This window comes from Scyliorhinus torazame, chromosome 6 (genome assembly GCF_047496885.1).
Source record: "Scyliorhinus torazame isolate Kashiwa2021f chromosome 6, sScyTor2.1, whole genome shotgun sequence".
Lineage (NCBI taxonomy): Eukaryota > Metazoa > Chordata > Chondrichthyes > Carcharhiniformes > Scyliorhinidae > Scyliorhinus > Scyliorhinus torazame.
Genome location: NC_092712.1, coordinates 282,967,335 through 283,039,423, shown reverse-complemented (window position 1 = coordinate 283,039,423; position 72,089 = coordinate 282,967,335).

Here is a 72,089-nt window from a genome sequence, read left to right as displayed (position 1 = left end):
CCGTGACCTCCCTCTAAGGCCAGCACGAGGCCTCCTACCTGACCAGGGTAGAACCTGAACTTGGCCCTTATCATCTACCATCACCAGTTCTCAAGACCCACCCCACCACCAGGTCACAATCGACCTCATCCCAGGGCTCTTGTGTTCCCCCCACAAGTAGGCCTCTGATCTCCTCTTACTCCCATCAGGTGCCCGACTTTCTAAACAGGCATCGACAGGATTACCCACACCCACTGCCCGTTAGCTCTTCCCTCTGCAGAAATACCGCCTGAGCTGATAAATACTTGCAGTATTTTCTGTCTTTGCTCTTTCTCAAGTAGCACCATGTGATATTTAACACTCAGCTAAATCTTGGACAGTATTTTTCTGATAGCCCATAATCCGAAGAGCCGACAGGGAATGCATCCCTGCTGCTCACGTCTACCCCTCAGGCTCCGAGAGGCATTAATTGGTGGGAGACAAGCATTCTATTGGTGGCAGCTCTGCAGTCCCACTGACGCCAGTGTGTCTACAAGCAGTCACAGAGTCATCGAATGATACAGTGCAGAAGAAGCCCATCGAGTCTGCGCCGACACGTGAAAAACACCTGACCTGTCTACCTCCTCCCATTTGCCAGCACGTAGCCCATAGCCTTGAATGTTTTACAAAAGAAAAATTCTCTTTTTTTAAAAATTTAGAATACGCAACACATTTTTTTCCAATTCTGGGGCAATTTAGCGTGGCCAATCCGCCTACTCTGCACATCTTTGGGTCGTGGGGGTGAGGCCCACGCAGATGTGGACAGTGACCCGAGGTCGGGATCGAACCTGGGTCCTCGGCGCCGTGAGGCAGCAGTTCTAAACACGGCGCCACCGTGCTGCCCGGCCTTGAATGTTATGACATGCCAAGTGCTCATCTCGGTACTTTTTAAAGGATGTAGAGGCAGCTCGCCTCTACCACTCTCCCAGGCAGTGCATTCCAGACTCTGGTCACCCCTCAGTCTCCTCTGCTCCAACAACCCGAGCCTATTCATCCTCTCTTTATAACTTAAATGTTCCATCCCAGGAAACGTCTTGGTGAATCGCCTCTGCATCCCTTCCAGTGCAATCATATCCTTCCTATAATGTGGAGACCAGAGTGGCAAAAAAAATTCCAGCTGTAGCCTCACCAAAGTTCTATACAACTCTAGCATGACCTCCCTGCTTTTGTAACCTATGCCTTGATTGATAAATGCCCTTTCCACCAGCCTATTAACCTGCCCTTCTGCTTTCAGAGATCTATAGACAAACACTCCAAGGTCCCTTTGTTCCTCAGAATTTCCCAGTGTCGTGGCCATTCATTGAATACTTCCTCCCCAAGTTCTAAGCTCCAGCGCGTTTTGGACTATGTCACATGTCCTGCCCATCCTGGCCTCCTCCACGTCCTCCTCCATTCGACCACCTCCCCCTCCAGCATGTTGTTCCTCTGCTGCGCGATGTTGTGGAGGGCGCAGCAAGCCACCATGGTGCAGGAGACTGTCCCAGGGCTGTACTGGAGGGCCCCTTCGGAACGCTCCAGGCACCTGAACTACGCCTTCAGCACGTCGATGCACCGCTCGATGACGCCCCTGGTCGTTGCATGGACATCGTTATAGAGGTTGTCCATGTCTGTCTGAGGCCTACAGTTAGGCGTCATCAGCCACGACCCCAGCGGATGACCCCTGTCACCCAAGAGCCTACCTGTCACCCATGGAAGCGCCTCAAGGGGTCAGACACATGTGCCAAGGCAAATGTGTCGTGCTCGCTGCCTGGATATTGGGCGCAGGTGTGCATGATGAATGTCCAGTGGTCGCACACCAACTGCACTTTGAGGGAGTGGAATCCACTCTGATTAACGAAGGGTAACCCCTCATGCGCCGAAGCCTATAGGGGAACATGCTTCCGGTCGATTACCACCTGGACTTGGGTCATGCTGACAATTGCAATAAATCCCGCTGCCCGGCCAACCTGGTGAGCTCGGTTCACGCTGAAAGCAATGTATTATGCCGCCCGGCCATACAGGGCATCCATGATGGTTCAGATGTACCTGAGAAGTCTCAGATAGGTGCCGGCTCAGAGCCTGGAAGGACCCTGTGGCATAGATGTTCGGGGCAACCATCACCTTGAAAGCCACCATGTCCTCCCACATACCCCCGCGGTTCCAGGTGCGCCATGGTTTGGCAGAGATGCTGCACAGTCTCTCTGCACATCCATGGCAACACGCACAGTCCAGCAGGTCCTCGTACGACAGTCACTGCCAGTGTACTTGAGGCCTGATGCGATACCCCCTTCCCACCTCCTCCTCGGCCTGCTGGGCAGCCGGCTCTCCATCCTCACTGCTGGCTCCCGTTCCTCCAGGGCAGGCTCCTGTTCTGCAGCCTCAATGCATCCATCAGGACTGCAGCGGCTAGGCAGATGCCAACCACATCTAGCTGTACTCCAAACTCCATTTTCTGCAGGAGGTAGAGGGCAGACATATTAGCATGGTGAGTATACCATGCCAACCAGGTCCAATGGGCTACAGAGTGGCCCTAGCCTGCACTGCAGCCCCTGCACCCGCATATCCCCCTCCCCAATCTGGGTCCAAGCCCCAACCCTTCACCCGTTTCCCCTGAACCACTTCCCTCCACATCGTGCCCCGACCCCGCCGATGTCTGTCACTGGGGGCCCTCCTGCCCCACCACCCATCCCTGCCAGCTCTGCGGCCCCTGTCCTGTGCCCTCCTGTGTGGTCTACCATGGGTCATGTGCTACCCCATGAGCAGGGTGCCACCTGGTTGCTGGAGGGGCACCGTGTGCTGCCGACTGGCGCCATGCCTGGTGGAATATGTGCTGGCAGGGACTGCAGACGGGGCTGGGTGAGGGGTGTGGGCATCTGTTGGAACAGTAGCTGTAGTGTACCATGGTTTTCTGTGCGATGTACAGGTTGTGCCTGTGTGCTTACTTTCAGCAATTGTTGTACAAGGACACCCAGGTCCTTCAATATCTCAATCTATAGCCAGTCAGATAATAATCTGCCTTCCTGTTTTTGTTACTAAAGTGGACAGCCTTACATTGATCCATATTATATGCAACTGCCCACTCACTCAACTTGTCCAAATCGCACTGAAGTATCTTTGCATCCTCCTCACAGCTCACCCTCCAATCCAGCTTTGTGTCATCTATAAATTTGGAGGTAATACATTTAGTTCCCTCATCTAAACCATTAATGTATGTCAGATGTCCCTTAACCAGAATCCGGCCTCCCTAGGCCTCACCCAACCGAAGTAAAATTAAGGGCAAGGGTAGGGTGGGGCCAAATAGAAGGGAGGTAAAAATGCCACACAAGGAATTTGACCTCTGCCCCACCCCACCCTCTGCCTGCAAACCGATGAATGGGGGAGATGCAAAATAGCAGCAGGAATAGCGGGCCTCAGAACTCACAGTAATCTCACATCCAAAGAACAGTCTGGCCAACAATGGAAGCAATACTGCACTACAATGTCAAACTAATAATCCCATGCTGGGAAAGGAATTTAAACTATAGCCTCCTGGCTATAGCAAGAATATTTCCAGCTGTGCCAAACGTACAATTTTTCAAATGATATTTACCGTCTGAAATTGTAAAAAGATGAAGAAAAGAAAATATTTAAGATATATCAGGGCTTAGTGCTGGGCCAAAGTCTATTTTATAAGGTTTACATAATTCATTGTCCCTTTGGCAAGATATGTCCAGTAATACGGCTTGTCCAGTAATAAATTATGCAGGTGGTGATGGGTTTCGATTGTCAGAATGTCTATGTACGTAATGGATTTTGTCTGGAAATGTCCCTTGGTAGTCCAACATAGAAAACCAACAACACTTTTATTTATATCACACTTCGAACATAATGAAACATCCCGAGGTACTTCACAGTGCTTTATTATAAAACAAAGTATGATACTGAGCCACATAAGGAGATATTAGGTCAGCTTCCTTAACCTTGTCAATGAGGTAGATTTTAAGGAGTGTCTTAAAGGAGGAAAGAAAGAGAGTGGTAGGGAGGTGTGGTAGCGTAGCCCCTTTAAGAGGTGATCTTTCGTGCACCACGTGACTTGCCCAGGAGCTGTCATGTGGGAGTGCATGAACCCCGACCAATGGGGAGAAAGCGTGTTGCCCAGTGAACAGGGGCTCTGGCATTGTGAACCAGGAGGTCAAGGAGTAAGGACCAGCATGATATACTTCTGCTTAAACCTCATTGTCATTTCCACTAAACCTCTTCATTATACAAGAAATCTCCTCAGTGATCCTTTGCGCTATTACCAGGAGGGTATTCCAGAACTTGGAGCTGAGGCAACTGAAGGCACGGCCACCAATGGTAAAGTAATAAAAATCGGGGCCCACTCAAGGTGCCAAAATTAAATGGGCGCAGATATCGCTGAGGGGCGAGGCCGTAGAGGGATTTAAAACAAGGAGGAGAATTTCAAAACCAAGACATTGCTTGGCTGAAAGCCAGCACAGGTCAATGGGCACGGGGGGATATAGGGGAACAGGGCTTGTCGCGGGATCAGACAAAGGCAGCAGAGTTTTGGATGAACTTGAGTTTTCGAATGTGGGACACCAGCCAGGAGTGCATTGGAATAAATGAGTCTAGTGCCAACAAAGGCATGAATGAGGATTTCAGCAGAGATGAGTTGAGACAAGATGAAGTCAGCTAATGTTACAGAGATGGAAATAGGCGCACGTAGTGACTTTGAAGTCAGCAGCTCATCTCGGAGTCAGGGGTGCGATTCACCGGAAATGAAACAGAGTCCCATATCAGACTCGTTTAGCCGGGTGTTTCCCAGCACTGGCAGCGCCAGAACGACCCCTCTGTTAAATTGGATCCCGCTCCATTTCTGGGCCTCAATGAGGAACGCTCCGCCCAGGTCACACTTAGTCCTGTTTCCAGCAGGAAGCGGTCGAGTTTTGAAATTCAGTCTCCGGAACCCTCCAACATCCCAACTTACCAATGAGGGCATTCTTGAGCCCTCCCCGCACCCCATCTCATATGGGCAGGGCACCCCCGGGCCCGATCCCCGGCACAGGCAAGATGCCACCTGGGCACTGCCAATTTCCAGTCTCCTCCCAGCCTGACAGTGCCACCTGGGCACCATGGCAGTGTCAGGGTGGCACTTGGGTGGCACTGCCAGGGTTCCCAGGTGGCACTGCCAGGGCACCAGGCCTCTCGCGAGATTTAACGGTCCTGTTGGTTCCCAAGTCGGGCAAACGGGGCTGATAGATCGTGGCCCAGGTTTCGAACAGACTGATTTAATCACAGGCTTTTTCCAGAGAGAGGGAGGGATTTGGTAGCTAGGAAATAGAGTAAGGACCATAAACAATGGCTCCAGTCTTCCCAATAACTTTATGTAGTTTGTTTTCTACTTTATTATTTGGAGATGGGACCTGCATTGGAAAAGCTGGCCTTTCATTGGTCAAAAACAAGTTAGTACTGAGTGAGTGAACCTACACCATAAGACTGCAGTGATTCAAGAAGTTAATTCATCCCCACAAGGGCAATTGGTAGAGGGCAATACGCCAGGCACCCAAATCCCATGAACAAATAAAAAAGAAAACATACAAAACGTTGATGTTTTTTGCAATAAAGTTGAGAACCTGTTAAAGACAGGCATTGTGTCCCTGATGAGATCAGATAAAATTATATGCCATGGGACAATTTTAATACCCAAGGGGATGCTAGCTCAACCTCACTTGGTTGAGTAAACACGTCAGCAGTTTTAATTCTAAGGGTTAATAGAACATCTACTGTGGGCTAAGAGGCATGTCAATGGGAGCAAGAATAGCCTTAAGTCCACTCACCCCCGTCCTTGATGACCTCGCTATTACACTGCCACCTGGCAGCAGCTTGATTTCAGAATTGCCATCCTTGTTTTCAATGTTCTCAATGCCCTCACACCTCCCTATATCTGTAACCTCCACCAGAACGACAGTAACCTGTGATCTTTGTGCTCCTCTGATTCTGACACCCTTGTGTTTGCTCCACTTATCCAGAAGTTCACAAGAACTTAAATCGGCGCAGGAGTCGACCATATAGCCCACCTAGACTCTCCTTCATTCAATACAATCATGAGTGATCTTTCTGACTTAACTTTCTTTTCCTGCTCGTTCCCATATACTTAGATTCCCCGAGAGGTCAAAAATCTGTCTATCCCAGCCTTGAATATATTCAACTATGGAAAATCCATATGGAAACTGTCTCGGGTAGAGAATTCCAAATATTTGCAACCCTTTAAGTGAAGAAATTTCTTCTCATCTGAGTCCGTTATCCTTAGGCTGTGTCCCATTTATTCTAGATTCAGAGCCAGAGGGAGCTGCCTCTACCTTGTCAAGCCCCTCTGGATTCCTGTATGTTGAACTGAGATCACCTCTCATTTTTCTAAATTCTGGAAAGAACAAGCCCAATTTATCATCATAGGACAACCTTCTCATCCCAGGGACCAACCTAACAAACCTTAACTGTACCATCTCCCAAGCAAGCATGCCCTTCTCACGATATGGGCAGCATGGTAGCACAGTGGGTAGCACTGTTGCTTCACAGCTCCAGGGTCGCAGGTTCGATTCCCGGCTTGGGTCACTGTCTGTGCGGAGTCTGCACGTTCTCCCCGTGTCTGCGTGCGTTTCCTCCGGGTGCTCCAGTTTCCTCCCACAAGTCCCGAAAGACGTGCTGCTAGGTAATTTGGACATTCTGAATTCTCCCTCTGTGTACCCGAACAGGCGCCAGAGTGTGGCGACTAGGGGCTTTTCACAGTAACTTCATTTCAGTGTTAATGTAAGCCTGCTTGTGACAATAAAGATTATTTAAAAAAAATAAAAAATATACGGAGACCAAAATAGTGACAATATTCCCGCTTTGGTCTTACCAAAGCCTTTTACAATTGTAAATTGTAGACTTCTCCATTTTGTACACCAGCTCTAAGGGTCAATATGCCATTTACCTTTCCAATATTTTGCTCAACCTGCTTGCTAAATTGTTGCATTGTATATATGAGTGCACCCAAGTTTCTTTGAACACTTCACATGTGTTCTCACCGCCAAAGTGAATAACATCAGACTTTCCCACATCTGCATCTTGTTACCATTCACTTAACTATATCCCTTTGCAGCATCTTTGTGTCCTTCTGGCAGCTTATATTCCCGCCTACCCACAATGGTAGCTAGAGAATCACCTGCAATGACCTATTTTCCTGTTTCTGCACTTTTACCTCCAGTGTTCCCTCAGAAGCTAGCCTTGAGTCCCTCCTATTTCTTATCTGCCTGCTGTCCTTGGCAACATCGTCCAAAACCAAAGCGTCAATTTCTACGGGTAGGCTGATGCCATGTAGCACGACTTCACCACCGCTTCCCTCGACCTCTCACCTGGTCAAAATTGTCCGACTGCTTTTCTGATATTCATTATTGTAAGAGCAGTGATTTCCCCTGATTAAATATTGGGAAGAGGGAAGCCATTGTCTTTACACTCTGCCAACAAATCCATCTCTCTCCCTGGGAACTGTCTGAGGCTAGATCAGACTGTTTGCAAACTTGCTATCATAATGCACCCCAGATTCACGAAGATTGCTTGAATCCACCTTCATAATATTGTCTGATGCGGCCCCCTGTCACAGCTCATTTGCTGCTGAAACCCTATGACCTTTGTTACCTCTCAAATTTACTTTTCCAATGTATTCTTGGCCAGTCCCTCACCTTCTACCCTATTTGAGGTATTCCAAAGTTCTGCTGTCCCTGCCCTAACTCGCAGCAAATCCTGTTCACCCATAACCCGCATGCTTGCTGACTTGCATTGGTCCAGATGGAGCACCACCTTGATTTTAAACCTCTCGCCTGTGCTTCCAAACCCAGCCATGGCTCACACCTCCATATCTCTGTAATCTCCTGCACCCCACAACCCTCCGATATCTGCACGCCCCTAATTCTTAGCTCTCGAGCCTCCCCAAGGCCCTTTGCATTCGTATTCCCTCCTTATACCTAGCCCAGAGCCTGAGAGATGGAGTTGGAAATGGTGCAACGTACTAAGTGTCATGATATGCAGACATGCAGATAATGATATACAGACAGGCACAGACAGGCAGCTAATGAACACAGAGAACAGGACATGACCAATGAGCAGGCAGGACACTCAGGGGTGGTATGTCACTATAAAAAGCACAAGGCACTCACACTCCGCCTCTTTGCACTGATGAACATCTACAGAGTGAGTCAGGGTGTATGTACAGTATCACACCTCCAGCACGTGGCTAAGAGATAGTCTGGTTCAGTCAGACAGAGTAACCACACTTAGGTCAGCAGAGAGTCAAACTCATAGAGAACTGTGCTAACTGTGCTACTGGTGCAATAATTCACATTGAACTAACTTCAAGGTCTGGAGGTTTGGTTAAAGCTGCATCCAGTTGCAGCCTGTGTTATCCCAGCGTACATAACACGACACTAGGGACCGGTGTGAGGCAGGGTCTGGGCTTGATGTTTTAAAGAGGTCTCGTTGTTCTTCAGACAAGCTTCAGTCCTGAAAGATTGGCTTTAAAAAACAATCCGAATTGTCAGTCTGACAGTTCTAATTTTTTTTAGTCCGTTTTTCAGGTCAGTTTCACTGAAATGCTACACTGCTGCTTCTGATCTGCAGACAGCTTTCGGATTCCTTTTGTTTTTGTAAAGCTCGTCAGAAAATGGCAAAAGCTGTCCGAAGGTTTAGTATCACAAAATTAAACACTGTGCACCTCTCAAAATTCTCCTTTGAAATTAAACCAGCATTCAATTAGCATTGTAAATTATCATTATAACCTAAGGTAGACACATTTATGATGACATGTTGTGTTGATGTACCAAAGGTTTGAGAATCCTGGGCCTCATCAAAATAGCTAAGAAACTAAAAACCGTGAATGATGCAAAACAGGATGTTGATCCACTAGCGCCTTTATTATTATGCTTTGTTTTCTTCCTGCACCCATTTGTGCACAAGGAAGACTTTCAACTGCTTTTTTCCTGGAACAGGTTGCTAGCCTGATACTTAGTTATGAACATACCTTCCTTGGCCATCAAGACCTGGGGTTGGAGTCGAACCCGGAGCTTCTGGCTCAAAGGCAGGTATGCTCGTCACTGCACCACAAGACCGCCCTGATTTTTTGCACCATGTATCATTCTCCTCTGAAAAACTCACATCCAACAATTCAATCTATTTTTTTCCTGAGCTGCTGATAGACATCTGATTGACAAATCCTGAGGCCAGTGTCATTAGTGTAAAAGAGGCAGATGCTATTGATAGTATATTATGGGTTGGCGCTGGAGAACGCAAAATGGTACGGTTGTATTAGCTACAGAGTTGTATTTCTTTTGTAAATATAGTGATTTCTTTGTAGGCATATTCCTAACATCAGTTGATTGTTCTGTGGTTAATTAGAGAATCAGCATTCGGCCTCCAATTTCATGATTGCTGAAGTCTCTCTGCCTAATTCATGCAGGTGTAAGGCAGGTGTAATGAAAGAATGACAAAACCTACAACTATACAACACTTTTCACAGTGTCCCAAATCACTTTACAGTCAATTAAATACTTTTGTGTTGTAGTCATTAGTGGTTTGTTACCATTCGCGGTAATATGTTGTGTTCTTTGTCTTTTCTGCCAGAATGATCCGATGTGTTGTTGACAAAGAATCTGCCAATCAAAAGATTGAAACAAAAATAATTTATTATAATACTATTAATTAAATGAAGTTTGAACACTCTACTGAGCTACAGATGATAATTAAATAATATTGAATCTATCTAGCAGTACTCAATAATCTAAATAGTCACTAACTACACTATGATCTAGCCTCTTGTTAACTCTGTCTAATCTAATCTTCTTCTAATACTGTCACCATGGTTTCTCCTTATGCTACTCCCAGGATTCCCTGAGGGTCTGACTTAAATACAGAAAAGTAGTAGCACCCTCTAGTGCTTGATTTACATAGAAATGTAATAATTAACCCTTCACTAACCTGACTATATACATATCATTACAATTAATAGTGTAGCAGGTTTGCTCCTAATACATATGTTTGTATGTCATTCTGGATGGATGAGATGTACTGGGCTAGATAACCTTTGTCACCCATAATTGTCTTGTGAACAGAGGGTGGATTCATGGCCGGATGTCTGTTTATTTTGTTCCTTATACAAGTTATCTGTGAGTAGGCTTTGCGGAGTGAAATTGCCAGGGCAGGAATATCTAATGGGTTCATAGTGAATCTAATCATTTTTGCACTGCACATGACTTTCAGGTACCTTTTCTATTGGCTTCTCATCTTTTCTATTTGCCTAATATCCCACTTTATCTTGGTGTTTTTATGAGTTTTTTGAGGAATTAAATATCATGATGAAGTTGTGTTGTACATGAGATATTGAAAATATATTGTTGGGAAAAGCAACAATCAGCAACGTTTTCAGATTTGCTGATCAAGAAAACACAGTTACAATTGTGAACCATTCAGTCTTTGGCCTCTGAACTCCTAAACACTGTGTTGCACAGAGACACCTGAGGGTCCCAATGCTTCTCATTGACAATGAAGACCTATGTTGTTCAATCATTCCACTTTGTTGCCCAGGGGTCATTTGACATTTTGACTCTGAGATTACTGATAAAATAATATTCAATTACATCTCTTCTGCAAAATAATTATATTGAATTATATCACTGCTATTCTTAATGACCCATGCTGCATACATATCTGATGATATCAATAACCAGGTGCCAACAATGAGAATGATCATTTTATTAGGATATTCTGCAATTAGTGAATTGATTGCTGAACCTTGAATGGAGAGCAAAAATCATTGCATGATTGAGGGGGATGGTTAAGTGGGGCGGGTGGGCAAAATAAGGGGCCTGGAATGAGGAGAAGCACCAGGGCCCATGAGTTCTCTCCCTGACCCTGGCCTTACCACCTTGCTACCTTTCTTTTTCTGCTTTGAGGTGTTCCTTAAAAACTACCTCTTTAACCAAACCTTTCATCATTGGTCCTAATTTCTCTTTATGTATCAAATTAGCATTGTATAATGTTCCTGTGAAACAACTTGGGACATTTCTCCAATAAAGGAGCTATATACATTCAAGTTGTCGTGCCTTCAACTGCCTCAACCTGAAAACCTCCGACCCTAAACCTCTTCACCTCTCAACCACTCTTGTTTTTAAGTCATTCCCTAAAACTGACCTCTGAGACCAGACCTGTGGCCACTGGCCCTAGGAATGTGGCTCAGCGCCTAATGTTAACCTGATAAAGCTTCCATGTAGCACCTCAGAACGTTTTACTCATTAAAAGGCACTATGCAAGCTATTGTTTTGAAGAGAACAACGGTTGATGTGTCCAAAACCAAAAAGAAAAAGTAATTGAAATTATAAAGTGAAAGTTCTGAAGCGAGGTTCTGCACAATGAGTCCTGACTTCAACTGATAGGTTTAGCTTCCCCTCACTGGATGCGTTTTATCAGCCACTGCGAGCAGTAATTGCAGTAATAGGGCATTGCATCTTGTTGGAGGAGCATGGTACAACATCCTGATGGGAACTCAAAACTAATAAGAATTTTAATCATCTTTTATATTTCTTTATTGCAGCCTTCCAGGCAAAATTGCTGCAATCATCGATTTCAGCAACAGATTCCATTACTGTTGCACAGATTCTTTTCATGTGGTCAATTTATGAGTAATTAGACTAATCTCAGCATTTTAATTTCTTCGGTACAGTGTTTAGAACAAATAAAATTCATTCAATGACGGCAGAGAAGCTTGAATATCAGTTAACAGCTTTATTGAAGTTTCCAACCACGTGCCTATCTCTAGTTTGTCTCCTTGATATGTATTCCGTTCCATTTTCAAAATTAACCCAGGCTACCGAAGGTGTAGATTAATGTAGGGTGCTTGAGACAGCAAGTTATATGCTCCATTGGCACGTAGTTGGTATTTCTCATTACCAGTGGTTTTCAAAACAAACCTAAAAGAAAGCTTTGACGAAGAGTCATCCAGACTAGAAACATCAGCTCCATTCTCTCTCCACAGATGCTATCGATCGTGTTGAGATTTTCTGTTTTTGTTTCAGACTCCAGCAACCACAGTAATTTACTTTTACCCTAAAGGAGAGGTTAATCTCCCCCATCTCCAGGCATATCTCTAACTCTTGCTCCCTTTCCAGGTCTTTATTTGCGATGACCACCACAAATCTTTGCTGTGAAATAGGTTAAGGCCAAAGAACTTCAATATCCTTTCCTCTGTAGCATGAGTGAAACTCCCCTGTGGTGTAGAGTGACTGTACAAGTCGTCTGCTCCTGAGGAGAAAGAAAAAAAAATACTGCTAGCTCACTGGAGTCAAACACAGAAAGAGAGAAAGGATGTGGGAGACAGGGAGAAGACATAGGTGCAAACTGAAAAAGACCTGAAGATTGGAATGAGATCCAGAGAGGGAGTATTGATCAGAAACAAGCTTGGAAATTAAATAAACACCAGATTTAGCCTTGTAGGGTAGAATCTTGCGCCCTCTCCAGTGATGAATTTGGCAGTGTGTGGGGAGGGGGTGATTAAATTGGGCAGCAGGGTGGTGGGTGGGGATTTCACCTCCTTCCTGCCTCTACCCTGGTTAAGTCCATAATGGGGCTGGTTTAGCACAGTGGGCTAAACAGCTGGCTTGTCATGCAGAACAAGGCCAGCAGCGTGGGTTCAATTCCTGTACCGGCCTCCCCAAACAGGCGCCAGAATGTAGGGACTAGGGGCTTTTCACAGTAACTTCATTGAAGCCTACTTGTGACAATAAGCGATTATTATTATGATAAAGCACATGCATGGCCTTCCCACCCCACTGCCAACTATGACACTTACATGGCCAATTAATATCCACTTAAGAGCCTCATCCTGGCACTGTTGGTATTAACCCAATGGGTAGGTGTGCATCGTGGGTGGGTAGGGGACTGGGCAGGGCATGAGAGGCGTCATTCTGCCTTTGCTGCCAAACTCCCTCCCCAACAATCCCTACCTTGCAACTCTCTTCTCATCATCACTTACCTATACCTGGTCCTTCCTCAATCTGAAGACATGGATGAGTGTCATACTAACAGCAGACACAGCCTCTCCTGTGGCGTTACTGAGTACAGAGATGCTGTCCTCTGAATGGCCAACAGGTCTTGGTAGGTGTAGGACTTCTGCCCGTCCCCCTCCTGGACCTTGATGCCAGGGCAAGGAACGCCATTTGATTGGTAAGTGTTGAAATGGTACAAGCTGTGTTGTGTCTTCCCAAAAAGAGACAAAGTGGGAGTCTTCCCCACTCTCCAGCCAGCGGCCAAGACCTCCAACGCCTCCACAACATCCACCTATGATCAAGGAAGGAATCAAAGAAAGGCTTGGCTGGAGTTTACGATGCAGCATGGTCCCCACCCCCAGGTAATAATTTGGGATGGGGATGCTGGATTTTACGATGCAGCGTGGTCCCCACCCCTAGGTAATAATTTGGGATGGGGATGCTGGATTCTACGATGCAGCATGGTCCCCACTCCCAGGTAATAATTTGGGATGGGGATGCTGGATTTTACGATGCAGCATGGTCCCCACACCCAGGTAATAATTTGGGATGGGGATGCTGGATTTTACGATGCAGCATGGTCCCCACCCCCAGGTAATAATTTGGGATGGGGATGCTGGATTTTACGATGCAGCATGGTCCCCACCCCCAGGTAATAATTTGGGATGGGGATGCTGGATTTTACGATGCAGCATGGTCCCCACCCCTAGATAATAATTTGGGATGGGGATGATGGATTTTACGCTGCAGTATGGTACCCACCACCAGCTGGCAATTAGGGCCTCCTTATAAACTCGACAGCTGCCCCACAGCAACTTAATGCTGGGTGCAGTGTTAATTGCTTTAAGGTGAGGCTTCAAACCCTATCAAGGGAGGAGCCTGGAGAGCTACCAGCCAATCGATTGGCTAGCAGGTCTTCAACCCCAATAATACAAGTGGGAACAATGGCTATTGTTGGACCATAAACCAACATGCCAAGAAGACCCGGTTACCCCGGGGTCAGGACCCTCAGCAAGGAGGGGGGAGTTGTGTTCAACGCAGAGCCAAGGGGTAAAGGAGTGGATTAGCTTGGGGACGGTGCCTCTGATGGACACAGGGAACCCACCATAAGGTCACACTCCCTTGCTTGACATCAGCCTGTGCAGCAAAAACTGCTGAGCTTCCCACATGGTGTGAGCCGTTCCCTGCAACAAGTACATTACTGGTGGGGGCGGGCTGAGGGTCTTATGTGGCGCTAAGTGACAGTCAGACTATTCCCCCATCCCCTTCTAAAATGTCAGACAAGTCGGGGATGGGGTTAACGAACAAGAAGGTCACCTGCTTATACACGCAGCTCCACACCCCTGTACTTAATCCCCACGCCGCCGCCATCAAATGTGCTGGTAGGAGAGGGTAAAGTCAAGCCTCTAATTTGGATGAGGTTACTGGATAACATAAGGGAGTTTAGCAATTTGACTTGTAAAGGAGCAAATTGTTACGCTAGGCTTAAACAGGCAAGGGTCAAAGACATCTCTGGCCAGGGAATTAAAGGTAGAGAGTGAGGGTAGGAAGGAGTCAAAAATGTGCAGAGAGGCAAACACTTGCAAATCTTAACCCGAACCTTAGCTGATATTTCAGTATGCCTGCTCTCACTGAATTAATTTTACATGATTAACAATCCTAATGCAACTTTCAAGCCAGCTTAGTATCAACTTTTTCAACATCCTCCTTGTTCTAATTTTTCAAATGGGCACTGTATGATTAACGTGAACATTCCACAGCCACCAAGCAAGATTGACTCATTACTAATTAATACCATCTAAGGAAGGCTTAGTCTTTCCATTATGATGCTTTATCAAGTGCTACTATTGATTTTTTTTGCATTCTATTAAGAATTAGAAACAAGTCAGTTGATACTGCTGTACATAGTGACAGGAAGTCTTTCTTACTTTTACTTCTTCACCAAACAATAGGTGAATAAATTTTAAATATTGTCTTATAGCTGTCTTAATCAATGGCATTCTTGGATAAGAGACAACACTTGTGCCACTGAGTTAGAAGGTTATAGGTTCAAGTCCTGTTCCAGAGATATGAGTACATAATCTAGGCTGACATTTCATTTCAGTGCTGAGTGAGAGATTATAAACCAAGTCTCTTTATGCTTCGGCGGATATAAAAACTCCCATTGCATTCTTTCACAGAAAAATAGAGTAGGATTCTGAAAGTAGGAATCTCTGGGTTATTCCCAGTTCCACACCTAACCAAGGGAAAAGTAGGAAGGTAGGGGTGAGGGTCAATGTGTGGTTTGAGGCATGGTGCAGGAGATGGGCTTCAGATTCTTGGGGTGTTGGGACCAGTTCTGAGGCAGGAGGTACCAATTGAGAGGGGATGGGTTACACCTTAATAGGACTGACCAACGTCCTCGTGGAGAGGTATACTAGTGTGGTTGGGGAGGGCTTAAACTAAACTGGCAATGCGGTGGACACCAGAATTTGGAAGTAGAAAAGAGGAGTGTGGTGCATAAAGTGAGATTTTTGGGTAGGACTGGAGAAGTTCTGTGTTAGATAAGAGTGGACTAAGAAGGACTATGAGGAATGCAAAGGCAGCGGTCCAATGTATGCATGTAAACAAACAACGTGTGGTGAATAAGGTTGGTGATCTACAAACGCAAACAGTTGTGTGGGTTTATGATGTAGTGACAATAACCTAAATGTGGCTTCATAGTGGTGTGATCTGGGTGTTTGATAGACAAGTGCTCAGGAAAAATGTGAAGCAAAAATGGAGGAGGGTAGCAGTACTGATTAGGGAAGACATTGTAGTGTTGGAACGAGGGGATGTCCTTGAGGGGGAAAGGTTAGAATCCTTTTGATTAAAGCTGAGAAGCAAAAAAAGGTATGATCGCGCTAGTGGGGCTATTATATAGGCGTTGAAATAGTGAGGGAGAGCTGGAGAAGCAAATCTGCAGTGAAATCACAGAGATGAGCAGGAACTATAGAATGATGATATTGGCTGACTTTAATGATCTAAATATCAATCAGGATAATGTAAGAGTAAAGGGTAAGGAGGGGGAAGAATTTCAGAACTGGTTTCAGGAGATCCTCCTTGATCAGTACATTCTTGATTCAGTTAGAAAGAAGGTGATGTTGGATCTGGCACTGGGAAATGAGGCGGACAAAGTATCCATGGGGAAACATTTGGGTAAGCGTTGTCATCATATCATGAGGTTTAGATTAGTAATGAAGAAAAACAAGCAATGATATATAGTAGAATGTCTAGATTGGAAGAGGACTCATTTCAATGTGATAAGAGAGGATCTAGCAGGGTAAAATTGAACCAAAGACTGATGGGAAAAACTGTAATGGAATAACGGATGATCTTTAAGGAATGGATGCTTCAGTTACAAGTTAGGTGCGTTCAAGCAAGGAAAAAAGATTGGGGAACCAAACATAGAGCTCATTGGATGATAAGCATAGAGATTAGGATGAGGCAAAATAAAAGTTTACGTCATGCATATTGTATCATTAGGCCCCAGCTGGTGTATTGCTTCAAGTCTGGTCACCACACTTTAGAAAGTATGTCAGGGTCCTTGAGAGGATGCAGAAGAGATTTCCCAGAACAGTTCCAGAAATGGGGAAGTTGGCAAAGCTGGGGTTGTTTTCCTTGGAGTGAAGTGGTTTGAGGGGAGATGTGATAGAAGTGTACGGGATATGACAGATTTGGATAAAGTAGTGTTATGGGCCAGTATTTAAAAAACTGCAAAGTATATTATGGAGTTCACTTAACCTTTAACATTTTTATTGAGTTTAGCTAGGATGAGCAGAAGAGCCTGACTTCAACAGACTTCTTAGGCACTTTTAATCAAAAAAACAAGCTTTATTCTAAGAACTTATTTAACATTTGTATAAACACACACAGCAAGAATTTTTAACAATTACGATCACCTTTTCAAAGGCGTGGTCCAGCACACAGCATTCTCACTGCTATAAGACTTGTTATTGATACTCTGTTCCCCTTTTCAAACAACAGGTTTGAATTCCTTCCAGAAAGCAATTATCTCTTTTAAGTTACCAAGCAGTCTGGAAACAGCTTTTAAAATGAAGATAGAGAGACTTCTTTCAACCTGTGCAGTTCAAACTCAAAGCAAAGGTAAAAACAAAGAGCCACAGCCCAGCTCCACCCACACAATGTCATCACTGAAGCCATGTGATAAGACGGAAACATTTCTTAAAGGACACTCCCATGATAGTACACAAGGACTAACAGTTCACGTTAGCTATAATGCAAGGACTAAGAGACAGAGATTTAATGTTTTGGGCAAGAGATGCACGGCAAACTTGAGAAAGAACTTTTACACAGCGAGGACTGACCGGGAACACTGTATAGAACCTTAGTTAGGCCACACTTGGAGTATAGTGTTCAATTCTGGTCGCCACACTACCAGAAGGATGTGGAGGCTTTAGAGAGGGTGCAGAAGAGATTTACCAGAATGTTGCCTGGTATGGAGGGCATAAGCTATGAGGAGCGATTGAATAAACTCTGTTTGTTCTCACTGGAACGAAGGAGGTTGAGGGGCGACCTGATAGAGGTATACAAAATTATGAGGGGCATAGACAGAGTGGATAGTCAGAGGCTTTTCCCCAGGGTAGAGGGGTCAATTACTAGGGGGCATAGGTTTAAGGTGAGAGGGGCAAAGTTTAGAGTAGATGTACGAGGCAAGTTTTTTACGCAGAGGGTAGTGGGTGCCTGGAACTCACTACCGGAGGAGGTAGTGGAAGCAGGGACGATAGGGACATTTAAGGGGCATCTTGACAAATATATGAATAGGATGGGAATAGAAGGATACGGACCCAGGAAGTGTAGAAGATTGTAGTTTAGTCGGGCAGTATGGTCGGCACGGGCTTGGAGGGCCGAAGGGCCTGTTCCTGTGCTGTACATTTCTTTGTTCTTTGTTTGTTCTTGCCCATGCGTGACGTAAGTAGAAGCAGTCAATGATTTCAAAAGGAAATTGGATGAGCATGCAGAGGAAATAACCCTGCAAGGCTACTGGGATTAGTGGGTACATTCACTTTAACTTTGATGGTGGGAAATTTTCAAGAAACTATTATTCCGGAAGAATTGATAGTCATATAGACATATGCGGGTTAATTAAGGAGAGCCAGCTTGGATTTATTAACATAAAATCATGTTTAACTAACTTGCTGGAGTCTTTTCAAGAGGTAGCAGAGAGGACTGATGAGGTCAATGCTGTGTACAAAAGGCATTTGATATAGTGCCACACAACAGACTTGTGAGCAAACTTGTAGCTCACTGAATAAAAGAGAAAGTAGAAACATGGATACAAGGGAACAGAGATTAGGCTCGGAGAAGGTTGGTGTCAGAGTTCCCGAGCAACGGGTTTTGGGACCCTCGCTTTTCCAGCTTTCATTAATGATCTAGACCTTGGTGTACAGGAAACAATTTCAAAATTTGCAGATGATACAAAACTTTGTGAACTATGAGGAAGACAGTGTAGAACTTCATAAGCAGATAGATAAGTTGGTGGAATAGGCAGACAGGTGGCAGTTGAAGTTCAATGTGGAGAAATGTAAGGTGATACTTTTTGGTAGGAAGAAGACTGAGAGACAGTATAAAATAAAGGATCCAACTGTAAAGGGGACACAGAAACAGAGGGACCAGCTGTATATGTGCATATGTCATTAAGGGTGACAAGGGTTAAAAGAGATATTAGTAGAACAAACAGTATCCTGGGCCAGTGATTCCCAACATTATGGTCTTACTAGAGAGGTTTGCAGCATACAATTGAAATTCAATGAATCAGAGAAAAACGCAAAGCTGAGTGAATAGCAACTCACCAGTGTTAGGAAACCCGGGGCATCGGTGCGTGCAGAGCCTTTTGATCCGGGGAGGAATTGATGAGAGGGCCACCCGCAAATCTTGCTCCATTGGCAAGCGCTCCCTGCTGCTGTTTTTTTACGTATGCCAGTGTTTAAAATGCTGACTCACAGAGCTATGTTGTCAGAAACGTCAAGAGCACAGCAATAGCATGGTCAGAGTTCGTCGGATATTCTTGTCCCGCAGTCAGCGAACACATGTTTCTGAACTTAAGCTTCATTGTGTGATCCATCCGCAGCTCTGCGTATTTCTCTTTTTCTTTTAATGTCAGCTTTTGTGATGAAGTGGAAGAAAGTGAACTAAAGGGATCACGTGCAGTCATCATCCTCTACATCTGGGGAGAGGAAGTAACACTCGGACCTCTCTTACAGCACTTTGAGAAGTTTGAATATGAGATTGTGCAACTTGACAGCTGCTTCTGCCGCTGACGGTGTTAGTGGAAACATCTTGAATGAATCCCTTGCCACTGTCTCTTACCAAATGCTCAGTTTTGACCTGAAACCTTGAAGTTTATCAGTGATGGTCAGGACCGTCTCATTTTTCTCCTGCATTTTAGTATTCAGATGGTTGAAAATGCCTGCGAGATATGCAAGCTTAGCCCACTAGTAATTATCAAATAGTAACTCTTCATAAGGCAGTTCATGCATTGATGAAAACCCTCTCAGTTCTCTCCAGAACTCATGATCTCAGGAGAGAACCTTCCACACGATGACCACCACACCTCGATGTGTAGCAGTAAACACTGATGCTTGGCTCCCATCTCTGCACACAAAATAATGAACAAATGTAATTTCAATGGCCTTGATTTTATGTAATTCACGATCTTCAAGGCTTGCTCTAATACTGCAGCTAACTCTGGTGGCAATGCTTTGGCTACAAGAGCTTCACAGAGAAGGATACAATAGTTGATATGAATGTTAGGGTTTTGCTCTTTCACCTTACTGATAAATCCTTTGATTTTTCCTGTCATGGAGGTTGCTCCGCCAATGCAAACGCTACAACACACGGCCCAGATAAGTTTGTTTTCCTTCAAGTAAGTACCTGTTATCCAAAATATTTCCTCGCCAGTCGCATGACTCGGTCGCTCCTTACAAGATAAAACATTCTCCTGAATGGAGTCCCCCATCAACATACCGAACGTTAGCCAGCAGCTGGCAGTGTCCACTTATATTGATGCACAATGGTTAGCACTGCTGCCTCACAGCGCCAGGGACCTGGGTTCAATTCCAGTGCGGAGTTTGCACTTTCTCCCCGTGGCTGCATGGGTTTCCTTCGGGTGCTCCGGTTTCCTACCACAGTCCAAAGATGTGCAGGTTAGGTGGATTGACCATGCTAAATTGCCCCTTAGTGTCCTAAAGGTTAGATGGGGTTATGAGGATAGGGTGGGGGCATAGGCCTAGGCGGGGTGCTCCTTCAGAGGGTTGGTGCAGGCTCCGTGGCCTCCTTCTGCACTGTAGTGAAAGAAAACTTCCCACTAGTTGCTAACTTCTCTTGCAGCACCTCCTCGGTATCAGATGACATGTCGTTAATTCACCATTTAACTGTATTATCAGTGAATGAAATTTTGTCGATCTCTTTTGCAGCATCAGCTCCTAACATCACACCAGCCATATTTTTTACATGCAGGCATAATCAAGGTTTTGGCAATGGTTTGGGGATTCTTTGATTTGCTACAAGCTCAGCCACCATGTAACTAGCCTCTTGAGCCCAAAAGAGAAAATGCTGGAAAATCTCAGCAGGTCTGGCAGCATCTGTAGGGAGAGAAAAGAGCTAACGTTTCGAGTCCAGATGACCCTTTGTCAAAGCTCTCTTGAGTTTTCTACGATACCTGCATACAGCCCATCAGACGTTGGTTTGGCTTCAAGTTTTGTTCTTTCAAGTGCTTGAAATACAGAATATCTTTGTTCACAAGATATGGATGTTTTATCTGCAAATGGTGTTTTAACGTGCTTGGTAGGATCACAGCGTTTGCCAACTTCTCCCTGCAGTTGAGACATTCAGGCGAAGGGCAAACTGCATCTCCTGTCCATGAAACCCCAAAAGCCAGATTCCTCTCATTGTACTGCCTCTGAACATCTTTTTTTTTTCTCTTGGGTTCAGATGTTTCATCGCCGATTAAACGAGCAGAGGAATTGCCTCTTTTAACAACAAACGCATCCATTTCTTGTTGGATCAGGGGATATAAAAGAAATCCAGCCAAGAAATGTGGATATGGTCAATTTCGCTGCCTCTGCTTGTTTTGTCTTGTTTTACCCTCAGCAAAAAAAAGCAGGTTCAATCGAGGCAGTCAGGATGGCGATTGATGATTATTTGAATAGAAACAATTTGCAGTACAGGGCAAAGGCAGGGGATGGCACTTTGACCAAGTCACAATGTTCATCTGGAGTGCTGGTGCTGACACGATGGGCCAAATGGCCTCCTTTTCGCGCAGGAACAATTCTGTACTTGTGTGATTGAAAACATTCATTGCCCGTTTGGCCCTGACCTCTGACTGCTTTCAGGAGTGATGCTTAAGGGAATTTCCTTTGGTTTCCTGGTTGGCACGCTTTTGATGAAGGCAGTGTTGAGTCAAAACCCACGTGGCGGAGAGATGTGACCACCTTATTCCTCTGGTGCCTGGAGCCCAAAGTGCCCGTTTGGATGGCTATAATAATAATAATAGCTTATTGTCACAAGTAGGCTTCAATTAAGTGACTGTGAAAAGGCTATGACACAAAGCAGGGGGGTGTCCCTGCTGCGGGAATACTAGATTCGGAGTCTGTGGCTGTGCAGAATGGAACCCCCACACACAATGGGAATTTCCAAACATCAAGGCACCATTCCCTGAACCTCTGGCAGTTCAGATTGAGGGGAGTGTGCAATCAGGAGTGAATGAACTCCAGACTAATGAGGGTTTTGTTCTGTCTCTGTGGACCCAGAGGGCAGGATATCAGAGGATGGTGATGTTCAGTCCAGTGAGTGGGAAGAGGGTTAACCAATGATAATGCAGTTAGTCCCAATCTGTGTCATCCATTCCGAGGTGATTTTAACTCTGACGCTGGGCCCTCAAGGCCCAGATCTGCATGAGGGCAGCCTGCAGGACCATCTGCAGTTTCCCACCTTGAAAATCAGCAATCGTCTATCAGCCCTGAGTAGCACTGCGTAAGAGCACCAAGTCTGGCAAAGTCAAGTCAGGGTCTCAGGAAAAGCACAAGATTGAATTGTCAAGTTTGGTATGTATTGTTGCATAAAGTTGTGACTGAGTGGTTGTTTCCTGTTGTCTGTAATGATCTTGTTGGATGGCCTGATTTATATTACAAGAACACTTGTAGCTAAAGCTATAAACAATTTATTAACATTAACTGTGGGTCAAATATATACAAAACAAGAGATGAATAACACTATTAACATGCACAAGCAACCTCTCTCTTCCAATTCTCCAGTCAGTCTGAGGTCATCTGACTCTAACATTCACTTATATACTAGTGAGACTCCTAGTGGTCAATTGGTGAATTAGAACACAACCATGATATGCCTACATCCCCTTTCCCTTGAAGGAATAAATTAATACATTATCATTCGTATATTTACATGTGATATCATGAGCCTGTGAGCCTAACAGTATAATTTTATTTTTTAATTTTTAAAAGTGGTTTAACAAATACATATATACACACAAGAACAGCAAGCATAGTTTGTACAAATAGTCCAAATCTACAAACTGAGTCGATCAGGTTTTCTTCTCACTCTGGTTGATCTTCGTAAAGTTTGACCTTGCTGCTCAGAATGTTCTCCATGACATTCTCATGCTCAGGAACTGCTGAACTATCTGACACTGCAGCTTGTGTTCATTCTGATGTAGATTCATCATCCATCACATTGTTGTGAAAGTCTTCTCTGGTTTTCAACAGTGTGCAACGATTTCTTCTTAAAACCAATCCACGCGCAATGATTTCTTCTTAAAACCAACCCTTCCTCCGTCTGTACATTGTATGAATGAGGTTGCTACTTCAAGGACAATAGTTTTTCTCGACCGATGGCCTGAATCTTCTATTCTCACGATGTCATCTCTACTCAGAGATGGTAAGGTTCTAGACACTCTATCATAGAACTGCTTTTGTTTTGCTTTAATGTTTTGCATTTCCTACAGTACCACTGCATTCTCCTCCTTCTTTTCCAAGTATGGAAGTGTGGTACGCAACCTTCTATCCATGAATAACCCTGCTGATGAACTACCATGAGACACTGGTAACGCTTTGTAATGTGATTTCACAAGATATGGATCAGATTGGCTGTCCATTGCTTTCTGTAATGATTGTTTTACAATATGTAAACTTTTCTCGTTCAGATCTTTGGGATCCATGCCTATACGAGCATCAGCATTTTTTTGTTTCGCACAAACCGTGGAATCTACCCCATTTGTTAGGTTCTTCTATCTTCTTGATAACTTGTGGTTTAGTATCTAATACGGGTGGTAGGGTAGAAACGAGACTGACATGCAGATCTACATCATCAGCAATTTCACTACTAATAGTTTGTATTGCTGTTTTAGATATTGCATCTTCTTCAAATTGTATCTCGTTGGCGAAAGATAGTGCACTAAAAGCAGTGAACACATTGCTGAATTTCATAGTATATCATAGCATATCACAGACCATAGAATTTACAGTACAGAAGGAGGCCATTTGGCCCATCAAGTCGGCACTGGCTCCTGGAAACAGCACCCCACTTAAGTCCCTATCCCCGTAAACCAGTAACCCCACCTAACCTAAGGGCAATTTAGCGTGGCCAATCCAACTATGCTGCATATCTTTGGACTTGTGGGAGGAAACCAGAGCACCCGGAGGAAACCCACGGAGACACGGGGAGAATGTGCAGACTCCGCACAGACAGTGACCCAAACCGGGAATCGAACCCGGGACCCTGCAGCTGTGAAGCAACTGTGCTACCGTGCCGTCCTGAATTTGCTGATCATGTTCTCAGAATCATTGGAGTGTTGATCCGATCCTTTGTGGATGCTATATGCCAACTGCATTAGACCTAATTCTTCACAGGACTGATCACCTAATAATGAATCCAAGCCCTCGGATACAATACAGAATGGGACAGAATAAATTGTGTTCTTCACCCACCACCACACTCAGGTCACAAGCACCATAGCATTTAATGCTTGAACCATTATAATATCTCAGAGATATTTTATGATTTCTTCTAATTGGTTGAATTTTTGGATTTTTAAGTCAGTCATGCTGATTAAATTGGCAAATAGACCACTGTACCTTTCACTTCAAGTGGTAGCAGCCATTTGTCCTCATCAACATCATTAATTTTTAATGGAGCACCAGTTTGCATTTTTTTAAGTGCTGGACAATTTTTGGATGTCTCCAAAAAATTCTTCTTCTCTGTTATTACTCCAACAAACAATGATGTTTCATCACTGGGGACTGTGTCTTTCACTGTGTTGACTGATTTAGGGTTGGGCTTAGAGTAACAATTCTGAGCAAAGTGATTTTTTTCCTTTGCACCCGGAACAAAACTTACCAAATGCTGGACACTGCCTTAATTTGTGCCTTTGACCACATCTTTCACACAGAAATACTTTGTCCTGATATATAACTGTTTGTTGGTGTGCGAGGAGCTGCAGGAACTTTCCCGCCTTTTTTTGGAAGTTTCCCGCCTTTTTGGAAAAAGGGCAACAACCAGAGTGCTTTCCTCCAAGAAGATGCCACCATTACTGAGAAACATTTCAGAATGCTGTGCTGCTAGCTCGCGAGCCAGACACATTTTAACTGTCCCAAAGACAACTCTGATTCCCTCAGCAACCTTTCCCTCAGCTTATTTTCATTCACACCAAACACAATCTGGTCCCGAATCATGGAAGATTCCATCGCTAAAAAATTACAAGTTTTAGCTTTTAACTTTAAATCAATGATGAAATAATCTATGGACTTTTCTGTCTTCTGTAAATGTGATCTAAACACATAGCGCTCATGAATTTCATTCTTTCTGGGCTGCAGTGTGCATCAAATCTTCAAATTACTTGGTTAAAATGTTGTTTAAACACATGCCAGTTGCTGTCCACATAACCATGAAATCTGACACTCATTGGTGTCTTCAATGGCTCCATGTTGTTAATTTCTGCAGTCTGCAAAATCTTCAAATCTCTGTGGAACTCATAGCAGGCTTTCTCACTGTTTTATACCATCTCATCGTGGTACCATGTAATGTTCTTGACGGATGGCCTGATTTATATTACAAGAACACTTGTAGCTACAGCTATAAATGGTTTATTAACATTAACTGTGGGTCAAATATATACAAAACAACAGATGACTAACAGTATTAACATGCACAAGCAACCTCTCGCTTCCAGCTCTCCAGCCAGTCTGACGTCACCTAACTCTAACGTTCATTTATATACTAGAGAAACTCCTAGTGGTCAGTTGGTAAATTACAACACAACCATGATATCACTATAGTGTCTTTTATTTCAAGATATTGGCCAAGAGGATTTTGTTGTGGGCCGAAAGGTAGGGATTTGTGGAGCAACAGCGAACTGTGGATTTCTTCAGGGGGATCAGAGTCTGATCAAATGGTCATGGGAAGCCTGTCACCAGGAATGATGTCCTGGATGCCATGTCCCTTTCAGTCCCCTCTGAGGTGGTTACTGAAGTCCTAGTGGATAAGGCTGCATGCACCCTCTTGATTGCAAGGTTTTGGAGGATGCTGCAGGCCACCACAACAACTCAGAAGACAGGCTCTGGCATATACTGGAGGGCTCCTCACAAGAGGTCCAAAGGACAGAACTGTTGTTTCAGGATACCAATGGTCTGCTCCACGGTTGTCATTGTAGGAGTGCTGTCCGTGTGTGATCAGTTGGTGGAGGAGGTTATCAGCCATGGGTAACCCTTGCTGCTGAGCAGTCACCCTCAGGTTCAGTGTGGTGGTTTGCTGATGGCTGGAACAATCACCCTCACGATGTGCAATTGCACACAAACTCCACATTCAGGGAGTCATAATGTGTGCGATTTTAGTACATCACTCCATTATTATGTGGCGCCTCAGAGTCACATGCACACAGCTGGTGACTCCCTGTACCATAAGGAAGCTGGCAATGCTACCAGCCCTTTCCTCCAAATTCACTCAGATTCAAGGGGGGAAATGGCGTCCTCCTCCCTGGTGTACAGGGCCTTGGTAAGCTCTCAGATACAGAGGTAGACAGTGAGTCACGATATTTTGGTAATATTGCCAGCTCTGGCTGGGAAAGATTCATTGGTGTAGAAATTGAAAACCATGGGGAGTTGACAGCCACTGGCAGCCCCATTCTCATCCTGCCTGTGGTTGCAAGTCCAGTTAAAGGAGATGTAGCCATTACAGGATGATTGAGGTTCAAGCCTTAGAACATATAGAACATAGAACATAGAACAATACAGCGCAGTACAGGCCCTTCGGCCCACGATGTTGCACCGAAACAAAAGCCATCTAACCTACACTATACCATTATCATCCATATGTTTATCCAATAAACTTTTAAATGCCCTCAATGTTGGCGAGTTCACTACCGTAGCAGGTAGGGCATTCCACGGCCTCACTACTCTTTGCGTAAAGAACCTACCTCTGACCTCTGTCCTATATCTATTACCCCTCAGTTTAAAGCTATGTCCCCTCGTGCCAGCCATTTCCATCCGCGGGAGAAGGCTCTCACTGTCCACCCTATCCAACCCCCTGATCATTTTGTATGCCTCTATTAAGTCTCCTCTTAACCTTCTTCTCTCCAACGAAAACAACCTCAAGTCCATCAGCCTTTCCTCATAAGATTTTCCCTCCATACCAGGCAACATCCTGGTAAATCTCCTCTGCACCCGCTCCAAAGCCTCCACGTCCTTCCTATAATGCGGTGACCAGAACTGTACGCAATACTCCAAATGCGGCCGCACCAGAGTTCTGTACAGCTGCAACATGACCTCCTGACTCCGGAACTCAATCCCTCTACCAATAAAGGCCAACACTCCATAGGCCTTCTTCACCACCCTATCAACCTGGGTGGCAACTTTCAGGGATCTATGTACATGGACACCTAGATCCCTCTGCTCATCCACACTTTCAAGAACTTTTCCATGAGCCAAATATTCCACATTCCTGTTCTTCCTTCCAAAGTGAATCACCTCACACTTCTCTACATTAAACTCCATTTGCCACCTCTCAGCCCAGCTCTGCAGCTTATCTATATCCCTCTGTAACCTGCTACTTCCTTCCACACTATCGACAACACCACCGACTTTAGTATCGTCTGCAAATTTACTCACCCACCCTTCTGCGCCTTCCTCTAGGTCATTGATAAAAATGACAAACAGCAACGGCCCCAGAACAGATCCTTGTGGTACTCCACTTGTGACTGAACTCCATTCTGAACATTTCCCATCAACCACCACCCTCTGTCTTCTTTCAGCTAGCCAATTTCTGATCCACATCTCTAAATCACCCTCAATCCCCAGCCTCCGTATTTTCTGCAATAGCCTACCTTGGTGGATGCAGCCCCATGTGGAGGGCCCTCCCCCTCCTCCTTCTGCAAGCTGTGTTACTTCTGCTCCATTTCTCTGTCATGCTGCACCTTAGGACGAATTGCAACTACAGCAATGATTGGGTGCTAGTGTTGTGTCCAGAGACATCTCCAAACCACATCATCCCAGGTACTGCAGTTGATGCTCTCAGATTGAAAGAACTTCTGTCAACTTTAATGCTGAGAGGACGTTTCACCTTGTAGGAGAGTCTAGGACCAGAGGGCATTATCTCAGAGTAAGGGATTTAAAACACAATTTCTCCTCACAGAAGATAGGGGCTGGGGTTCTCCTATCCCACGGCCAAATTCTGACTCCGTCGTGGAAAGCGGCGCCAACCACTCCGGCATCGACGGTCCTCGATCATCAGGTATGCTCCCCTTCCGAGGGGGCTAGGCTGGCGCCGGAGTAGTCCCCGCAGCTCCAATCGGCGCGACATGGCCGGCGCGGGTTTGCGCATGCGCGCTACGGCCGGCGCGGGTTCGCGCATCCGCGCTACGGCCGGCATGAATTTGCACATGCATGCCACGGCTGGTGTGATTCTGCACGTGCGTATGGGTTCCCGTCTCCGCCCTGGCCCCTGGGCAATATGGCGGAGCGATACAGGGGCCCGGCGTGGAGGAACATAGGCCCCCACGGAACCAGCCCGCCTGCCGATTGGTAGGCGCTGATCGTGGGCCAGGCCACCGTGGAGGTTCCCCCCTGGGGTTGGATCCTCCCACCCCTCCACTAGGACAGCCCCCACACAAAGAACTTCCAGGTCCCGCCGTGTGGGACCATATGTGACCCACGCTGGCGGGGCTCGGCGGCCACTCGGCCCGTTGGGGCCCAGAGAATCGCCGGGGGGGGGGCCCGCTTTCAATGGCCCTCAGCCAGCGCGGCGGCGATCTCGTGGCCGCCCGAGAATTGGCACCGGAGAATCGGCGAGCCAGTGTGGGGGCGGCGTGGTGCAATTCTCGCGCTCCCCCCCCCCCCGGCGATTCTCCGACCTGGCACGGGGTCGGAGAATCCCGGCCAGTGAATCTGTGGAATTCTTTACCGTAGAGAGGTATAAAGGCTGGCCAGGTAAGTATGCTCAAGGCTGAAGTAGACAGATATTTAATCAGTACGGGAATCAAGGATTATGGGGATAAGGCGGGAATGTGGAGTTGAGAATTATATCAGATCAGCCATGATCTCATTAAATGGCAGAGCAGACTCAGTGGGCCGAATAACTTACTTCTACTCTTCTGTCTTGTGGCCTTAATGACACAATAGTTTCCTAACTCTGCAGCAGCTAAAATAATGTTACTTGATGGTTGAATGGTGGAATGGTAATAACTTTAAATAACACTGGAGTCAGTGGAGGGGCGGGGGGGGCGGGGGGGGGAGCTGGTCGGGAGCATCTGTGCACATGAATGCGCACTCCTCTGGCTTTTCACAGTAACTTCATTGTAGTGTTAATGTAAGCCTACTTGTGACACTAATAAAGATTATTATTATTAAAATGAATAAAAGAGGGCATTAAGACAGGGTTGGCGAAGTCCAATATCACTGGGCTACAAACAAAGCAAAATACGCTGGATGCAGTAAATCTGAAATAAAAACAGAAGGTGCTGAATGAACTCAGCAGGTCCAACACAATGCCCCCTCCCTTCCTTCACGTGGCCACTGTTGTGTTATTCACCCTGGGGTAACACGGACTGCAACTGGATGCAGTTGTACTGTAAAGTAGACACCAAACTTAGACGTTAGTTCAATACTTTTTATTGAACTTCTGGAGCAGTGCACACAGCTTGCTGTGGATTGACACTCTACTAACCTAAGTGTGCTAACTATAACTAACTAGACCAGATTAGCTCTGAGCCACATGTAGAAGGTGCTAACTGATATATACACCCTGACTGTCACTACAGTTGTCACCAGTGGAAAGAGGCAGAGTGCTGATGCCTCGTGTGTTTTATAGTGGGAAACCCCCCCTCTAGTGTTCTGCCTGGTGATTGGTTGTGTTCTGTCCTGTGTGTTGATTGGCTGTACTGGGTGTCTGTCACTGCCTGTCTGTATTTCATTATGTGCATGAGTGCATATCATGACAGCCACTATACTATCCCTTGTTGTTCAGTTTTGCTCCCTCTGAGCACTGACCTTTGTTCCCCTATGAACACATTCTGCTATCCTACCTTTACCACTATTAATACTCTTCAGTGCCTAATGGTCCCTTTGTCTTATGTCCATGACATAATTGCAGTGTTAATGTAAGCCTACTTATGACAATAAAGATTATTGTCCACTAGAGGGGCTGGTTTAGCACAGCGGCCTAAATAGCTGGCTTGTAAAGCAGACCAAAGTCAGCAGCGTGGGTTCAATTCCCGTACCAGCCTCCCGGAAAAGGCGCCGGAATGTGGCGACTGGGGGCTTTTCACAGTAACTTCATTTGAAGCCTACTTGTGACAATAAGCGATTATAATTCATTTCATTTCATTTTCATGACACCTTTGTCAATCTCTCCTTAGATCTGACCTATCACTGACATTCCATTTTGCCCCACCCCATCGCTTGAAGTATAAAATTTGTCACAATTCTATCTCTCTTCAGTTCTTTAGAAGGGTCATGTGGACTAAAAATGTTAACCGTGGGCGTGATTCAACAGGAAAAAATATGTCTGGTTTTGGGCGCGTTTAACAAGATATTTCTCGCCGGCTGCAGTGCCTAAAAAGACCCCGCTATTCAACGGCGCTTCATTCTTTTGGCCTCGGTGAGTTTCTCTCCGCCAAGGCAGCACTTGAGTAATTTCCTGCTGGCAGTCCCAGCAGGAAAGGCTACTTGCAGATTCGGGCATTTCGTCTGTCTTTACCGATCTCCCCCCTGCATTCAACCTTCCCCTCCCCCCCCCAACATTGGGAGACCCCCAGGAACACCCACTCACCATGCAGCCACCTGGTAAGGCCCCCCCGGGCCCGATCCCCGGTGGTGCCAAACTCGTAGCCGGGCACGCTGGCAGTGCCACTCTGGCACCCTGACAGTGCCTCTGCCAGCCTGGCTGTGCCTCCCTGGCACTGCCAGGGTGCCTGGGTCGAACAGTCAGGGTACCAGGCCAGTCATGCCAAGCTGCCTGGGTGCCAGAGGGAGTGCCAGGGTTCCACCGTGCTCTGTCCTTGACCACCCGGAGATCTCTCATGGCCTAGGAGACCGCATCCCCCAGGTGCCCTTACGACTGGTCCACGTTTGTGGAAAGCAGTACTAAATGGCATCTTGGTGCGGTCTCCCAGGCGCGACTGCTAGGTCCTGGGCACTGGGAGAATCCCACAAACACACATTAAAATGAGCCCAGTGAGGGCGAGATCCAGATAACGGTGTCTCGCAGGATTTCAATAAACCTCGCGAGGCGCCTCAAGCATCACAAATCTCGTGAGAGGACTCTTGCAAGATTCAAGGATCTCATCCCGACACCAAGTTGGGCGTGACGAGGCCGTAACATCGCGCCCCGTGTTTCTCTCTCTCCACAGATGCTACCACACCTGCTCAGTCTATCCAGCATTTTCTGTTTTAATGTCAGAGTTGAATGCCGACTGACATCACAATCTGCCCACTCTGCATGCTTGCAGCCATGGACAGGGTGACTCTGGCATTGTCCTTCAAAGCATGGCGATTGGCAAGGGCCACAATGGCAGTGGGCTGGAGTGGATCCTTCACTATCTTTTTTTAAAATAAATAATTTTATTGAGGTATTTTTGGCATTGTAAACAGTTGAGAGCCACACTTCGGTCTTCGGGGGCTTTGAATCCCTCCATGCCAGCAGTATGAGTCGCCAGGCTACCAGGGAAGCAAAGTCCAAGACGTCGGCCTCATTCTCCTCCTGGACCCCCGGGTCTTCCGAGACCCCAAATATTGCCACTACTGGACTCATCACCACCCTAGTTTTCAGTACCTGGGACATGATGTCCACAAATCCCTCCCAGTATCTCCTAAGTTTTGGACGTGCCCAAAACATGTGGACGTGATTCACTGGTCTCCCCTGCGTATCTCGCACACTTGTCTTCCACCCCAAAAAATTTGGTCTTCCAGGCCACCGTCATGTGGGCCCGCTGGATGACCTTGAACTGAATCAGGCTGAGCCTAGCACATGTTGCAGTTGAATTTACCCTACTCAGGGCTTCCGCCCATATCCCATCCTCCAACTCCTCGCCGAGCTCTTCCTCCCACTTGAGCTTCAGTTCCCCTGTCTGGGACTCCTCCCCTTTCATGAGTTCTTGGTAAATATCTGAGACTTTCCCCTCTCCTACTTCTCCCCTGGAAACTACTCTATCCTGGATCCCATTTGGTGGGAGGCATGGGAAGGATGGGACCTGTCTACGTATGAAGTCACGCGCTTGCAAGTACCTAAAGTCATTCCACCTTACTAGTCCGAATTTCTCCTCCAAGGCCCTCGTGCTCGCGAAACTCCCCCCAAAGAACATATCGCCCATCCTCCCCACCCCCGCCCGCCTCCATGCTCGGAATCCACCGCCCATGCTCCTGGGGGCGAATTGGTGGTTATCGCATAATGGAAACCAGACCGATGCTTCCACCTTCCCTACATGTTTCCTCCACTGGCCCCAGATTCGCAGGGCTGCCACCACGACCGGGCTGGTGGAGTACCTGGCTGGCGGGAGGGGTAGGGGAGCCATGACCAGGGCTGCCAAACTGGTGCCCCTGCACGAAGCCGCCTCCACTCACCCCCAAATAGACTCCGTACCCACCATCCAACTCCTTACCATGACTATGTTGGCCGCCCTGTAGTAGTTGCTAAGGTTCGGCAGCGCCAGCCCTCCCTCGCTACGGTTCCTCTCCAGCATCGCTTTCTTCACCCGCGGGGACCTTCCTGCCCAGACAAAGCCCATAGTAATCTTGTTGAATGAAAAATAAACAGGAATCTTGGGAGGATTGTCATCTTTACCGTCTGCACTCTCCCCGCAAGTGATAGCGGGGGTGCATCCCGTCTCCAAAGCTCGCTCTTCATTTGTTCCACTACTCTAGTCAAATTTAGCCTGTGCAGCCTGCCCCAGTCTCGCGCCACCTGTATCCCCAAGTATCGGAAACTTTATCTGACCAACCTAAATGGCAGCCCCTTCAACCTATTTTCCTGGCCCCTCACCTGTCCTACAAACATCTCGCTCTTCGCCATGTTCAGTTTGTACCCTGAAAACCGGCCAAATTCTCTCAATATTCCCAGTGTACTGTCCGTCCCTGCCAGTGGGTCCGATACGTACAAGAGCAGGTCGTCTGCGTAAAGCGAGACCCTGTATTCCACCCCTCCCTTAATCATTCCCTTCCACCCCTTCGCCGCTCTCAGAGCAATCGCCAGAGGTTTTACAGCCAGTGCGAACAGCAATGGGAAGAGTGGACATCCCTGTCTGGTCCCCCGGTGTAGTCTAAAATATTCCGATGTTGTCCTATTCGTCCTTACGCTAGCTTTTGGGGCCTGGTACAATAGTCTGAACCAGTCGACAAAGCCCTCACCGAACCCGAACCATCCAAGTATCTTCCACAAATCGTCCCACTCCACCCGGTCAAAAGCCCTCTCGGCGTCCATTGCCACCACTGCCTCTACCTCTCTGCCCTCCGGGGGCATCATGATGATCCCTCACTACCTTTATCATCAGCTCGTTATTGTAGCACCAAAACCTACAGCATTTCGGAATCAGGTTTTGCTGCCAAACAGTCTTGGAACCAGGATTTGAATGCAAATTCAGGAACCAGGGATGGATGTTTCCGAACATCCTGGGTCACTTCGTTTCTCAAGGCAATGCAGCAGCTGGAATTGAAGAGGGTGGAGCTCTTGTGTGTTTCAAACATGTCTGGGTTGACAATGAAACAGGATAAAAGTCAATAAATTCAGGCTAGCAACAGTACCAGAGAACGCTGCCACGAGAAAGTTGTTTCACAGCTTGTTTCGAGTTGTGAATGAGATACAATGGATGCTGCATTCTTTGATCTGACAGAAGGATAACTGAGATGCCTCCAGCATCCGAGGTGATAATTATCCTTCAGCACACTGAACTGCGATGAGTGTGTGTGTTTATTATCTCTGACTCCAGCTTAGCACAGCTCTCTGTCAATGTCGGCCCCTTAACACTCCAGTCCAAACCACAGCGTCAACCTCACCTTTTGTCCTGCAGAAACAATTTTGTGCCCCTCACCTGTGCTCACACTATTCAGCCGTTTGCACGGTTAATTTTTTTTTTTGCCCTGCGTCTCCTCCTCCTCGGTCAATCACGATCGCCTTGAGGTGTCTTCTTTCTGCTGGAGGGGCAAGCAAGTTGGCCGCGGTGGGTGCCGAATGTCTCGTCAGCGTTGCTACACAGCTGGACAAGAAGGGATGCAGTACAGCGAGGAAATCGAAGCCATCGAAGGTGATCTTTTCTGTGACTGTAAAGTGTTGGAAGTTGTGAGATGAGTGATGCACGATCAATTACACAAAGACGAGAGTAGGGTGTAATCGAGGCTTATTAATTACACTGAGGTGTGGCCTCCTACAGCAGCTGATGAAATGGCTGCTGTACTGGGAGCACACATATTTATACTCCACCTACTGGGCGGAGCCAGCAGGCAGGGATCTCCCCCCATACCTGTAGTACAGGGGCCTTACCGTAAAGCACCTATATCAACATCCTATAGATACAATAGATACATCAGTGGTGACTACCACATTCACCCCCCCAGTTAAAAAATGAGTCCGGTGGGGGTGGTGGAGAACTATATACAGAAAGTTGTGTGAAAGGCAGAGAGTTGGGATAAAAGGTTCTTTTTCGGAATGGCAACCAGTGACGAGTGGTGTCCCGCAGGGTTCAGTGTTGGGGCCACAGCTGTTCTCTTTATATATTAACGATCTAGATGACGGGACTGGGGGCATTCTGGCTAAGTTTGCCGATGATACAAAGGTAGGTGGAGGGGCAGGTAGTATGGAGGAGGTGGGGAGGCTGCAGAAAGATTTAGACAGTTTAGGAGAGTGGTCCAAGAAATGGCTGATGAAATTCAACGTGGGTAAGTGCGAGGTCTTGCACTTTGGAAAAAAGAATAGAGGCATGGACTATTTTCTAAACGGTGACAAAATTCATAATGCTGACGTGCAAAGGGACTTGGGAGTCCTAGCCCAGGATTCTCTAAAGGTAAACTTGCAGGTTGAGTCCGTAATTAAGAAAGCAAATGCAATGTTGTCATTCATCTCAAGAGGCTTGGAATATAAAAGCAGGGATGTACTTCTGAAGCTTTATAAAGCATTAGTTAGGCCCCATTTAGAATACTGTGAGCAATTTTGGGCCCCACACCTCAGGAAGGACATACTGGCACTGGAGCGGGTCCAGCGGAGATTCACACGGATGATCCCAGGAATGGTAGGCCTAACATACGATGAACGTCTGAGGATCCTGGGATTATATTCATTGGAGTTTAGGAGGTTGAGGGGAGATCTAATAGAAACTTACAAGATAATGAATGGCTTAGATAGGGTGGACGTAGGGAAGTTGTTTCCATTAGCAGGGGAGACTAGGACCCGGGGGTACAGCCTTAGAATAAAAGGGAGTCACTTTAGAACAGAGATGAGGAGAAATTTCTTCAGCCAGAGAGTGGTGGGTCTGTGGAATTCATTGCCACAGAGGGCGGTAGAGGCCGGGACGTTGAGTGTCTTTCAGACAGAAGTTGATAAATTCTTGATTTCTCGAGGAATTAAGGGCTATGGAGAGAGAGCGGGTAAATGGAGTTGAAATCAGCCATGATTGAATGGTGGAGTGGACTCGATGGGCCGAATGGCCTTACTTCCGCTCCTAGGTCTTATGGTTTTATGGTCTTATGGTTTTACAAGTACTGATAATATTACAAATTCAGGCGGTCCGGTGCCTTGATCTGTCGTTGAGAGCCCCGCCGTGCTGGTGGCGACTCCGGCGGCGGCTTGGTCTTCGGTGACTTCGTGAGTGTATCGAAATCCTCTTCAACCCCGGGTGTGAGCAAGGGAAGGACGGATTGTCCCGGGGGTGGTGGGGGGGAGGGGTGCTAGGTCTGGGGGGGGGGGGTGTTGAACCAGCTGGTGCCAGGTCCCTGAGGGAGTCTGTGTCTTGGCAGCCGCCGGGGTGCGCCACAGAGGCGTACTGTGGGTTACCGTGAAGTAGCTGTACCCTCTCAACCAACGGGTCCGCCTTGTGGAGTCGAACGTGTCTACGGAGGAGAATGGGTCCTGGAGCTGCCAGCCATGTCGGGAGCGAAACACCGGAGGTGGACTTCCTGGGGAAGGCAAAGAGACGTTCATGGGGGGTTTCATTAGTCGCAGTGCACAGGAGCGACCGAATGGAGTGAAGTGCGTCGGGGAGGACCTCCTGCCAGCAGGAGGCAGGGAGATTTCTGGGTCCTAGCGCCAGCTGGACGGCCCTCCAGACCGTCCCATTCGCCCTCTCCACCTGCCCGTTTCCCCTGGTGTTGTAGCTGGTCGTCCTGCTCGAGGCAATGTCCCTGTTGAGCAGGTACTGGCGCAGCTCATCGCTCATGAATGAGGGTCCCCGGTTGTTGTGGACGTAGGCGGGGAAGCCGAACAGAGCGAAGATGGTGTTGAAGACTTTGATGACGGCAGACGTCATGTCGGGGCATGGGACGGCAAAAGGGAATAGGGAATATTCATCGATCACACTGAGAAAGTACGTGTTGCGGTCAGTGGAGGGGGGGGACCCTTTGAAGTCCACGCTGAGACGTTCAAAGGGGCGGGAGGCCTTCACCAGGCGCGCACGATCTGGCCGGTAGAAGTGCGGTTTACACTCCGCGCAGACCTGGCAGTCTCTGGTTATCACCCTGACTTCCTCGATGGAGGGCAGGTTGCATGCCTTGATGTAATAGTAAAAGCGTGTGACCCCTGGGTGACAGAGGTTGTCGTGCAGGGTGCGGAGTCGGTCCACCTGTGCGCTGGCACATGTACCTCGGGATAGGGCCTCGGGGGGCTCGTTGAGCTTACCAGGGCGATACAAAATCTCGTAATTGTAGGTGGAGAGCTCGATCCTCCACCTCAAGATTTTATCATTTTTGATCTTGCCCCGCTGTGTGTTATTAAACATGAAGGCAACCGACCGTTGGTCAGTGAGGAGAGTGAATCTCCTGCCGGCCAGATAATGCCTCCAATGCCGCACAGCTTCAACGATGGCTTGGGCCTCTTTTTCGATGGAGTTGTGCCAAATTTCGGAGGCATGGAGGGTGCGGGAAAAGAATGCCATGGGCCTGCCTCCCTGTTTGAGGGTGGCGGCCAGAGCGACGTCTGATGCATCGCTCTCGACTTGGAAGGGGAGCGTCTCGTCGACCGCGTGCATCGCGGCCTTGGCAATGTCGGCCTTGATACGGATAAAGGCCTGGTGAGCCTTGGCCGTCAGAGGAAAAACAGTGGATTGAATGAATGGGCGGGTCTTGTCCGCATAGTTTGGGACCCACTGGGCGTAATACGAAAAGAATCCCAGACAACGTTTGAGGGCTTTGGGGCAGTGGGGGAGTGGGAGTTCCATGAGGGGATGCGTGCGATCGGGGTTGGGCCCCAGAACTCTGTTCTGGACCACATAGCCGATGATGACTAATCGGTTCGTGCTGAACACGTACTTCTCCTTGTTATTCGTGAGGTTTAGGAGAGTGGCGGTGTGGAGAAATTTGGAAAGGTGAGCGTCGTGGTCCTACTGATGTGGCCGCAGATGGTGACATTGTCCAGGTACGGGAAAGTGGCCTGCAGTCCGTACCGGTCAACCATTCGGTCCATCTCCCGTTGGAAGACCGAGACCCCGTTGGTGATGCCAAAGGGAACCCTAAGAAAGTGGTAAAGTCGGCCGTCTGCCTCGAACGCAGTGTATGGGCGATCCACCTTGCAGATGGGAAGCTGGTGGTTGGCAGATTTCAGGTCTACTGTTGAGAAGACCCGGTACTGTGCAATCTGATTGACCATATCAGATATGCGTGAGAGGGGGTACGCGTCAGAGTGGGACCCGGAGGCCAGGTAGATTCTCTGGTTAGCAGGGTGTACCGCGTGGGAGCAGCGCCTTACCGTATCGGGGTGAATGAAGCTCTCAGTGCTCCCGGAGTCCAGCAGGCAGGAGATCTCGTGCCCGTTAACCTTCACTTTAGTTGAAGCAGTCGCGAGGTTGTGTGGTCGAGACTGGTCAATCGTGACCGAGGCGAGACGCGGCTGGTCGTTGGCAGTTGCAGGCGATGAGCGGCCGGATGAGGTGCCCGACGGGCATAGGTCCTGAGTCGGGTAAGATGGCGGCGCCCACGGGCCGCACATGTCGTGGGGAAAGCAAGATGGCGGCGCCCGTTGGTCCTAGGAGGAACAAGATGGTGGCGCCCACTGGCTGCATGTGTTGCGAGTCGAGCAAGATGGTGGCGTCCACTGGCCGTACATGGTCCTGGGGGGGGGAAGATGGCAGCGCCTACTGGCTGCACGTGGGGGGTGCCAGGACAATAGCGGCGAATGAGTGGGCCTGGCACACTGCAGCGAAATGTCCCTTCTTGCCACAGGCCTTGCAGGGGGCGCTCCGCGCCGGGCAGCGCTGTCGGGGGTGTTTTGACTGCCCACAGAAGTAGCATTTGGGCCCCCCAGGGTTGGTTGGCTGCCGCGCAGCACAGGCGTGGGATTGGCTGAGGGCGGTCGCTGATGGGGTCCACGATGGGGCGGCCGTCTACGGAGTCCACGATGCACTGGGGGGGGGGGGGGCCGCGCGGTCGGGGGCATAGGCATGAATGTTGCATGATGCGACCGTAAGTGAAAGCGCTAGTTTTTTAGTCACCGCGAGGTCGAGCGTGGCCCCCTCTAAGAGGCGCTGGCGGATGTAGTCAGACCCTATGCCCGTAACAAATGCGTCTCTCATTAGCAAATTCGAGTGTTCCATGGCCGAAACGGCCGGACAGTCACCGTCTCTAACTAGGGGGAGCAGGGCGCGCCAGAAATCGTCCACCGACTCACCGGGAAGTTGACGCCACGTGGAGAGGAGGTGCCTGGCGTAGAGCGTGTTAGTCCGCTGAGCATAGTTTTCCTGCAGTAGCGCCGTGGCCTCTGCGTAGGTCGGCGTGTCCTGGACAAGTGGAAAGGGGTTGGAGCTCAGCCGCGTGTAAAGGATCTGAATCTTCTGAGCTTCTGGAATTGGGTCTGGCGCAGACCCGATGTACACTTCAAAACAGGACTGTTCAAAGTCCTTTTTGGCGTTGTCTGCTTGCGGATGCAGCTGTAGGCGATTCAGCTTGATGCGGAGGTCCACCTTCTGAAAAACTCAGTGTAATAAATTGATGCACGATCAATTACACAAAGACGAGAGTAGGATGTAATCGAGGCTTTATTACACTGAGATGTGTGGCCTCCTACAGCAGCTGACGAAATGGCTGCTGTACTGGGAGCACACATATTTATATTCCGCCTACTGGGCGGAGCCAGCAGGCAGGGATCTATCCCCGTACCTGTAGTATAGGGCCTTACCATAAAGCACCTATATCAAATCCTATTATATACAATATATACATCAGTGGTGACAATCACAATGAGTTTGGATGGTATTTATGCCAGCTTTCACATTCCTGTTGTAGGCTTAACCCAGGGATAAATCTTCCACACCATTGGAGCAAAACATTAATTTAACTTTTTTTCATCTTACGGTGGTGGGGAGGGGAAGTGGGTCATGGATCCCATTAACCTTATTCATGCTGCAAATTCTGATTGGCTATACGTTCACCCCTCCTGACTACACTCGTTTTGCAACAAAACTGACATGATTAAGACTTCTATTTTGTCTGTGCGGAAAATAAAATAGCTTTTCTACAGAATCTTCATCACCTCAGGATGCCCCATAGCTAATGAATTACTTTTAAAGTACAGTCATTGTTGCTATTTAGGCCAATGCAGCAGCAAATTTGCAAACATTAAAATTCCTTAAACAGCAATTAAATAAATGGGCCATTAATCTTTTCTTTAAGAAAAACACAGGAAAATGTTGGAAACACTGAGCAGATCAGGTGCTATCTGCGCAGAGAGAAACAGTCAATGTTTCGGCTTGATGGCGTTTAATCAGAAGTTAGCCGAGGGATGAATATTGTCTGGCGACACGAGAAGGACTCAGCTCTTTTTTTTGCAATTGTTCCAGCCACCTCAGCATGTCGACAGGCCTCAATTTAACATCTCCGTCCCTCAGTATTGCTTAGGAACTTCCCACAACATTATTTGGACAAGAGCACTGGAGTTCTCCCGAGTGTTCTGACCAATGTTTACCCCTCAGCTAGCATTACTAAATCAAATTGGGCAAAAAATCCATCTTGGGTGGTGGCCCAAAAAACAGGCAGCATCAGAACAGTTGCTACACACAGCACCCGCTTGCAGTCAATTGAATTATATATGAGGTGGTGAATAGAACAGGTGGTCAGTTCAATAATGCGGTGGTTTTAAAATTAACTCTGCAGGCCTCAGAGGTTCAAACAAATGAAGAGTTTTACTAGAAGATGCTATCACTACAGGTTGCTATGTCACACTGTCCAGTTGCCTGTGGAAACGGCCGATGACGTCACGTGATTGTCTCTTAAAGTGCCCCTGTTCCACTGCAAGGCTGCTGGTGAGGAAACACTGGAAATACCATGAAAATACACAACATTTTCCTCCCCCTTTGAATCAAAGGTCCCAGGGACAATAAACAGTATTGCTTAGGAACATCCCACAACATTATTTGGACAAGAGCACAATGTTAACAATCAATTAGCAACATGAACAATCAATCATCAACAACAGTCAATATGTCAGACGCTTCTGTGTGTGTGTCGGTGAACCTCAGGTAAACCTCGGGCTGCTGTCCTTGGCCTGGTTTGGACATCGTCCATGATTGTCATAGCCAGAGTTGATGTTGTGTTCTGAGGCTGGCTCAGTGTCCAGTTCTCAACTGAGGTGCTGCTTTCACCAGCTGGTTTGATTAGTGTCAGGTTTTCTGGAAGGTCCAGGTCGTCTCTTGGCACAGCTCGATTTGGACTTTCTGTCAGTTCTGTCTCTGGCAGATTCGTCTCGGGTTTGCACGATGTAGGAGGCCGGTCTTGTCTGTCCTAAAATGGTGACCTAAACACTAAAAGAGGGAAACCGTACAAACTTCAAAAAATATATGGATGAGCAGTTGAAACGTCTTGAAAGGAGGATTAGTGTTAATTTAGCGTAGATTTGTCAACGCAGACTCGATGGGCCGAAGGGCCTCTTCTGTATTGCATGACTCTATGACTGTGACTCTCTGACCACACTCTGACCCGCTCCTATAGGCGAAATCGGTATCATGCTATCGAGTGGCAAGGAACCAATTATCACCACTTAAGCCCTATTTTCATACAATTAACGTGAGGCACCCCATATCCAATGGCCTCCCATCATTCAGCGGCCTCCCAGCAAGTGGTCATGCTGGTGCTGATTAGTACTCCTTTTGAAAACATGAACCTGGCGGAAGCGCCGCTGCGGGGAGCTGAGGAGGTGGATAGCCATCTTTGCTCACAGTGCCTAGGGACACTGGGCATGCTGCTCCTGTGCACGTGGACTGGTGGGGGGCAACTAGGGGTGCTGCCCAGGTTGGGGATGGGCCACCATGGGGTGTTGGGGGTATTGGGGCTGGGGGGGGGGGCCTGCGGGGCAGTTGGGGGGGGGGAAGGACATGCATGGGTCCGCCATGCCAACCCCTGGACCGTGTGTTCCCATACCGGTGGCAACCCAGCCCCTGCCTGCCTGCCCCAGCAACCACCCACAACTCCCAGTGACTGCCAAGGCCTCTGGCCGTGCGGCTGAAGGCTATTGCAAATAGAGATTGGCAGTCGTGATTAAGTGAGCACTACATACATCCCAAGTGGATCCCCGTGGGTGAGCGGGCCATGTAGCATGTGGGAGTCCTTGCCTAGCATCCCAATCACAACTTGATGCATGGACTGTGCTTGAAGACGCGGGAGGCAGCACCACAGGCACAGCTGACAACCTCCAAACACCTAAGGGGATGGGCCCCAGCCTCGGGCACATGTCCTCAGCCAGGTGTGCGTGGGCAGGGTGTCTCCGGTGGGGAGTGCGAGGGGGGGGGGGCATATCTGGAGGATGGGGCATGGGATTGATGGTCGGCCCGCATCGCGGAACAAAGAGCCAGAGGCGTCATACTGGTTGTGTTGAGGATATTTTAATGTTCCCCGTTCAACTGTACATCAGTGCCCCACTGTCCCGATGGTGCCGTCCCACTATCCCCACCCTCCCTCTCTTCCCCACAAAACCCCCACAAAGCCCCCTCCACTCCCCCCAATGCACATTCCACTCCTTACCACCTACTCACCCTCCGCGTCCCCCACTGCCCTCAGTGATCCTCAATGTGCTTTGCATTCCTTACTCTATCACTGTGTTTAGATGTGTCTCCAGATGCACATCAGAGATGGGGGCAGGCCGCTGCTTACAACATCCTGTGGTCTTCGATTCCCCTGGCGGGTGTCCTCTGGGGATTTTGGGGCCGGAGACCCAGGCACACTTGGCGGCGGCACATGCACGGCAGTGCCGCCCTGTTCTGGGTGCTGGCTGCGTGACGGGGCCTCATCAGAGGGGTGGAACTCGGGGCAGCTGGTGGCCACTGACGCCAGTCCATAGGATGGGTCCGGTTGCCATCCAGTGCCCCCTCCTCCCAGTCAGTGGCCATAAGACCCTGGGTTCACATCGGGACAGAGGGGTAGCTGGTTTGAACCCCGGCTGCCCATGCGTCATCTAGTTCTGCCAGCCCTGGCCACTCTCCATTGTCTGGACCATGGTGTCAAAGCCATCGGCGATGCTCCTCAGTCATTGGGCCATGCTCTGCAGTGACTCAGCAATGCCCACCAGCAACTAGGACAAGCTCTGCCACTCCCATCTGAGAATGAGACATGTCCCACAGAACCTCATCAAGGTCAGTCTGGTACTGGGTCACATCCCCCATCAAGTCGGACAGTCTGCCGAGATACCCAGCCATGGCCGTCACTGACTGCGCCACACCTTGGACACCTTCACTCTTGCTGCCGACATTGCTTACCAGGCTCTCCACAGTGGTCGTCACTCTAGCTGCGTTGGCATAGGTTCTGCACATTGCCGGTGCCATCTCCTGTGCCCGTAGCCTCTGTGACTCCTCCAATTGACCAGGGACCTGTGGTGTGTCACTGACATCTCCCTTTGGATGTCCCAGCCACCCCCTAATGTCTCCATGAGCTCCGGGTTTACCTGTTCCATAGGCTCAGCATCAGGCTGGGGCCCAGCTGCGTCCTGAGATCCAGCAGCTCACCGACTGCTGTCTCGCCTGGGGGTTCCTGCCTCACCTGATGTGCATCAGCAACTGTGTGGTGCTCATCAGATTGTGCCCCAGAAGCCTGTCCAGTAACATTTCCCACCGAGGTGCTTGTATCTTCGCCGGTGGAGGGTGGGGATGACAGCTGTGATGCATCAATCGTGGCATCCTCGGAGCTCTCCTCCGAGGTGGTCTCATGGGAGGCAGGGGAGGGGGCCCCCAGGATGGGCCGGTGTCGTCGGCTGGAGGACCTGGTGAGACTAGACATGTGGTCAGTGGGAGGGATGGGTCAGTGTCTATGGCAATAACAACTCACGTGTGACAGGTCCTCCGGGTGGGGCCCGGTTGATCTTCACGTCTGCGGCGTCGCCGATCTCCACACTGGTGACCGCTCTGTCGTCGGCCACCCCAGTAACCTCCAGGGCCCGTTCCTCGAAGGATGATTCTTATGTCCGGTACCCCTCCGCCAGTCTGGGCCCTCTCCCGGCGATTGTGGGCGAGCTTCTCCTGCAGAGACACAGAGAGAGCATCATTAGCCACAGGCACGATTCACAGAGGTGAGGGGGGGGTGGGGGGGGGGGGGGGTGAAGGAAGGGTTGAGGTGATGGGAGAGTAGGGGTGAAGAGAGTGGGGTGTGAAGGGTGGGTTGGGGGGGGGGTGGCAGATGGAGAGTTCAATTGGTCGCATTGGGGGATGGGAAGGTTCCGGAAGAGGGGACACGTTGGTGTCAACTCACCCATGCTGCCCGGTGTGGGTCGTTGAACCTCTTTCAGCATTGGAAGCCAGTCCCCCTGGGCACTCTGCCCAAGCTGCCAGCCACTGTCACTTCATCCCAGGCAGCACTGGCTGCCCTATGGCTGACTGTCCAGCACCCTCAGAGGAACAGGACATCCCTCCAGGCCATGACCACCTCTCGGAGCCTCCCCAGGTCCAAGTCTCTAAACCTTGATGCTGCGACCCGGCACCATTGCTGCGAGCTGAGTGGGGTTGTTTGTGCAAGTGCTGTTTAAGTGCTGTTCGACCTTGTTCGCTGGGGGGCTGGCGAGTGCGGTCGTGACGAATCGGCTGAAAAGCTTTCATTTGCGATGTGAAGCCCATGAAGCCTCATTTATTGGACCAATTAATGTTGAATGGCATTGCCGGCCTCACTGGGCTGAGCACCGGGAAGATTGGGACAGTTCCCGCTCGCTACCACACTTGGAAATCTTTCTGGAGAATCACGCCCTCTGTCTTTGCGTCCAACCTCACCATCATCAGCCTGATTCATTGCACTTGTGGAGGCAATTTTTCAAATTCCTTAGAATCTAAGAGTCTCACAAAAGTTTTGTAGTCTGTCTCTATCTTGTAGTGGAGACCAAGAACTTCATCTGCCAACTTCTCCCAAGCCCATGTAGCAGTTTGAGTTTCTTTCTTTATCATTGCATATCGCTGTTCAGTCTCTATCGGCGAACAGGATGCCTATTAAACTGATCTATGCTTTCCATCTGTATTTGAAAGAGTACAGTTCGGAGTGCTGTAGTAACTGTTCTCCAGCAATGTTCGTGGGTAGTTCTGGGTAATAGTGAGATAAAATATCAGGTGATGACAGCATCTCTTTTTTCAAAGGAGATCTGTTGTACTTCATGTATTGTCTTGTCATGCCAACGGCCATAATAGTTCATTGATGACAGCTAGATTGGGCAAGACCTTCCTGACTTCATAGATCATCATAGAATTTACAGTGCAGAAGGAGGCCATTCGGCCCATCGAGTCTGCACCAGCTCTTGGAAAGTGCACCCCACTTAAGCCCACACATCCATCCTATCCCCATAACCCAGTAACCCCACCTAACCTAAGGGCAATTTAGCATGGCCAATCCACCTAACCCTCCACATCTTTGGACTGTGGGACGAAACCGGAGCACCCGGAGGGAACCCACGCAGACGGGGAGAATGTGCAGACTCCGCACAGACAGTGACCCAAGCCGGGAATTGAACCTGGGACCCTGGAGCTGTGAAGCAACTGTGCTAACCAGTATGCTACCGTGCTGCCCTTGGTTTACTATACCCATGAATCTCTGGAGGTCAGTCACATTCCAGTGAGCTGGAAACTTCTTGATTGCCCTTGTCTTGTGTGCATCAAGTTGGATACTGAATGCGCCCACAATATACCCAACAAACTTGACAGTCGACTGTGAGAATTCATATTTGCTGTTGAGTGTAAGTCCTACTTCCTCTATGTATTACAGCACAGCTTGCACTCCAGCACCATATTCTGTCTGAGTGGGTTTATGGATCAAGACATCATCAATGTGACATATGACTCCATAGAGTTCTTGTAGGTTGCTTGACATTGTTCTCTGGAAGTCGTTTTGGTGCTGATGTGATGCCAATGGAGGCTGTGACAGCTCAAACTCTTCATTGAGGGGTAATTGCCAAAAAACACTATTTGCATCTCGCCTCATGAAGATTGAACTCTTTTCCAAATCAGCTACGCTCTCACCCTTAAAGGACATAGGATGGACTTTGCGTTCAATGCTTTGTTCAGCTGTGCAAGATTCACACTAATTCTGATAGATCCATTGGGATTTGGCACCGAGCATCAGCTTGTTGGTTCTGTCACAGGCGGAATAATCTCCGGCTTCAACATGGAGTCAATTTCCTTCTTTTCTGTTAAGAGTGGATGAGGAACTTTTCTGGGTGTAAACAGGCACACTGATTTCTCCATCACTATTTTTCATGAGTTACCAGCTTATAATATTCTCGATATCGTTCAAACTAATATAGAATATATAATGAGTCTGCAGCGGTATATAAAACAGAAGCTTCATTGGAACACTTCTTACTGCTCTGGCTACATCATCCACAAGGCCTCACAAGAAACAGTAAATCATGTGATGTTACATCACTTCCTGTGATGATGCACACAGCGTATCGTTAGCATACTGAGCAGTTTGAATTAACCCATTACGCTACAGTTCGTGTCTCACTGCTGTTATCAGATTTTGATGTACAAAATTGTCTGCTGCATTTTCTACTTTGCATTTCAAACACACTTCATTGGTTGCGAATCGGATTTGGACACCCTGTGATTGTGAAAGTGACAAGTTATGGGTGTGCAAAGTCGCAAAGAGAAGTCTGAGCTCACAACTTCCGGATTCAGACACAAATGCTCCCACTGATCTGAATTTAATAGATTATCATTGTTGTTTGACACGTCTCTAAGGATCCCTACTGCTCTAATAATTGAATGAACAAACATTAGTGAAAAGTGAGAGCAAAGGCTGAGTTTTATTTAAGGTCTTGGCAAAGTTATCAATAAGCAGCTCATGCGGCATTACAGCACTCAGATGTGAAAGCTCTTTTGATACTGGATCATGTTTTAAAATGACCCTCAGTCATTCCAATTGCTCTCCTGTGGTGTAAAAGTGACAGCAGCAACAACTAACCTTTATATGGCGCTGTTAAAGTAGCGAGCTCCCGGGGCCATGCTCCACAATGAATAGAGACAGGGGAATGGTATCAGTCATAGGTAGAGAGATTGTGAGAGGTGATTGAAAGCTTAGTCAGCACAGTAGGTTTTGAACAGATTTCTGAAGATGGAAAGAGCAGAGAGGCAGAAGTGTTTAGGGAGGGAGCTCTGGGATGAGGCAGCTGAAGGCTATAGGAGCGAAGGGAGAGCGAATGCACAAAAAGCCAAAAACAGAGAGCGAAAATGTGCAGGAGGAGATATGAGACTGAAAGAGATTGCAGAGATAGAATGAGCTGAGAGCATGCAGGTTAAAAGTGAGGCCGAGAATATTAACTATTGTGCATTGGATAAGGGACAGACAATGCAAGTCAACAAGGGCGGCACGTTGGCACAGTGGTTAGCACTGCTGCCTCACAGCTCCAGGAACCCAGGTTTAATCCCAACCTCAGGTGATTGTCTGTGTGGAGTTTGCCCTTTCTCCCCGTGCCTGTGTGGGTTTCCTCCGGATGGTCTGGTTTCCTCCCACAGTCCAAAGATGTGCAGGTTAGGTGGATTGGCCATGCTAAAGTGCCCCTAAGTGTCCAAAATTTAGGTAGGGTGGTTGGGTCACGGGGATAGGGTGGCGGTATGGGCTTAAGTAGGGTGGTCTTTCCAAGGGCCGGTGCAGACTCAATGGGCCAAATGGCCTCCTTCTGCATTCTGGGGATTCGCTGATTCTGAATTCTATGAACTAGAAGGGGACCAGTGGGAAGGCAGTGCAGCATACACGAGACTGAGCTTTGGACAAGTTGCAGTTTATGATGGGGATGTGAGCCGTAGTATTTTGGTGGCTAGCCAGGAGGGCAATGGAATAATTGAGTTGGCAAGTGATGAGAACATGGATAAGTTGTATCAAAAGTGTGGATTCATATAGTAAATTATGTCAAACAAGCCATCTCCAACTCCACCCCTAATGGATGCAACTGACTGTGGGATACTTTAGGTTAACATGCTGGTGGAAGCCTTGCTCCTCAGTAAATGTTAACTCGCATGGGAGAGGGATAGATGATGGGTGGGATTTTCCTTCCCCTCCGTGGCTTGTTCTGCAGCTGTGGAGGGCAGTTTACGAGTGGCCGGTGGCGGGATCTTCTGCTCCCGCCATTGTCAACGGGGTTTCCTGTGAAACGTGCACTTCACCACCGCGAAACCCACGGTGGGGGTGCGCCGTAGGCGGGACCATAAGATCCCGCCAGCGTGGACAGCCAGAAAATCCAGGCCGATGCTCTTTTGCTACTAATCTTCTGGTGGATTCATCATTGCATGCAGCAGATTTGTTCTCTGTTTTTGTCAAATGTCAGCTGTGATCTGGACACTAGCAGCCCATCATTTGAATTGAAGTTAGATTCAGCTTCCCAATCTAAAAATTAAACTCTGAATCGAGAAATTGCCATTTTTCGCGTTACAGGGTATTTTATGTTTAGAGATCATTGTATTTTACATCCTTACAATGTGTACTGGGTGGTTTCACTGCATGAAATCTGTGAACTTGATCATACTGTTTACCTATGTGCATCAAGGGTCTGCCCATCTGTGCTTCTTTTGCAGTAGTAGCAGCACCACTGATGGAAGTTATCAAAAAAGCAAGGAGGGATTTTTAGTAAGGCTATGGTGGATCAATCAGTAGTTCTCTTCCCTGTTGCTGTACCATTCCAGAGATGGACTCACTGCTCCTGATTCAGGTCTGAATGAATATGCATATCCAGGCCTTTTGTACAATCTACAATGTTCCAAGCATTGATCCTGGGCATTCCCTGTTTGTTCCCTATCCCATCACTCTGAGAACAGGCCAACTAAGTCAACTTCAGCAGAAAATTTGGCATTGTCACGTCAATACATGCTAAATACGCCTATGTGGTCACTTGCAATCTTCCATCAACGTCTTCCTCAACACCCACAGTAGAACTGCTTGGAAGAATGCATGACCTGAGCTGTTAATTTGTTGCCCGGCACTATAGGTGAAAATTTACCCCAATGTGTTTGCCAACATTTTGATTAAGGTGCTTGTGAAGGAAAGGTATAAAGTGGGAATAACCTTTCCTTCCGTCAGTAGTTACAATCCTTACACCATCTGCTGCCACTCTCCCCTTTCATTACAAGTTAAACACCCAGGATTATTTTAAAGTTGCTTCTCTTTTTCTGGTGCCTTCTCCTATTTACTCAATGGTTAAACACAGCATACAACATGCACAATGTTATCATAGAACAATTATCATAGAATTTACAGTGCAGAAGGAGGCCATTCGGCCCATCAAGTCTGCACCGGCTCTTGGAAAGAGCACCCTACCCAAGGTCAACACCGCCACCCTATCCCCATAGCCCAGTAACCCCACCCAACACTAAGGGCAATTTTGGACACTAATTCATCATGGCCAATCCACCTAACCCGCACATCTTTGGACTGTGGGAGGAAACCGGAGCACCCGGAGGAAACCCACGCACACACGGGGAGGATGTGCAGACTCCGCACAGACAGTGACCCAAGCCGGAATCGAACCTGGAACCCTGGAGCTGTGAAGCAATTGTGCTATCCACAATGCTACCGTGCTGCCCGTTGTTGGCAGAATTAAACCAAGCCATTCAGTTCCTTGGGAAGAAGTGACAGTTCCTTGCATTAAACTCGTAGACCAAGTCTGTACCAGGATCCTGGTTACTGACGATTCCAGGTACCTCCACCATCCTGAAATATTCTTTCTGATTTTTCTATAATGTTAGCAATCATTTTCTAATCGGCTCTAGTGATGAACCTTCTTTCTAGTAATTTTTAGCACCAAGTAGTTTGTGAAGTGAATGTTTCGGTGCTGAAGAGAAATCTTAAATTGGTGTGGGAACGTACCACAGAACATTCCAAAGTCTTTTAGCATTAATTTTGGAGTGCTCGCCAACAAACATGTTGTATGGCCATTTCATGTGTTTTTTAATGATGTTGCTTGAGTGATGAATGTTAACAAACACAACAGGAGGACTTTTCTGTTTGCCTTCACCCAGTGCTGAGATATCTCTAACTTTCACCTCAACAGGTCCAAAAGACCTTTGGTTAACATTGCATCCTGAAGGTAGCACCTCTAACAGTACAGCACTCCTTCAGTGCTACCTTCAACTATGTGGGGATTATGTGCTCAAATCCTGGAGGAGGGTTTGAGCACACAACCTTCTGTGCAGCAAATTGTTTACGATTTACACACCTTAGTTTACTGGGCAATAGGTTAAGGTGCTTGTGTTTGAGGGAATGCAGTTCGAGGGAATGCTGCCTAACTATCTAAAATGCCTCAAGTCAGAAGCTTATCCTCCGCTCTGTCCCATAGGAGTGGGCTGCTTCACCTGTCCCAGGGTAAAAACATTCTCCCATGAAAGCATCCTCCCTGAGCGCCCTGTGGAGAGAAAGGTTTGGTGAAGAGCAGTTCATGGGTATTACTGATCTTTGTTTGTGTTACAAATCTACTGGTTTAATTGAGTATACTGTGTCTTCATTTCGGTCTACATTGTTACTCCAGAGTGATGTGATATGTGCCAGAAAATCCATAACAGTACACTGTCTTTGACCTTTAAGGCATTTCATTCTGTATCTATAACTAGAAAAGAACAGTTGATCCCAGCTGGATCAGACTGCAGAATATTCCTTTTCTTTATTCATATTAAAACTCTGTTATCTTCAGAAGGTTTTATTAACTTAGATCCACAGCTAATTAAAAGCACATTTTTCCTCCTTCGTTGTCTAACAGATATGTCCCTTCCAGACGATAAGAGTTCCTGCCTGGCGTGTCATTCCATAGGTGCCAGACATCCTCCAGTATCTCAGTTAAGTGGGTGCTCTTTGATTGTCAGCTTTGACAGTGGAGCAGGGATATCAAAGGTTAGCCCAATCCTGTCCAACTCCCGCATATGGACATGTCCAGATGCTTTCTTGCTTTTGGCAACCCCTTGATAATCGATTGTGATTGTTTCTCAGAATGAATGATAAAAAGATTCCCATTTGAAGATTCACCATTTCTTTGCTATATATTTACATAGCTTTAAAACCAATTTTAGAGAGGCACATCTTTGCCACAATGCTGACATTGAAAGACAGGCTAGCTGAGGATGGAGTTACAGCAGGCTGACATTCTTTCTTCTGTCAACATGTCTGTTCTTCTTTTGCAAACCTAGCTTGCGTATCTGCAGATGGATAGTGACAGTTTATCGTTTATGATGCTTTCCTGTATTGGTGTCAATACTGCATATCTTGAGGTTCGATTTCTTTATTTCTTATTCTGTGACTGCCAACATTTCTTTCCCCAGACTTCAGTTCTAAATGGAATAGTTGATTTTTTTTTTGTTTACTCATTGGATTTTGGCTGGGCCAGCATTTGGTGCCCATTCCAAATTGCCCTTAAACTGACTCTCAGCTTGCTCGGCTACTTTAGAGGGTATTTAAGAGTTAACAACATTGTTGTGGGTCTGGAGTCACAGGTCGGCCAGACCAAGTAAGGACGGCAGATTTCCTTCCCTTAAAGAGCTTTAGTGAGCCAGATGGGTTCTTACAACAATCAATAATGGTTTCATAGTCATCGTGAGACTATTAATTCAAATTTCACCATCTTCGGTGGGATTTGAACTCGGGTCACCAGAGCGTTGCCCTGTGTCTCGGGCTCGTCCAATGCTAATACCAATATGCCATCACCTCCCCTCGGGGAGTCTGGGATCATCCATTTGACAGCAGGTTACCAGTCTAACATGTATCAAGAAATACCTTTTAATGAAAGAAAATAAATAATTACATTTTATGACATAGCTCAAATATGATACTTCATGGAAGGATTCTTGCTCCTGATTAGCAAATGAATTAAGAATAATAATAATAATATGCTTTATTGTCATAATGAGGAGATGCCGGCGTTGGACTGGGGTGAGCACAGTAAGAAGTCTAGTGACATCAAAACAAACCTGTTAGACTTTAACCTGGTGTTGTAAGACTTCTTATTGTCATAAGTAAGCTTACATTAACAATGACGTTACTGTGAAAAGCCCCCAGTCGCCACATTCCGGCACCTGTTCGGGTACACAGAGGGAGAATTCAGAATGTCCAAATTATCTAACAGCATGCCTTTTGGGACTTGTGGGAGGAAACCGGAGCACCCGGAGGAAAGCCACGCCGACACAGGGAGAATGTGCAGACTCCGCACAGACTGTGAACCAAGCCAAGAATCGAACCTGGGACCCTGGAGCTGTGAAGCAGCAGTGCTAACCACTGTGCTACGGTGCCGCCCTGAGGCCAATGTGCGTCATTTTAATTGTGAGGGGGTTCAATCCGGCCACCATCACAAAAATTGGAGATTTTAAGCTCATAATGATCTGCATGCACTCTTCAGTAAAAATCAGTACTTTGTGAATAACCACATTTTACAAAGTCATAAACACGGAAAAGCTATGATTGGGAAGGATTTTCTCACTGGCTTCCTGGAGCACAAATGGGGGTCCCGCGTTTGCTTTTGATGTATGCCAGGGCGGCAGAGTCATTTTCCCCAGAGGCCACCTCTTAATTGGCCACCTTCATCCTTGCTGTCCAATCACAGGGCTCACAGCTATTGAGCTTTGACAGCCTCACTGGGACATGACACAGATGAGGAAACACGAGGGCCCCTCCTGAGGCATAAAAATCATGAAATATTTCACAGGCGAGTTGGCTACAAGCCCTCAGATTGGAAGGGGAAACCGCTCCAGTTGGATCGCGGGGACCACGGTGGATGCTTAACCTGCCAAGGACACCTATTTTGGGGGATGCATTTTAGCCGGAACCTGAACTGTAACCTAACCAGTGCAATTTGTAACACAGTTAGACACGATTTCCTGTTGGTTATCGGTTTCACAATCATCCTGATGAGTTTGAAGGATTTTGTGTAAGCAACTGATGCCTTCTGCAAGTATCTCAGCAGTCAGAGCTGTGGGATACGGTTGAGAGACCAATAGACTTCAAATTTTCATAGACACATCCAGCCCTTTACCACCAGAGATGTGGGTCCTCGGACAGCCAAAGGTAGCTGAGACATTGAATATGGGGCTGAATGATCTCACAGGCAATTAAGTTCTTCAATAGGTAGCTACCAAGGTAGGAAAATAGTCTGCATTCTTCATTGATGTTTATTGATGGGCGAAGAAGCTGGAGCAGCAGGTGAAGGATGATAAAGCACTTTTGTTTTGGAAACGGTAGGGAATGTCAATGTCGATAAACAACTGGGAGCATGAACTCTGCTCACTTTTCATCTTCCCAACCAATCTAGATGTGCTGAGATCAATTGTAGACCTTACCAGGGTCTCTGCTGAGTTCGGCATAAATTAGGAATTAAGTTCGGATGTATCCTGCTATGAGTCACTTGCTCAGCGCTTCAATCAGCTGAGCCACGGGTTCCAAACAAATTTAATTATATAACCATTGGCTACAGTGTGAACATTGGGAATTGTATTCAAAATTCCTTAAAATGTCAGATTAATAGACATATTGATGTTTGGTACAGATATTGATAAATAAGTTAACCTGGTGCTTCATTACCTAATATGATAATGGCTATTCGTGAATTTGTCAGACTTCTCAGCTCGCAGTCTCTCACCCACTTTCTCCTTGCTGTGTGCAAACAGCAAAATCTATTTTTAATTTATTTTTGGTGAAGTTCTAGCTTATGACAGCGGGGAATAGTGGTGTTGGAGAACAGAACACAATTGCACATCAATGCCTCAACAACTCTCACTGGTTTAATTACACTGTATACGGAAATCTGAGCCAGGCAGCAGGAACTATTGTTGGCATTCGCTTGTATTTGCATAATAAACGTGACCTATTCAAATTATACAACACATCATGCTAGTCTTGTTTGATGGGTAAAGTGACATCTGAAAAACAGTTTCTCGCTCCCGTAAAGAAATTCTGAAGTTATGTGTTACGTCGAGTGGTGTTTCCTCAAAGCCATTATATTTTCCATTTGTAGGTATTAGATATTGTCTTGGGTTCCGCAGTGCTGGTCATTCCTGTAAGTGGTTTGTATTTCAGGCAAGTGCCCACATTGCCTGATACCTATATGGCAGCATAACCTGGAACTGGAGCTATATGGTGCCCCTGTACCCTGAACTGGAGGGTTGTGTTTACTACATTTAAACTTCGGGGCTTTAAGCAGTCAGATTGAAAAAACTTCAGTGAAACAAAGCCAAATAAAAAATCCTCAGTTGCTTTAATTGATAGACACAAAATGAATGGGCAGAGTAGCTGTTATAATCAAAATTAATTGACTTTGCTTAACTTGAATCCCATTCCCATGAATAGGAAAAGCAATAAGTTGCACAGTCCTGTGATTAATTACATTTGCTTCTAGTCTTAACATTCAAAATTGCATGAGCTTGGGGTGGAGTGAATGATTCTCTCGCAACATCTTCCCATTCAATGAAATTGTTGGCCAACTTCCCAAGAGAATACTGGATATCCAAAAATACCATCTCACGTTGAGGGCCTACCGGTGGGTTGGAGTGACATGACAAATTATTTATTGTCATTGTGGTAAACGGTAAAGATTGTGAACCTATCGTCATGGACAGGAGGGGCAAAACTGAACTCCTTTATTCTCCCACCATCCGTCCTTGAGTAGAGATGCTTCTTGTTTTAAAATAGGCTGTGGCATTTATTCCAAAATTCCTTGGTTTCTGCAGGCAAATTTTAAAATAACTAGCAACAATCTCTTTTTTGGAAGTCTAGTTTGTTCACACATTCAAACCCGGGGATGATTGCATCTTCACACACAAGCACAGAAATAAACAGTAAAGGGGGAAAAAAAGAGAGGGTTTTACAACTATGAATAACTTAACAATACAAAGGAGCCTAGAAATAGATATCAGGGGCTGGATTCTCCATCCCCCCACCCCAGATTTCTGATTCAGCACACCGGCGGGATGCTCCATTTCGTCGGCTGGTCAATGAGGTTTCCCATTGTGGGGCAGCCCCACGCCGTCGGGAAACACCGGGCTGGCGGAAAAACGGAGCATCCCGACGGCAGAGATTCCAACCCCAGTTCACACAATTTCCGGGGTCCAGAAACTCCACATCCAGAGGGGGTTCTGAATATGGCTTTTATATTGTTATTTATAACACCCCAGTCATTAGCCTCTGTAAGAGTCATCATCCATATTGATTACCCTGTTCTGGATAGCTATTATCTGGTAGACCTGTGGACGCCACGAGGGAGGTAAGTTTATAAAGGCGTCCATTTCGATTTCAATAGTGCCTTCTGGAAATGGCAGTCCCAGGTGTGAGACTCCATGAACAACAAGCCAGAACATGTCTTCAGTGCAATCCATATAATGCTTTAGTAGCCACATTACAATTCCAGACATCCAGTGACTTGTGGCAGCCATCTTTTGGTTCAGCAAAGTTCATTTTTAAATAAACAAAAATAAATAAAGTTTGATTGACGTAGTTCATGATTTATTTCATGTCTTAGGGATATGTCCCTATTATTCCCCCCGTTCTATTAACTGTTGCACAATATGACTAGAAAGGAGTATTTAAAATCTGAATTAACTCACTTTATTTTAAAATAAAACTGAATTGTGACTCAATCCCAAATCTCTGGAGTTTAGAAGAATCAGAGGTGATCTCATTCAAACATACAAAATTCTTACAGGTCGTGACAGGGTAGATGCAGGAAGGTCATTTAGGTCCCTGCCCAAGAGTGCTGTGGAGGCTCAGTCATTGAGTATAAACATCAAATGATATGAGGATAGTGCAGGAAAATGGTGCTGAAATAGAAGATCAACCATGATCTCACTGAATGGTGGAGTGGACTCTAAAGACTGAATGGCCTACTCCTGTTCCTATTTTCTCCTGTGTTCTTATGTTCTTAACCCCTTTTGTATGAAAAATTGCAAAGATTCTGAATCACAACACTTCAGTCCACAGAGCAAGGTGAAACCTGGGGTGGAAATAAAATATACAGTTTTTCAAGCTATTAACTGCACCCAATGATTATTCTGATATTTCTGGGAAGATCACAGATTCTTTTTAGCTGGCTTGTTGAAGACAGGATCTCAGTACAATGTAGCACAATTGCACAGATCCTTTTATTCACAAACATAAAGAGAAATGTTTGCATTTATATAGCTCATTTCATGACTTCAGGATATTCTAAAGGACTTTACAATCAGTTAAGTGCTTTTGAAGAGTTGTCACTGTTGTCAATACAGGAAATGCAGCACCCAATTTACACTACTATCTTTCTGTATGTGTGCTCTTTTTAGGCACACTGAACCCAAATGCAGTATTGGGGTGAATTTCTGAAATGCATCAAGCGTTACTTAGGCGTAAATGATTTTCTACCCACACTCCTAAATTGCTCTGATGCCAAGTACTTGAAATAACAGGCCAAACATTGACCAGTTCTTGGGCTTGTTAGACACTAGTTTTTCTTTATTCACTTGTGGGACATGGGTGTCGATGACAAGACCCGTTTAAGAAGGTGATGGTGAGCCTTTTTTGACTGCTGTAGTCCACGTGGTGTAGATTAATCGGCATTAGTATTGGGAAAGGAGTTCCAATATTTTCACCCATGCAGTGGCAGTACAAGAATGGTTTTATAGTTCCAAGTCAGAATGATGTGTGATTTGAAGAAGAACTTGCTCCCATACATCTCCTGCCCGAGTTCTACTCGGTGGTAGAGATCGCGAGTTTGGAAGGTGCTGTCAACGGGCATTTAGTGAGTTGCCGAAGCGTGTATTGTTAATGGTGACTCATTGCAGCCACTATGTGCCAACGGTGGAGAGAGTTAATGTTTAAGGTGATGGATTCGCTGCCATTCAAGTGGGCTGCTTTGTCCTGGATGACGTGGGGCGTCTTGAGTATTGTTGGAGCTGCACTCATCCAGGCACGTCAGGAGCATTCCATAACACTCTGACTTCTGCACTGTGGATGGTGGACAGGTTTTGGGGATAGGTGAATTACCCACCACAGAATAGCCAGCTCTGACCTACCTGCCTTGTAGCCATAGTATTTATATGGCTACTTCAGTGGATATCCATGTTGTTGGGCAGATACCTAATTAGGGCCTCTAATTTAGCTGTACCCAAAGAGTTTTCTCAGAACACAGATAGCTCTGGAGCACAAGCCTATAGCATGAGAACCACAATTCTGTTGGAGCTCATAGCACTTGTTAAGTTCAGTGCACTCAGCTGCTCCTTGATATCACATGGAGTGAATTGAATTGGCTGATGATTGGTATTTGTGATGTTGGGGCCCTCAGGAGGAGGCTAAGGTGGATCAAACAGATGGTACTTTTGGCCAAAGATGGTTGCAAATGCTTCAGCCTCGTCTTTTGCACTCAAATACTGGTTCCACTATAATTGAAGATGGGGATGTTTGTCTCGCCTCTTACTCCTGTTAGTTGTTTAATTATCACAACCACTCATGACTGTAGAACTTTGATCTGTTCCCTTGGCTGTGAGATCACTTTGTCCTGTATAATCGCATGTTGCTTCTGCTGTTGAGCTGCATGTGGTTTAGCATTGTAGCTTCATTAGGTTTGCACCTCATTTTTATGTATGCTTCATCTGCTCCTCAGAAGCTATTTTATAGTCATCATTGAAGGATGGTTGGTCCTCTGACTTGGTGGTAATGGGAGAGTAAAGGATATGCTGAGCCATGAGATCATAGATTGTGGTTGGATGTAATTCTGCAGGTGATAGGGTCCAATGTGCCTCATGGATGCTTGGTTACAACACGATGAAATGTGTCCTCATTGTCACTGTGGGAGTTCATCTCCATGAGGATTGTGGACTGGAGGGGCAACAGACAAATTGCTCCTGTCAGCCTTTCAGCTTGTATTGCCTTCATGATGTCACATACCAGAGAGCAGCAGAGAGAATTGACATATGGCCAACACCGAAAGCAGCAGCTGATTTTCAAAAGAGCAACTCATCTGCCCCCACCCTAATTGCTGAGAGGCAGTTATCTGGCAGTCACCTGAAGCCTATTTAGGGGCACAAAGGTACACATTGTATTCTTCTCTTTGAAGTTTAAGCAGTGTGAGTCATCCTGAAGTTTGTATAAAAGACAGACAGAAAGCGCACTCAGTAAGCATTGCGCAGGTCAAAGAGACACAGCCTGAGTGAGTGAGACACGTCCAGAGTGGGAATTTGAAACTTGGTAATTTGGTGCAGTGAGGTAATTCGGTGCAGAGTGGGAGAAGGTGCTTTGTCCCTACTGTTTTGTGTTCTCTCTTTCTTCTGGCCTGTAACTTTTAATCAGCAGGGAGAGAATCTGAGAGCATCTGAGACCCTCAGATGTAAGTAAGTGATTTTAACTCATTTTTACTTTTATTACCTTTTCAAATTGTGTGTGTGTGTGGGGGGGGGGGGGGGGGGGTAACTGAAGTGGCATCACAGAAAAGCTGTGACCTGATTGGCTGGTTGGGAATCTACACTAAATGAAAAAAATTAAGCATTGGTAAACTAATTAAACATAATTACTTAATTATAATTTAGAGGGCTATCTAAGCCAGAGACCGGAGAGAACTGTATTTAGCTTTCACATTTATAGTAGAAATCTAGTGCTAGGAAACATAAAGTTAACAGTAACTTTTTAAAAAACTTTTAAGTTTAATTTACTAATTAATTGACGCAATGTCAGTTCGAGGGGTGCAGTGCTCTGACTGTGAGATGTGGCAGGTCCGGGAGGCTTCCAGCGTCCCGGATGGATTCATCTGCAGAAAGTGCACCCAACTGGAGCTCCTCACAGACTGCATGGTTCGCTTGGAGCAACAGTTGGATGCACTGAGGAGCATGCAGGTGGCGGAAAGCGTCATAGATAGCAGTTATATAAATGTGGTCACACCCAAGGTGCAGGCAGAGAAATGGGTGACCACCAGAAAGGGCAGGCAGTTAGTGCAGGAATCCCCTGTAGTTGTCCCCCTCTCAAACAGGTATACCTCTTTGGATACTGTCGGGGGGGGATAGCCTATCAGGGAAAAACAGCAGCAGCCAGAGCAGTGGCACCACGGCTGGCTCTGATGTTCAGAAGGGAGGGTCAAAGCGCAGAAGAGCAATAGTCATAGGAGACTCTATAGTCAGGGGCACAGCTAGGCGCTTCTGTGGACGTGAAAGAGACTCGAGGATGGTATGTTGCCACCCTGGTGCCAGGGTCCAGGATGTCTCCGAACGGGTAGAGGGCATCCTGAAGGGGGAGGGCAAACAGGCAGAGGTCATTGTACATATTGGTACTAACGACATAAGCAGGAAGGGGCATGAGGTCCTGCAGCTGGAGTTCAGGGAGCGAGGCAGAAAGTTAAAAGACAGGACCTCTCGGGTTGTAACCTCAGGATTACTCCCTGTGCCACGTGCCAGTGAGGCTAGAAATAGGCAGATAGAGCAGCTAAACAAGTGGCTAAACAGCTGGTGTAGGAGGGAGGGTTTCCGTTATCTGGACCACTGGGAGCACTTCCGGGGCAGGTGTGGCCTATATAAGGACGGGTTGCATCTAAACTGGGGAGGCATAAATATCCTGGCCGTGAGGTTTGCTAGAGTCACACTGGAGGGTTTAAACTAGTATGGCAGGGGGTTGGGCACGGGAGCAATAGGTCAGAAGGTGAGAGCATTGAGGGAGAACTAGGGAATCGGGACAGTATGGCTCTGAGGCAGAGCAGACAGGGTGAACTTGCTGAACACAGCGGGTCTGGTGGCCTGAAGTGCATATGTTTTAATGCAAGAAGTATTACGGGTAAGGCAGATGAACTTAGAGCTTGGATTAGTACTTGGAACTATGATGTTGTTGCCATTACAGAGACCTGGTTGAGGGAAGGGCAGGATTGGCAGCTAAACGTTCCAGGATTTAGATGTTTCAGGCGGGATAGAGGGGGATGTAAAAGGGGTGGCGGAGTTGCGCTACTGGTTAGGGAGAATATCACAGCTGTACTACGGGAGGACACCTCAGAGGGCAGTGAGGCTATATGGGTAGAGATCAGGAATAAGAAGAGTGCAGTCACAATGTTGGGGGTTTACTACAGGTCTCCCAACAGCCAGCGGGAGATAGAGGAGCAGATAGATAGACAGATTTTGGAAAAGAGTAAGAACAACAGGGTTGTTGTGATGGGAGACTTCAACTTCCCCAATATTGACTGGGACTCACTTAGTGCCAGGGGCTTAGACAGGGCAGAGTTTGTAAGGAGCATCGAGGAGAGCTTCTTAAAACAATATGTTGACGGTCCAACTCGGGAAGGGGCTGTACTGGACCTGGTATTGGGGAATGAGCCCGGCCAGGTGGTAGAAGTTTCAGTAGGGGAGCATTTCGGGAACAGTGACCACAATTCAGTAAGTTTTAAAGTGCTGATGGACAAGGATAAGAGTGGTCCTAGGGTGACTGTGCTAAATTGGGGGAAGGCTAATTGTAACAATATTAGGCGGGAACTGAAGAACCTAGATTGGGGGCGGATGTTTGAGGGTAAATCAACATCTGACATGTGGGAGGCTTTCAAGTGTCAGTTAAAAGGAATTCAGGACCGTCATGTTCCTGTGAGGAAGAAGGATAAATACGGCAATTTTCGGGAACCTTGGATGACGAGAGATATTGTAGGCCTCGTCAAAAAAAAAAAGGAGGCATTTGTCAGGGCTAAAAGGCTGGGAACAGACAAAGACTGTGTGGAATATAAGGAAAGTAGGAAGGAACTTAAGCAAGGAGTCAGGAGGGCTAGAAGGGGTCACGAAAAGTCATTGGCAAATAGGGTTAAGGAAAATCCCAAGGCTCTTTACACGCACATAAAAAGCAAGAGGGTTGCCAGAGAAAGGGTTGGCCCACTGAAGGATAGGCAAGGGAATCTATGTGTGGAGCCAGAGGAAATGGGCGAGGTACTAAATGAATACTTTACATCAGTATTTACCAAAGAGAAGGAATTGGTAGATGTTGAGTCTGGAGAAGGATGTGTAGATAGCCTGGGTCACATTGAGATCCAAAAAGACGAGGTGTTGGGTGTCTTGAAAAATATTAAGGTAGATAAGTCCCCAGGGCCGGATGGGATCTACCCCAGAATACTGAAGGGGGCTGGAGAGGAAATTGCTGAGGCCTTGACAGAAATCTTTGGATCCTCACTGTCTTCAGGCGATGGCCCGGAGGACTGGAGAATAGCCAATGCTGTTCCTCTGTTTAAGAAGGGTAGCAAGGATAATCCAGGGAGCTACAGGCCGGTGAGCCTTACGTCAGTGGTAGGGAAATTACTGGAGAGAATTCTTCGAGACAAATGAATTCTTGGAAGCAAATGGACGTATTAAGCAGGCGCTTAAGTTTGACTCACTCAGTTATCATACGCCAGCACAATTGAAATTCTGAGAAAAAAACTGGAATGGTCATGCACTGCGCCCAAAAGGTGGCCGATCTGACACCACCCATTTTGTGCCAGCTCCTGAGGTGAATTTTTACCCTGCGGATATTACCATTCCTTCCACATCTGTCCGGAAGCTCTGCAGGGACTGTACACAAAGTTGGTCCTCACCACCTGCTCCTGTCGGTTATGCTGCGGACGAGCTTGGAAAAATCATCGCAGTATTTATTGTTCCGAACAGATTTGCCTGGGGCTGAATTTTCAGTTATGTGGTCAGATTATTTTCAAATTTACCAATGGTAACTGTCCATTTCAGTGTCACCTACAGTTTGGGATATTCCACTATAACAACCAGCCCCAACCTTCAAATTGAAGCGGAAGAAATTTTGAAAGATTCTTCGGCATTTGCTGTTGTTTTATCCTCAGGGGCTTCTGCTTTCTACCTTCATGAATATATTCATTCACCAGGTGGCCAATATAGTAATGCAACACATTTTCATAAGAAAAAAAAATCAATATTGCAGATGCTAAGATTCCGTTAGTGTGCTTTATGCCCACTGTGAATACATAAAGAGAGTCCCAAAACATTAATTAGACATATTATCAAAATTGCTGTTATAAGTAAAACTTCTTGTACTGTTTGATGATGGACCTCACCACATCTGTAAGATTTGAACAGTGATTGTACCTAGAGATTGCCTTGACATTTTCAAAAATATCAACATTTCATATAAACTCATTATCAAAATAGAGGCGCAATTGGTCTGCTCAGGTGTAATTAAACCTCTGTAAATTTGGATTTCCAATCTCTTAAAATGGTTGGATCACACCCCCAGTTAATAGTCTTCGCTAATGTGGGTTGCCTCTTTCAGAAAGCTTGTTTTTTTCATCTATTTACTGGGTGTGGTCCTCGCTGATCGGGCCAGCATTTATTGCCCATCACTAGTTGCCCTTGAGAAGATGGTGGAGAGCTGCCTCCTTGAACTGCTGTGATCTCTGTGGTGTAGGTACACCCACAGTGCTGTTAGGGAGGGTGTTCCAGGATTTTGACCCAGCGACAGTGACAGAATAGTGATCCCGAAGGAGCCTCGGTGAGTTCTTGCAGTGCACCTTACAGATGGTGCACACTGCTGCATTGGTGGAGGGAGTGAAAAGTTTGTGGATGGATGCCAATCAAGCGGGCTGTTTTGTCCTGGATTGTGCTGAGTTTCTCGAGTGTTGTTAGAGCTGCCCCAGGCAAGTGGAGAGCATTCCATCACAGTCCTGACTTGTGGCTTGTAGATGGTGGACAGGCTTTGGGGAGTCAGGAGGTGAGTTCCTCGCCAAAAGGTTCCAAGCCTCTGACCTGCTCTTTTAGTCTCGGTATTTATGTGGTTAGTCCAGTTCAGTTTCTGGCCAATAGTAACCTTCAGGATGTTGAAAGTGTTAAGTTTACAGACAAAGTTTTATACCAAGTCGTCTGCTTTCTGAATGGCACTAAATTAACATAAAACGTGCCTAGATTCAGTAAATAAAAGCGAATGTGTTCTTACCCCATCCATGGAAAAGCAGTCCTTCGTTACTGCAATCCTGGGGCATCTACATCGACACAAACTGTCACTGAGCATATTAACAATTTGCACTGAACTATCAACAGTTTTGGACTGTAAACTTGTAATTAAAACTATGCAATCTCCTTTTGCACACTGTTGTCAAACCCCATGACGTCCTGAACTAATATAAAAATCAAATATGGCAGATGCTGGAAATCTGAAATAAAACCAGAACCTGCACTAAATACTCAGCAGATCAGGCAACATCTTTGGAAAGAGAAATAGAGTTAACGGGTTGGATTTTTGCAGAGTCAAGTTGACTCCTGAGAATGGTGGATCTTTAAAATGGTGGAAGCCCTACCTACATTTCCATTCGGTACAGTTTTTGCCAAGGGTATGTGAGCGAGGCATTACACAAGAAGGAAAATTGCATTGCGCAGGGCCATCTGAATGCAGCATTTGTGTGGAAACAGATAATAATCTGAAGCGTTTTTAAATCTCACACACTTTATATATGAAAGCAAACACAAACTAAAGCTGTCAGTGAAAATGAAAAGACGAGCTCTGCTGGACTCTTTTGATTGACAGGTCATCTGGTGTTGCTTAGAAAAGAAACATTATAATTTGTTTATACAGGTTCAATAGAAAATATCAAGACCTCCATGTCATTATAAATGCATGGCTGGGTTTCAAAATCTACAATTATCTCAGGAGGGTGTCTGATATCTCTGTTTGATGACTGTTTAAAAAAGCTATTAAAAGGATTATCTATCTTTGTTGTGGGGTTTGAATAGACATTTGTTTTTATAAGAATTTAATCACTTGCTATTTAAAATCTTTTAATGAGTTTCATGAATGGGATTTTCTTTTCATCATCAAGTGTGCATGAGTAAAAACTATATTAGAATATTAGAAGTTTATTTTTTTCCATCTCCACATGTTTCCTGAGGTATGCCCATTGTGGCTACTGGGTGAGCTGCTATGGAAGTGGCACTGGGGTTTGATAGGGTTGGGCTCATGAGTTGGCATGGAGGGGAATCACGCAGAACTGAGGTAGGCCATCTAACCAGCCACCTCAACACTCGCCCACTCCCATTGACCATCTCAGATCTGCTTCCAGGGTTAACTGGCCCACTTCTACCTACCACAGCCTCCCAGAGTGAAAATTGATTTTAACAGGGTCCTTTAAACCAAGGTAGGTTGCCAAGTCGAACATTTCACATTGAGTTGAAACTTTGACTGTTCTCGCTCCTCAGGTGCTTCCTGACCTGCCGAGTGCAGCATTTTATTATTTATTACATTTTAAACTAAGTTCATTGTGTTAGTCCTTTGAGACGTATAAATATTGTGGTCATGAGAAGTGATAGAAAAGCAAGCATTAATGCCATTGTGTACTTGTAGCAAGTAGTGGAAAAGAAACTTTTATCCCATTGGACTGGTTTAGAAGGTCATAAGTAAACAGCATAAATATCAGTATAAATCTTCACAGCGCCAGGGTCCCGGGTTCGATTTCTGGCTTGGGTCACTGTCTGCGCGGAATCTGCACGTTCTCCCTGTGTCTGCGTGGGTTTCCTTCGGGTGTTCCGGTTTCCTCCCACAAGTCCCAAAAGACGTGCTGTTAGGTAATTTGGACATTCTGAATTCTTCCTCAGTGTTCCCGAACAGGCGCTGGAATGTGGCGACTAGGGGATTTTCACAGTAACTTCACTGCAGTGTTAATGTAAGCCTACTTGTGACAATAATAAAGATAAAGATTATATTACAAATAATTTCACCACATTCTCTGTAATCTGAACAACCTGTTGTAGAACCTTCCTGGTTTTATGCCAATAGAATTCCAGTGGGATGTTCTATATCGGGCAGGAGACTCCCTTCACTAGGTTGCTACCCAGATACCGAAGACCAAAAAAAAAACAATTCAAGGAGTATTTTGTTTTCTGCTGTACAAAGCAAAATCACACTGGGGTAAGAAAACGGCCAATTTTAGGTGCTACAACAAACTTGACGAGAAAGACAATAAGTTCCTTGGCGCAATCTTCATCCTTGCTTTGTGCGATATTATTGCTTGACAGGAATGTTTGAGGTGATTTTCAGCACATGATGATTGACAGGAAAGAAAATGGAAGCACTCCCTTCTGAGGTTCATTGATCTTCGCTGAATTCTGTGCCGAGATCAGTAAACTAAACATTGGATTTCACTTTGTTTTATGTTGTGTCATGTTAGCCGACCCTAGCAATTAAACTTCTGTGCTGCTGAACGGGGGAAGTGGCTGGATGGTACAATGTTGCAACGCACCCGCCCCTTGCATTTGAATTCAGTGGTCAGACAGACAGAAAGTCTCCCTTCTCTGCCAGCTGGAAAGAATCCACAGCAAATGATTTTGGGAAGCTGGAACCCATTTACGAGATGGCAAAGTTCTATCAAACTGCACATAATTTGCTATTAATTAACAAGTGTACTCAGAAATTGGCAATAAAAACAAAATATTCTCCAATGAGAAAGGAGAACAGGCCTTTTACACAATTGAAATCGAGTACACCTGAGAAAAGAGACAAAGCTATCAAAGCTTTTTGTCTTGCGTTCGTCAGGATAGCTCGCATAAAATTACCAACAGTGAAAGGGGAACAGCAATTTTTATGGCATTAGAAGGGAGTGTTGAATGGTTGGAAAATGGACTCTGATTGGTGGAGGGGTTGCCATGAGAACGCAGCATGGAACAGTTAACTTCTTGTTTTTTTTCAAATTTGAACCGGGAGGTTGTTGCTTCCCCTTTACTGTTGGCAATTTCTTGTGAGTTGTCCTAATGAGTGCAACCAACATGATAAACTTTGAAAGCATGTCTCTTTTTTCAACAGTACTTGAATATGGTCTTTCTCAATTGAAGCCACAAATTTCATCAGTGAATAAATTGAAGATATTTTTTTAAATTGTTTTCTCGCAGTAATTAGACAAAATATTGTAACCATAGATTCAATTAATGTTCCATATCCATGGGTGGCACGGTGGTGCAGTGGTTAGCACTGCTGCCTCACGACGCTGAGGACCCGGGTTCGATCCACGGCACTGGGTCACTGTTCCTGTGCAGTTTTCACATTCTCCTCCTGTCTGCGTGAGTCTCTGTACTGAATTGTGAACCTGGCAAATATCATGAGCTTTGTTTTAATCTCATTGGGATAGAAATTCATTCAGGTAGCTGTGGCAGTGTCCTAACAGGTTTCCCCCGCAATTCCTTTGGTGTTCTGGGAAATTCCATCTTCAAATAACCTTTCTTTCCCTCTTGTGGGAATGATTCTTGTCTGTGTCCAAACTATCCCCTCTTTGAAGGCTTTCTCCTTCTCCTTTTCATTTCCCAGGGCTAGATCGAGCACTTCATTGAGATTCCTTTCTCATTGAGCTGGAAACACACTGAGGAAGAAAGTTTTCTTGTACACATTTAAGGAATTCCTCCGCTTCTTTACCCTTTACACTGATGCTATCCCCGGCGATATAATTGTAATCAAGACCCCCATTTTCACGCATCTAATGTTATCTTTCTATTTGTCGGCAAATTCTCTCCTCCTAGACCACAATTTGATGGCCTTATGCAGTGTTTCACAAACTGGGATCTGCAGGGTCCATGTAATAGTTAAACAATACATGAACGATCAATAGCTGGAGGTGAGCTCGGCGCAAGCTGAGAGTCAGGAGTGGAGTGTGGACACTGCCTGCTGTTCGGATACCGGACCAGAACCCAATTTTTGTTAGGATGCCAGACGAGAAACCCCAAATTATTTTCAATTTGTAAAACTGTGAGGAAAAGATACTTCACCCCAGGAGTGATAGCTCTGACCAACTGGTAAATGTTATGTTGAAACAATCTTTAATTTAAACACAGACACAGTGGGGCAGCACGGTAGCATTGTGGGTAGCACAATTGCTTCACAGCTCCAGGGTCCCAGGTTCGATTCCGGTTTGGGTCACTGTCTGTGCGGAGTCTGCACATCCTCCCCTTGTGTGCATGGGTTTCCTCCGGGTGCTCTGGTTTCCTTCCACAGTCCAAAGATGTGCAGGTTAGGTGGATTGGCTATGATAAATTGCCCTTAGTGTCCAAAATTGCCCTTAGTGTTGGGTGGGGTTACTGGGTTATGGGGATAGGGTGGAGGTGTTGACCTTGGGTAGGATGCTCTTTCCAAGAGCCGGTGCAGACTCGATGGGCCGAATGGCCTCCTTCTGCACTGTAAATTCTATGATGATTAACCACATTAACATCAAATAAGTAGATTTACAATTAACAATTAAACAGTTCCTAAATAAAAGGAAAAACTTTAACTCACTTTCTACACCTACCACTATAGATACTTCAACAAAGCAACCCAATACAGTTCAAAATCCACTCAAAAATACAGTTTTGCAACCGGGGTTATTTGCTGTTCTCTGTGCAGATCTTTGAAGAGAGATCCTTTCAGGAACAATCCTTCTGTCTTCTCAAATCCTATGGCAAACAGCCAAAACCACAGACAAACCTGGCTCCTACCAATAATTACATTATCTGTCCCCACTAAGATGTCTCATGACCTGCTTAGCGAGGACTAAAAATCACTTCCTCCTAAATGATCTACCCAGGGAACCTACTTTTCCAACAATATTCCATTAGCCATCTATATGTAAATAAGTAAATGGTAAAAAGCAATGATTACCTCACCTCTCCTTAAATACAGTTTTAGCAGGAATACTGTCCCGTATGTATTTGAATCCAGGGTTTTTAATAAAAGACTACAACAAAATATAAAATATAATACATTCAATACAATATGCAACTCAACCTGGATTGGCTGGCTCCCCTTGGAGAGAAGCGCACATGGAGGGGTGCTGAGAGTGACCACGGGATCACCAGGTAGACAGACAATTATCAAGGTGTGTGGTGTGCCCCAGGTGAGTTCAACCTTCTTCAAGAGAGAAGAGTTTTGAAAATATTTACATCCTAATTTAATTACACGTGAACATCTGTAAAAAACAAATTAGGAACAGGAGTAGGCTACTCGACCCCTGTTCCGCCATTCATTAAAACCATTACTGACCTGACTGTGACCTCAAGCCTACATTCCAGCCTACGCCCGATAACATAGAAAATAAGAGGAGTAGACCACTCGGCCCTTTGAGGTTGCAACAGGTGATGACAACTCACAGTGAGGTAAGGTCTATGATGGTCCTCAGCTATTGCTTTTGTCTGACTCCTGTCTGTCTGCTCATAGCACATTGACTCCCCGGCTCATTACGAGTGAGGTTCGTTCAACCTTTCACCCCCTTGTTTATTAAGAATCCATCTGGCTCGATCTTAAATAATTTAAACAATCTGCTTTCGCTGCCTTTTGAGGAAGAGCCTTCCACAGACTCTCGGTCCACTGAGAGAAGAAAATTCTCCTCATCTCCATCTTAAATGAGTGACACCTGGGGCGTCATTCTCCGGCCCCCCGCCGGGTCGGAGAATCGCCGGGGGCTGCCGTGAATCCCGCCCCCGCCGGTTGCTGAAGTCTCCGGCACCGGAGATTCGGCAGGGGCGGGAATTGCGCCGCACCGGTTGGCGGGCCCCCCCGCGCGATTCTCCGGCCCAGATGGGCCGAAGTCCCGCCGATAAATTGCCTGTCCCGCCGGCGTAAATTAAAGTACCTATTTACCGGCGGGACAAGTCGGCGTGGGCGGGCTCCGGGGTCCTGGGGGGGGCGCGGGGCGATCTGACCCCGGGGGGTGCCCCCACTGTGGTCTGGCCCGTGATCGGGGCCCACCGATCCGCGGGCGGGCCTGTGCCGTGGGGGCACTCTTTCCCTTCCGCCTCCGCCACGGTCTCCACCATGGCGGAAGCGGAAGAGACTTCCTCCACTGCGCATGCGCGGGAAACTTTCAGCGGCCGCTGACGCTCCCGCGCATGCGCCGCCCCGACATGTCATTTCCGCGCCAGCTGGTGGGGCAACAAAGGCCGTTTCCGCCAGCTGGCGGGGCGGAAATTCAACCGGCGTCGGCCTAGCCCCTCAATGGTGGGGCTCGGCCCCAAAAGATGTGGAGGGCGGCGCGATGCCCGTCTGATTGGCGCCGTTTTGGGCGCCAGTCGGCGGACGTCGCGCCGTTTCGGGAGAATTTCGCCCCTGATTTTTAGAAAGAGACCTGTTTTTCTAGATTCTCTGACACGAGGAAACATCCTCTCCAGATCCACCCTTCCAATACCCCTGAGGATCTTGAAAGTTTTGATTAAGTTGCCTCTTACTCTTCTAAACTCTAGTGGATACAAACCCAGCCTCTCCAACCTTTCCTTTTAAGACAACCCACCCATTCTTGGTATTCGTCAAGCAAACATTTTTTGAACTGCTGCTAACGCATTCACATCCTTCCTTAAATAAGGAGACCAATACTGTACACAATACTTGAGATGTGGTCTCTTCTCACCAGTGCCCTGTACAACTGGAGCATAACCTCACTACTTTTGTCATCAATTTCCGTCACAATAAGCAGTAACACTCTAATAGGTTTCCTAATTACTTGCTGTACCTATTTACTAGCCTTTTGTGATCCATGCATTAGGACATCCAGATCCCTCTGCACTTGAGAACTCTGAAATATCTCACCATTTAGATAATAAGCTTTTTTTTTTATTCTTCCTGCCAAAATGGACAATTTTTTATTTTCACACTTTATACTCTACTTGCCAGATTTCTGTCCACTTGTCTGACCCAGGGTTTTTCGAACCCAGGGTCGCGGCCTGGGGGTGGGTCACGCGCATGTGTCGGAAAGGTCACGGAACAATGGGTCGCAGCATTCGTGATCGTGGGAAGAAGTGCCGCGACCAGCTCTAAGAGTGCCAACCACGGACAGTCCCCGATTGGCTGCAACGTTCGAGGCGCCGGGGCGGCACGAGGGGGAGAGGGGTGCAGGGGCTGACAAGTGGCCTGGTTGGCATGCAATGCCAGCAGTGGTGGCCCCAGCTTGGAGTTCCGCTCTGGTGCCCTCTGCGCTCTGCTCGGCTCGTCCCCCGCCATCGATCGACAGTGTGATGTAATCTGCGGCTCTGTGGTCAGGCTTCTCAGCAGCCGGCACAATGATGTTAAGTACGGGTCGGGAAGTGGCCAGCAGGCTGTGACTGGTGAGGGGAGATGCAGCTGACAACAGTAACAGTTACTGGATAGTGAGAGGGAAGCCAGGCCAGGTTTGTCAGCGAGGAACACCAATCAAATGAGGCCAGTCAATACGACTGACGCATGTCAACACGGGAAGACACCTACACAGCCATCACTTTGGATCACCACTCTCTGGGAACCAGGAGTACTTTTCATGAGAATGGAGAGGAGGTGACTTGTATATTTGGACAGTGCAATGTAGTGGAACCAGTAAAAAATATTGTAACATTGTGTGTGTTTGACAAGTTACTTAATTTCGTCTAAAGTCATAGTTTGCGAAGTAAAAACAAGATGGCACTTTTTTCTACACTTGTTTAATTTCTAAGAAATGGGAATATATTTAAAACAAAGGTAGGTTGTGTGTAAACAGAGTTGGCCTACATTGGTCTTTCTCTGGTTGCCAGGATGAGATGAATGATATGTATTAGAACTCAGTGCTGAGGCCTCAACTTGTTACAATTTATATAAATGACTTGGATGAAGGGAGTGAAGATAAGGTTGCTAAATTTGCTGCCGACACAAAGATAGGTGGGAAGAGGACATTTCGTCTAAAGTCATAGTTTGCGAAGTAAAAACAAGATGGCACTTTGTTCTATACTTGTTTAATTTCTAAGAAATGGGAATATATTTGAAACAAACGTTGTGTGTAAATGTAAAGATTCGCATGTTCAGCTGAAATTGCTTTAATTTTCAGTAATAACATCATAAACTTGAAAAGGTCAGGTATTGGAAATAAAGTTTCAAAGTTAAAAAAGAGGACAGAAGGAGTTTTCAAAGGGACATACAAAGGGTAGGTCAGTGTTTTTCAAACGTTTTGTCCTGGGACCCACTTTTACCAACAGGCCGACCTTCGCGACCCACGCCAGCTGACTTTCGTGGCCGACGCTGACTGACCTTTGCAACATACCATAATTGCTTACCTTCAATGCACAGATGAGCCAGCTTAGTCCTCACAATCTCACTTGCTTTGTCATTCAATGATACATTTCTGCTCAGGACTTCAGCTGACGATTTAAGTTCCTGCTGCAACCTTTGAAAAAAATCAAGAGGTTTGTCCTCAAACCCACCATGCTTTGTCTTCAAATGTATTTGAAGTTTTTAGGATTTTAAACTTTGATTTGCCAGTACTTCTCTGCATACAACATACATGGGTTTTGCATCCTGATTTGCATTGACACAATTAAATCCATACCTCAAGAATTAATCTTTATACTGCTCTTATTCATCTCATCCTGGCAACCAGAGAAAGAACAATGTAGGCCAACTCTGTTTCCTGTTAGCTAGCCAATCTTCAATCAATGTTGCCCCTACACCATAAGTTTTTATTTTCTGCAAAGACCTTTGATGTATCACCTTCTCAAATGCCTTCTGGAAATCTAAATACATTATGGATGTGATTTAATGGCCGCGTTACGCTTAAGCGGGAGTGCAACAAGGCCGTTAAACCGCGGGAGAGGCCAAAATTGAGAACCGAGCCTGATGCCGATCTCTTTGTGATCTAACCTGCCCATCCCTGTTGGCAAAATTAGGATTCCGCTGTAGTGTTCAGAGAAACCAAGACACGCGGGCGCCAATCAGTGCAACTTTTTAAAAACGTGAAGCTGCTGGAAGGGTTGCTGTGGGGAGCCGAGGAGCCATCTTCACTCCCAGGCAATGAGCCCGTGGACACTGGGCTGCAGCCACGGTGCTCGGGTGGAGGTGAGAGATCCCCCAGGGCCCAGCCTCACTTTGGGTGGGCCGCCATCGGGGAGTATGGAGGGATGAGGAGACGTGGGGGGATGAGGTGGATAGGGGAGTGTGGGGGGACGGGCAGTATGGGGGGGGTGGGGGTTTTGGGGTGGGGCGGGCGTGGGCAGCACTGCTGGGCATGGGTGATCTGGGGCATGGAACGGTGCTGGGCAGGGGCGGTGCCAGGCACGGTGAGGTCTTTGACCTTCTTACAGCACTGGGTGCCGGTCCACCTGTTCACGCTCCCAGAGCTGACAACCGCTGCCACTTCCTCCCGGGTGGCACTGACTGCCTGTGGCTGACCCACCGAGACCCTCAGGAAAACAGGGCATCCTGCCTGGTCTCTACCTCGTCCAACAATCCACCCAGGTCGGCATCCCCGAATCGTGTGGCTGGTCTCCTCGGTGGCATGGCTGTGAGCTGAGTGAGGTTGGCGGTGCAGGGCAGTTTAAGTGTTGCTCTCCCTTGTTTGCAGAGAGCTCGCGAGTGCAGTCCTGGCAAGTCAGCCGGCGGAACCACCATTTGAGGTGTGAAACCCTTGGGGCTTCAGTAAGTGGCTCAATTGACGTTTTATAGCAGTGACAGCCTCACCGGTCTGAGCGTTGGGAAGCTCACGGCGATTCTCACTCGCTACCACTTACAAACGGTTTGGTTAACTCACGCCCTATATTCACCTGTTCCCCTTTATCCACAGCACATGTGACTGCCTCAAAGTATGCTATTAAACTGATTAAACATGATATCCCTTTTACAAAATGCTGCCAGATTGCTTGCATTTTTCCAAGTGTCCTACTATAACATCCTTACTAATGGCTTCTCACATTTTCCTTATGACAGGATACGGGCCTGTAGTTTTCTGCTTTCTGTCTCTCTCCCTTTTTGAATAAAGGATTACATTTGCTATCTTCAAATCTCATGGAACCTTACCTGAATCTAAGGAACTTTGGAAAATTAAAACTAATGTACCAACCACCTCATTAACCATGTATTTCAAGACCTTCAGGTGACGTCCATGTAGACCAGGGAAAGCCGCAGACCCAACAATTTGCACAATGCCACTTCCCTGGTAATTGTAATTTTCCTGAGTTGCTCACTTCCATTTCCTGATGTGTCTGGGATGTTACTTGTGTCCTTATAATGAAGACTGATGGAAAATACCTGTTTT